Source organism: Malaya genurostris, chromosome 1 (assembly GCF_030247185.1).
Source record: "Malaya genurostris strain Urasoe2022 chromosome 1, Malgen_1.1, whole genome shotgun sequence".
Taxonomy (NCBI): domain Eukaryota; kingdom Metazoa; phylum Arthropoda; class Insecta; order Diptera; family Culicidae; genus Malaya; species Malaya genurostris.
Genome location: NC_080570.1, coordinates 99,716,884 through 99,788,972, shown reverse-complemented (window position 1 = coordinate 99,788,972; position 72,089 = coordinate 99,716,884). Strand labels below are relative to the sequence as shown.

General features: G+C 35.8%; 3 protein-coding genes across 19 annotated transcripts; 2 read left to right on the top strand and 1 right to left on the bottom strand.

Annotated features, from left to right (window-relative positions):
* The first annotated feature begins 4,858 nt into the window (after positions 1 to 4,858).
* Positions 4,859 to 8,000, top strand: LOC131425215 (calponin homology domain-containing protein DDB_G0272472-like). The gene is made up of 2 exons (XM_058586908.1): positions 4,859 to 5,307; positions 6,473 to 8,000. The coding sequence occupies exons 1-2, from the start codon at positions 4,962 to 4,964 to the stop codon at positions 7,828 to 7,830; spliced, it is 1,704 nt and encodes a 567-aa protein (XP_058442891.1). The 5' UTR covers positions 4,859 to 4,961; the 3' UTR covers positions 7,831 to 8,000.
* Positions 7,929 to 11,223, bottom strand: LOC131425216 (centriolar coiled-coil protein of 110 kDa). 2 transcript variants are annotated; one of them, XM_058586909.1, is made up of 4 exons: positions 11,066 to 11,223; positions 10,388 to 11,005; positions 9,380 to 10,335; positions 7,929 to 8,399 (listed from the first exon to the last, which is right to left on the bottom strand). In XM_058586909.1, exons 1-4 carry the CDS (start codon positions 11,123 to 11,125, stop codon positions 8,339 to 8,341), a joined length of 1,695 nt encoding a protein of 564 aa, XP_058442892.1. In that variant the 5' UTR covers positions 11,126 to 11,223; the 3' UTR covers positions 7,929 to 8,338. The 2 variants fall into 2 exon arrangements, with proteins under 2 accessions (XP_058442892.1, XP_058442893.1); XM_058586910.1 differs by having other exon boundaries at positions 7,929 to 8,303.
* A 21,990-nt stretch (positions 11,224 to 33,213) lies between these two features.
* Positions 33,214 to 70,857, top strand: LOC131425212 (inositol hexakisphosphate and diphosphoinositol-pentakisphosphate kinase). Of its 16 annotated transcripts, XM_058586901.1 has the most exons (15): positions 33,214 to 33,365; positions 33,421 to 33,832; positions 55,669 to 55,998; positions 56,071 to 56,161; positions 56,226 to 56,380; positions 56,449 to 57,212; positions 58,414 to 58,514; positions 58,683 to 59,989; positions 60,054 to 60,149; positions 60,199 to 60,433; positions 63,175 to 64,422; positions 65,111 to 65,326; positions 69,209 to 69,347; positions 69,414 to 69,687; positions 69,747 to 70,857. In XM_058586901.1, the coding sequence occupies exons 2-15, from the start codon at positions 33,662 to 33,664 to the stop codon at positions 70,731 to 70,733; spliced, it is 6,114 nt and encodes a 2,037-aa protein (XP_058442884.1). In that variant the 5' UTR covers positions 33,214 to 33,365; positions 33,421 to 33,661; the 3' UTR covers positions 70,734 to 70,857. The 16 variants fall into 16 exon arrangements, with proteins under 16 accessions (XP_058442884.1, XP_058442886.1, XP_058442879.1 ...); XM_058586903.1 differs by lacking the exon at positions 33,421 to 33,832 and having other exon boundaries at positions 33,235 to 33,365; XM_058586896.1 differs by lacking the exons at positions 33,214 to 33,365; positions 33,421 to 33,832 and adding an exon at positions 45,951 to 46,970 and having other exon boundaries at positions 65,120 to 65,326.
* The last annotated feature ends 1,232 nt before the right edge of the window (positions 70,858 to 72,089 follow it).

Sequence of the window (72,089 nt, the reverse complement as noted above, 5' to 3'; positions counted from 1 at the left end):
ATATATATATATATATATATATATATATATATATATATATATATATATATATATATATATATATATATATATATATATTGCATTGTATTGTACTGTATTGTAAACTGCAATAAACAACTTAATTTGTCGAAGCCTTCTATTCAGCCTACCTGTGTTCGATTCTCAACCCCGCACACAGGTTTTTATGGTAACTCCATTTGTTTCCATTTCTTTATTTTTAGAGAAAAGGACTACCTATTTGTATTTGTATGATATTTGAGATATTTGTACGATTTATTGGGAGTATCGTATGTTCATTTAATTGTTTTTCCAATGTTTAATAAGTTTTAGAGGTATTCATATTTCTTTTTTTACGTTAGCGTTCTATTTCATGTTCACGTGTTCGTTCGATCGTGAAGAGTTCCTATCCTTATCACTATTTTTATCAGCCATGGTTTTGAATATTCCACATTTCGAAGATATAACAAAATGGATTTGATTTCGCAAGAGATTTTCGAAAGACTTCAACTAATCAGAAACTTCTTATGCTCGAGTCTATCGGTTAACGATACGCTTTGGAAAAAATACTGCTGTATTATCCCACCGTATGATATATCATACGTTCAAATGTAACCAACAATTTTTTATTGTTTAACATGTATTTTTGGAATTTCGCTACAGAAATAATTAATTCAAATCTTTGGCAATGGTTTATCGAAAGATGAAAGTATTACCCTTTTGTTTCGAACATAAGATTCACACGAATATGTTTTCTTTGGTTATTTGTGTGAACTTTGCAAGGTTATAATACAAATAAAACGTTGACACTTGAAATCAATTTTAATATACAAAGAAATTAGAAGTGTAAACTATCAACTAGTGCTCTGGTAAAGCTGTTAGGTATGCGTCCTCCCATTGTACGTCTTACTTCACAATCTGCAAATGGCGACGAACGCTTCTTGAAAGCAAGACTTCGTGACCCAAAAATAATGCACGTCGTCCGTCTGTATTTGTCATACATGAAAAATCAACAACCTATAGTATGCATCGAAGGTATGACACCAACTAGTATAAAAAATGCTATTAGCATCAGAAGGCCTTCCAACAACACCTGACCACCTCCTACGAATCTTCATCGAAGTGCATCAGGAATATGGAATGAAACCTAAGGAAGCGCTGGCCGACCTGGACTCTTATGGGAAATTTTTGACAAGTGAACGTATCCGCCGACTCCAACTAATCCGGGAAGCCGAATACAATTTTACAAGGCCGAATTTTCGGAAATAACGACGCCCTTTGACGAAGGAATAGAAACAGGAATTAGTAATGTAAGTATTCCAGAATTCTCAAAAACTTCTTCGCTTCATAGACAAAATGTGACTGAAATTTTGGTCTATTGCCAAAATTTCAACCGCATGAAAAGCCCGGCCAAAATAAAAGAAATTCATCAAAATTTAATAACCTCCTCTTTCGACGTAATCCTTGGAACTGAAAGCAGCTGGGATGAAAGTGTTAGAAGCGAAGAAGTATTTGGAAATAATTTTAACGTATTCCGGCACGACCGAAATTTATCTCTCTGTCAGAAAAAATTTGGAGGTGGAGTCCTCATAGCCATAAACTCTTGCTTTACTTCTGAAGAAATTATTACTCCTATAAATATAAAGAATTTGAGCATGTATGGGCCAAAGTCTCAATATTGGGAGAAGAACATATTTACTGCTCTGTCTACTTCCCACCCGAAAATGCGAAAAAATTCCTGCATCAAATAAACTCCGTAAAAAATCAACAAAATGCATATTTAGACCTTCTTTTCACAAACTAAAACATTTGAAAAATAGGAAACAAAAAGCACACAAAACTTACAAACAAGAAAAAAGTGACGCTCATCTTCAAAATTACTTAAATCTATGCATTCAATTCAAAATAGCCATTAACACAGTACACGAAGAATACAACCGCAAAATTGAAAACGAAATAAAGACTTGCCCTAAGAACTTTTTTAACTACACAAAAACTAAACTAAAAAGCAACAATTTTCCATCTCAAATGCACCTCGACGAACATGTAGGGAAAAATAGTACAGAAATCTGCAATCACTGCAAATTTTTTCCAAGAAGTATATACATCTTATTCAGAAACTGACCGTGACCGTGAATACTTCTCTTTCATACCTGCATTTTCCAACTCCATCTCTGTAAATTATCTATCAGAACATGACATTTCGCAGGACTGAAAAACTTAGACGCCTCAAAAGGGCCTAGACCTGACAGTATACCACCAATATTTTTAAAAAAATCTTGCTGAAGAACTGACACTACCACTACAACTACTTTTTAACTTATCACTTAATAAATGTACTTTTCGTAAAGCATGGAAATCTTCCTTTCTTGTACCAATATTTAAATCTGGTGCAAAATCTAACATTCGGAACTACCGTGGAATAGCCTCATGCATTCCAAAATTATTTGAAAAAATTGTAAACGAAAAACTTTTTCATCAACTTAAAAATGTAATAACAAACAAACAACATGGTTTTTTTAAAGGCCGCTCAACTACAACAAATCTCTTAGAATTTATGACATTCACACTGAATGCAATGGACGCCGGCAACTACGTAGAAACTCTTTACACTGACTTTAGCAAAGCCTTCGACCGTATTGACATACCTTTACTTCTACACAAACTACAAAAATATGGCATAAAACATACTCTTCTTGAATGGCTCAAATCATACTTAACGAATCGTGTAGTCCGCTTCCAAAACATTCTGTCTGAACCAATTAATGTAACTTCTGGCGTACCTCAGGGTTCTCACTTAGGGCCTCTCCTTTTCATTTTACATATAAACGACATTTCCTTCATACTCAAAAATCTGAAAGTGCTTATATATGAAGACGACATTAAACTCTTCATGGAAATTAAAAATATCAACGACGCTGTAATATTCCAGAACGAAATCAATCTATTTCACATTTGGTGCTGCAAAAGTCTACTCCAACTCAATGTAAAAAAATGTAACTTAATAACTTTCAGTAGGAAGAATGAAACTATATCTACAAACATACATCTTGTAGAAAAATGTAAAATTGTAAGAGATTTAGGCGTAATCTTAGACTCCAAGCTCACTTTTGTGGAACACTACAATACCATAATCAATAAAGCTAATAGCATGCTGGGCTTTATTAAACACTTCAGTCATAACTTTCAGGACCCATACACAATTAAATTATTATACACTACATATGTCAGACCTATTTTGGAATATTGCAGCCTAGTATGGAATCCATACAATATTATTCACGAAGAACGCATCGAATCTATTCAAAAACAATTTCTTTTATATGCACTTCGTAAATTAAACTGGACAGCATTTCCTCTACCATCATATGAAGCACGCTGCATGCTCATCAATATACAAACACTTAAAGAACGCCGCGACTTTGCAATGCTTTATTTTATCAGCGACATTATTTCTCAACGCATTCAATCACCTCCATTATTATCGCAATTAAATTTTTATATACCTAGCTTCAACTACGTTTCAGGAAATTATTTTTAGAAAAACAAGCTAGAACAAATTATGCAAAATACAGTCCAGTCAATCGAATAATGCGCCATTACAATCAATACTGCGAACATCTTGACCTTACTATGTCAAAAAATCAAATCAAATCTCAGCTTTGTCGTAGAAATAATGCGTAGTATGTAAGTGAACATTGTAAACAATTTATATGTAGTCTACATTTGCTTGACGAAATAAATAAATAAATAAATAAATAAATAAACTAAGTATTACATGTTTTAAAATATAGGAAAATATAGGAAGTTTTGCGTATGATATATCATACGCTAGGACATAATGGGTTAACGGTTTAAGGACTGAGGCCACTAGGTCGCGTAAAACCACGTGGCTCGCTCTGCGTATCACGTTTCCCTCAATGCTCTCTCGTAAATGTGCAAAATAACTCTCGATGTGGCCGAGTGGCAAAGAAAGTTTTGATATTTTCGGTTTCAAGTTTGACTACATCACATAAAATCCAGTAAAGCTACCGCTTGTTTGGCAGCCTTGCTGAGCCGATTTTATTTCTCTTTCATGTTTCGTTATACGTTACCAGGATACAAGAGCAGATAAAAATGGTGCCGCCATAGAAATGGACTTACCTTTACAAAAATAACACTCACTTAATTTTTATCGCGACAACATATATGTTTTTATGCACTAATCGCATTTTAACTAAATTATCTAGACATTGTCAGGATAGATTTTTAATCCATGCTTTTGAGGGCGAGATATTCAATGAACAAGTTGTAAGACGGCGTTTTAAGCTAAGCAATTCTTCCTTCAGAAAAAAGACTTTCCCGACCGCTAAAGTCAATGAAACATTCTGAAATTTTCTCAGAATAATCTAAACTAATTTTCTAAGAGATTGTCAGTTGGTTTTTTTGATATTCGTCACCGTTTCTGAGAAATCAGATTTGAGGCGTGAAAATAGCCCTCTAAATCACCCTAAAACACAATAGCCTCAGCCCTTAATGAATCGTATTTACACTTGAAAGTTTGTGCGACGCAACCGAGCGAACTTCTAAGCTGCTTCTAGAATACATTGTTCAGCTTCTATGCAGCGCGAAAGTTCACGCGGAACTTTTTCTGTACTTTCAAATTCTCAAAAGCTCCGCGTGTACTTTAGAGCTGCAAGAAAGCGGATGTTTTAAGTAATTGTGGAACTTCTGGTTGCTTGGGATTATAATCTAGAGTTTATCTTTGGTTTTACGTCGTCAGTTTTACTATTTTTCTCTGCGTGTTAAAAGCTTGGTGTTACCGTGGTATCAAGGAGGTTTATGGCAGTTTGTTTGGTTTAACATGAGGTTCGTTTTTGCTGTTTGTTTGCTCGGATCGCGGCAAGCGTTGATCAAAAAGCAAAAATTTTCATTGTTGAATCAGTCAGTTCGTGTTCGGTTTGCTTTCGAAATTTGTCTTCGATATGATCAAAGAACTTTATCAGTCAGCTGAACCGCAATCTCTACAACCATGCTTCGTGCCGGCTTCATCCGCATCGGTCGGTACATTTAACACGAAATGTAAAGCTATGATAATAACAGCAACCAAATGGAATGAACTACTGAGCAATGCAAGTAAGGCACGAATTCGTCCTCAAACGACTATTGCATCGAATGGACGATTGGTAACGCAGAATGAAGCTGAGTTCAAAAGATATCTAAAGAATGAATCTCAAGTCATGACTAGGCAATGGGAAAATACAGTTCAGAATATACGCGATAAAAAGGAATCCGATCGACTAAGAAAGCAACAAGAAAAAGTAGAAGAAGGTGAGTATATACAATAAGCGATATTGGGTATAAATGTTCAAATTAGTTTAGGAGTTTTCACCTTATGGTTATTCGTCACTTATGTAGCGTTTACACTAGAGTGCCTATAACCAGAGTGACGCCATCTCATCCGTAATTTTGGCAACAATTCAAAACATTCCATTAGCTTTACATTGAATTGACAGGTCGTTTGCTCGTTTGGAACTGGGAGCTGTCATTCCAAAGGAACAGCTGTCGCCACTCTGATTATAGTCACTCTAGTTTACACTATTGCTGGTTGCCAGCATGCTGGTGCCAGTGTACTGCCCTCTTAGGAAAAAAACGTTCAACGGTGGTCCTTCGTTGGTCTAATACGTTGGATCATTGGACCACAGCTGAACGTTTTTTCCTAAGAGGGCAGTACACTGGCACCAGCAGAAGGGTAAACGGAGCATTAGATCCGAATAAATTCGATCTTATGTGCGGGATTACTAATCAAAATCGAGGTAGGCTGCGTGAAAGGAATATGAATCATACTTCCTGCTTAGCTTTCCTCATTAAACCAATGTTCAAGTACCCAGTAATGACCTTTATTACCGTTCTCAATTTCTTTTCACTTACATATCACTTCACTTGATTTTTTGAACGATTTTACCTCTAGTTCAGGTAATTTTTTTCAAACGACTTCCGCAATACTACTTCCTAGCATAAATCAAATAAACATAGATTTCCGACTGTACGGTGACACTAACAGCACCTCTAGTGAGAAACGGGTGTACTTTTTTCCATTAGCTACTGTGGTTTTGTTAAATGCGCAGGCAACTTTATGCATGCATTTTAGGAGCATTTACGCACCCATTCTCCACCAAACGGTGCTTTTGCTGTCACGGGTTGCTCAACTACATTAGTATTACACTGGGAAATCTATGTTTATTTGATTTATGTTCCTAGCCTACATTCACTCCACGTGATTTTCACCGTGAAGTGATACCGATAATATAGGACAATATATTTCTGTCATTCACTGCGAATACGACAAAGTTGAAACATGTTATTGTTAAAGTGGATGATAGTGATCAATAAATAGTCCATCAAGATAACCTGTTTTAACTTTGCAGTATTTATAAGATCAGGTGTTAGTAAAATTTATTTATAAAAACTAAGTTAAATAATTGCTAATTTTTAGATAAAAAACTTTATCATGCACTTAAAACCGCCGACGAGATAAAGCGAAATGAACTGATTGAAAAAGCCCAAGAAATTATTCAAAGAGAAAAGGAAGGCCCGAGAGTTCTAGAGAGTGCAGCAAAATTCTGCGAAGTATTGAAAGCACGCGAATTTCAATGCAAGTTCAAGTCGGATCAGAAAATTCAGATAGACAAGCGACGCAAAGAATTGGACAAACAAGATAATACTTTGTCGAATCAATTGATTAAGTCGCAAGCTGAACGTTATATCGAAGAGCGAAGGCGGTTTGATTGCTATAAAAATGAACTAAGAGACCAAATTCAACGAGATGAAATAGATAAACAGCAGAAACGAAATTCTCTGATTGAGCAGGAACGAAAGCAGCGCGAAGTCTTAGAAGATAAAATAAAACGACAAATAGAAAGAGAACAACAGGTGTTTGAAAGGAAAAAGGCAATGCGAAGACAACATGCTTTGGAAGCTATGAAAATGACTCAAGAACGCGAAGAAAGATTGAAACGTGAAATGATTATAGAAGATTCGTTGAATGAAATATACAATGACGGACAAATGGTAATTTCTAATAAGAGAAAAGAGATTCATACTAACAAACACAAATTGAGAGATAACGCCGAATTGTTACAAGAAGAAGTTGAACGCCGAAAGCAACTTCTAGATGACGAAGATAAAAATCGTGAAAAAGCATTACAGGAAAAGGAAAAGATGGCGGAGAAAAATATACGCGAAAAAATTGAAACTGAGAAACAGATGAAGGCTGCTCGAATTCAAGCACATTTGGATGAAATGAATTGCAAAAAAGTGAAAGCTTCAGAGCAAGAAGCAATGGAACATAAGGAAATGGCTAATAGATTGAAGAATGTTGACGTTACTTTCGGATTTAATCAAAGGAATGCAACAAATATAGCAAACAGAACACAAATTCAACGTAAATTATTACTCGATCAGATTGATGAACGCAGAACACATGAAAACATAGAATCCGACACAAAAGCAGAACTTCAATACATGCGTAACAGTGCCAAAAAGGAAAATAGGCACTTTATGAAGTATGCGGAAGAGCTGATTACAGATAACAAGAGAAAGGGAAGGCCTGTGTTACCATTACTGAGATCCGTTGAAAATTACAAACGCGAACATTATTTAGATTACAGGGAAAAAGAATTTACCCCAAGACACCTTATTTCTAACGTTCCGATAAATAACAAGCTTGCTGATCAAGAGTACATTAACGATCCAGCAATAATTGAAATGACTCCTGCAATGCCGCCTATTCGAGTGCGCTATGATCCGAAACAATTAAAAGATATGGATCCTTACAAAAATCATAAAATCTGAGAAGCATCGCATTAGTTGAGCTGATGAAGTTTAAATTAATTTCAAGCATACTATACCGTTGAAATCTGAATGCTAAGAATTCCAATAGAAACACCTCATTTAATCTGTACTCACAAAAACATTTATTTTTCAAAAGGTTTTATATAAAAATAAATAATAATTCAATCACATATTTTTTGAAATTGTTTACGTTCAAAATGATCCCAACTGGTTCACTGAGGTCAATCAACGACGTATCTACTAATGTGTAGTTGACGGCTAATGGTTAGACTACTTAATTTAACTTTATTTAACCACTATCGTTCGTGAGGGTTGTTTCGGAAAAAAATTGAACAGTTTTCATAAAATAGGTTTCAGTCGTTACCAGCAGAATTGATAAATCCAATGAGTAGATTGTTTGCAATGGGTAATCGTGTTGCAGGCTACCATCTACTTGATTCAATGCCAATGTCTATCTCTGAGGTGGATCAGGTCTGAAATACAGTTGTTTTGTATTTATTCCATACTGCTAATTATCTTCATTGTTATCAAATGTGCCGATTGAGCCTCCTTCAATATTGACGGAATACCTTCATGGTTCGAGAGCGAATGTTTGAGCATACAAAGCGTGAAAAAGTAAAATAAATATTAAAAAATGAAAATATTATAACTACCTGCTCTAAGGTAGTTAATGCTACAAATTTGATTTGGATTTTTTTGCACCTGCTTCTGAAATCACATGGAAATCGTAATGAAAATTTAAACATATGTATTTAACGAAAAGTGAACTCCTAAAAAAAGTGTTTGGTAAATAGCGGCCCTTATTACCGTTCTTACTTCCACTTTCACTTCACCTGATTTTACCTATTACCTGTATCACGCATAGTGAAGTTATCACTGTAGTGGAAAAAATTCATTTTTTCAACATAATGTTGGTGGTGTGATGTTCATAATGACATCAAGCACATTCAAGTAATTACTTTTGTCTCTGAAGCGACTTTGGTAATAAGGACCTCAATCACTTCACTTAGTTTTCACCGTCTAGTGATACCGGTAATAAGGGCCAGCACTAACATTACGTCTGCTTAGCATGTTATGTTGAAGTGCTAGATGGCATAACTGTTCAACATAAGAGTATCAATAAATTTCTCAATGTTGAATGATGACATAAATGATTTGGTTTTTATCGTGTGCCGTAGACAGTATTATTATCAATATAATTTATTATAGCCTAGGCTTTAACCTTTAACCTGTTGTGGCTGTTCACCACATCTAGTGAATCTTCCAACGAATGAACACGTCATCTATGCGATGAAAATTCGAGTATTTTACATGAAAGATTTTTTATCCGTACTTTGGCAACTAGATGTCACACAGCGAGGTTTTCTCTATTAGTCTGGTGAAAAGAAAGCCCGTTTGACTATAAACGAACACTAATTGGCAAAATAGCATACGTTGTTTTGCCATCAAACGGCGTTCCCTCAAGTGAGATGACGCCAACCAGATAGAAGAAGAGTTCGTTCACCGGAGTCGTTGGCAGTATTAAGAAAAATATGGATACAATACTTACAATGAACACAACTGAAGCTTGCGATATCGTTTGTCCAGAGATCGTTCGCATTTAAAATTTACTGATCTACTAGATTCATTCGATCTTGACGTTTTTGGACGATTCACTAGTTTATGTTTAATTTTTTCTCTATCTTGACGGATGATTTCCATACGCTGTTTAGTACTAGATTCAATGAAAATTTGATGTAGTTTATCACACGCTGACGTCAACTGCTGGATCAAAGTTCTTTTCCGCTGCACATCGACAGGACTTCGTGAACGTTTTGCTGTACGATTCTCATGATGCATGTCCAAAATAAAAAGAAGGGTATCACGAATGATTTCAACTACCTTCTGTACGCATTCTGTTTGGAAAAGCCTTCTTGTTAGATAACCCCTGGCGTAAGCGTTTATCAAACTAGCCGCATTGTGCTGAATTTGAGATTGTTCATCTAATCCTCTAAATTGGTAGAGCTCCTGAAGATCTTTATCTTGTATTGTTTGCACAATAGTTTTGATGTAGCTATTAATTCCGTCTGAATTCAAACAATCGTGTATTTTTGATCGATTGTTGATGCTGTGGTCTACGCAAGTCTTATACATTTCAGTTGATTCTTGAAAGCTCAAACTTGATTGACTGGACAAGTTGTTCATACTGAATTGAGAATCATTGTGAACAAATTCTTTTGAACTTATGTTCAATTTCTTGAAAGACATTGGTATACTCTGAATATCGTTGATCATTGATTCATTAGGACTCGTATTTACTGGTGTTGAAGTATGGATTTGATCCAATTTGGAAGGAAGTAACATTTTCGTCAATTCAGCTTGCTGACGACGGAAGTTTTGTTGGAGTTCATGTTGCTCTTCTTGCTGACGTTTTAATAGTTCCATTAACCGCTTGTCATGTTCATCTTGAATTTCTTTGATTTTTTGTTGACAAGTGTCCACCGATTGTTTGATATTATCTACAGTCTACGAAGGACAACAATTAATAACATTAAGTTGAAAATTATACATAGCTCACCTTTCGTTGTGTTTTACATTTTACATTTGCTCGATTATTCGAATTCAATTTGGTAGTTTTATAAGGACTTTTTAGTTTCTTGACATGCGCGGCAGCCTTAGACGGAGTTTTGCTGGAGTTTACCCATTCTTGTTTATTTATATGAGTAGATTGGACATCTTTAAAGTAAGACCTTTTTATGTTATCGTTCGTATGTTCTTGAGGAATTTGCTCTATCGTATTAGTGTTTTTAATATCTGAACATTGCTTATTAATATGCTTCATTAACAATGGGCTTGGATAATCCAAAGTGTATGAATTTGATCTAATTAACCTCGGCTGAGAGGATGCTTGGTCAGAACAGTAGAATTTCTCTTGTTCAGTTTTTTCAAGATCAGGCGATTTCAAAAACGAATTAGGAATATCAGAACATAAAGATGGTATACCTAAAGAATCTGATTTAATAGATTTCTTCGATTCAATTACAGTTATTTGTTGAGAACTCTCTTTTTGTTTTTCAACATTGTCATATAGCTGAATAGTATTTTGTTTCAACAGCTTCTTTTCCAGAATTTTCATTTCAATCTCTTGTGATCGTTTGCGATACTGAATTATTTCTGACCGCAATTCCGAAGAAATCTAAAATATGTACGAAATAATTAACGAAATATATGTTACTCATGGAAAATAATTTTGTACCACAGGCGGAAGTATTGGTACACCATGAATTTTGAAGGCAGAAATGAAATTCGAATTCATTTACTCTACTGTTATATACGGCCTATACTACTAACAGATATTTGTTGTTTCAATAAATTTAAGATTACTACAGTTGCTACGGATACATTTTACCGCGTTACCTTCAAACGGTTACACTGAGGAAAAAAGCAAGTAAGAGTTTCATGAGCAGAGATGCCAGGTAAAAATTTCAAATATCTTCAGATAGGGTTGAAAAAGTCTGCATACGAAAAAAAATTGCAGTCAGCAACCCATTTCTCTATAAAGTATGATACGCAAAACTGATTTGGCGAGCAAAAAAAAAGAGAAGGTCGCGACAATTTCATAAGTGTATAAATTTTGACGAAAGTCTGCGAAAAACTTGATTTTCAAAAGTCTGCACAAGAAAAAATGTTTGCAGCACTATGTACGAAATCTGCAAATTTACAGACAAATCTGCAAATCTGGCATCTCTGTTCATGAGAGTACACGCTCGTTCAATGTTACTCTTAAGCAAAGACATCATATTAACAAGATATCCAGCTCTCACATTTCCCGGACAAATCATTGGCAACATCCTTTTTTGTGAGCATGGTGCCCTCAGGTGAGTCCGCATTGAATCTCTTGCATATAAGTAGAGGAGATAAATGTCAAACTCGTGCGCGCCAAAATAGCAGCACTGCGCGCCCATACAATTGACATGATATCACGCCTTTTTTTTGAGAACGACCAATAAGCCATCCATCAACATTCACTTTGAAGAGTAATTTCGAAAGACTCGGCACTTGCTGAGAGTAAATCATAATAGCAAACGGCAGAGAAAAGTGTTCTCTTTCGTCTGGTGTTAAATTTAATACTCTATCTTTCATAGCTCGCTTGCAATAACTTTTGAAAGTGGAAATAGACAGGTGGTTTATTGGCCGTTCTAAAAAAAAAACGCGTGATATGTTGAATGCAGAGATGCCAGATATTTTCAAAGAAGATCTGTATTGCTTCGTATAAAAAATCTGTATTCACTAATAAAATGAAATTCTTACAACAAAATAATGCCAAAAGATGTTATTCCAATAGATTGGGGTTGTAGGATGGTAGATTCGATCAGTTATTGCTGCGCTCACAAGAATATTTAACGACGAAACTTCATATTTTTTTTAATATTTTTATCCACAACAATTGAATTGTAATTTCATATATTTATCTAGTTTGAAAATGTTGACTTCATAATTTGACATGAAAATTCAACGCACAATACGCAACGTCAAGTCGGGTCATACAACTCTCAGTTTGACAGTAAACTTTCATGATACCATTACTTCCTTGAATATCAGTTTAAATTGGTTTCAACATATAATATAAATGGATCTTACAAAAGATTTACATATTAATTTGGGATTTGTCCGTTGATTGAAAGACTTTTATCTCATCACTGGAATCAAATACTAAAACATAGCTCAGAGAAAAAAGTTTAATTTTTTCTTTCTTACTTTTTGTGAGATCTGTATAAATCTGTATTAAATTGAGGAAATCTGTATAAAATGTGTACACTGTATTAAATCTGTATTAGCATGTAAAAATCTGTATAATACAGATAAATCTGTATAAATGGCATCTCTGGTTGAATGTGATGCCGTGCGATGGCGTGACTGAACTGAGGATTGATTTCGCTTCAAGCTGACAGGGTCTGTCTAAAGTGAGTACAATTTCACTCATTTTCGTTAAAAGTGGAACTACTCTATAGTGAGTAAAGCCTATTTACTCACTTTTGAGTAAACATGGTATTTGTCAAATTCTGAGTAACATTTACTCAGTGCTACAAATGGTAAAATTAGCTCGAGTGAGTAAATATGACTCAATATCATTCGATTTGAATAAGGGATTCGAATAAGGAATTCTTTGCTTTGAACAAATACTGACGTTCGTAGAAATGCTCTGATGCATTTTTATATTTTTTATATATAAAATACTCGCTATATGACTGAAAACTTCCTTATCGTCTTCAAACTGCGCTAATTGCAGCATTTTGTTAATGTTCCCTTATAATCTAGTACCGCTTCCGACAAAGGAAAAAGTTCCGCCTTCGATAAAGGGAAAACTTCAGTGAACGTAAATTTTTACACGTTTTCAAACCTCTGTGAGAAAAGCTTGTTGTCGATATAGATACTGAGTTGAAGTTACTCATTCTTCTAAACAATATTACTCACTTTTTGAAATTTGAACTAAATCTCGGTTAATTTTTCAAAAGGGCGTATAGGCAAGTGACAGTTTCTCTTTAATCACTCTCTCTTTCGATTATTGTGATGTGATTAAAAAGATTTTCTTTGATATCACTATTCTGTTTGAAAGTCGAAAGTTTCGGGTATCATTTCATATAAAGAGTTGAGTGATAAACGTGGAAACCGCTTGGTAATTAATAGAAGAGAAAGTAAACAGAGAGAAACTGTCACTTGCTTATACGCCCTTTTGAAAAATTAACCCAGAAATAAACAAACGTGAGTACAAATTACTCACTTGAGAGTAACATGGAATTAACGTGTAAGTTTTATGAACCAACACTGAAAATCATTTTTACCTATTTTTTGAGGAGAAATCAGTAATTGTTGAGCTCTTCTATAAGATACCCAAAATTAGGTCGTTATCTACTAAAACTTTGAGTTGATGGGTAAAAATGGGTAGCGTGTTTTGTTATGGAAAAATACTTGTACTAAACTTACAGTTACCTAAATTTTGAGGTCATCACTCGTTATCTAAAATTAGGGAGATGTACTTCAGTTGATTTTGGGTATGTTTTGACCCAAAATTAGAAGTAGGGGAGAGAAATGTCAAATTCGTCCGCGCCAAAATAGCAGGGCTGCGCACCCATACAATTGACATGATATGTTGAATGTGATGCCGTGCGATGGCGTTGTTGAACTGAAAATTGATTTCGCTCCAAGCTGACAGGGTCTGGTAAGAGTGAAGTAGAAATCACGTGTTTTAATATAACGTCCAATAATTCATCCATCAACATTCACTTTGAAGAGTAATTTCGAATGACTTGGCACTCGCTGAGAGCAATGTAGCATTTACACTATTGCTGGTTGCCAGCATGCTGGTGCCAGTATACTGGCACGCCAGCAGTTGGCAATGTTTACACCAGGGGTTCCCAAAGTGGTCGAAATAGACCCCTTGGGGTCGATATCCTTTTTGCGGAGGTCGACGTAAACGAAAACTGGCTATGGGGGTCGACGTAAACGAAAACTGACTATGGGGGTCGAGATCTTGAAATCGACCCCCTATTGCTTGATATAAGTTGTTATTTGAAATATTTACGCTAAAAAAGTTGTGTTCATTTGACCATCCGCAGAAATAGGTAAGTATTTATATCAATATTAAAAGAGCAAGAAATTGAATTTTCAAAGGAATTTGTTGATGGAGGTCTGAGGCCTAAGTAAAGTTTAGTAAAGGGGTCCATGAACCAAAATAGTTTGGGAACCTCTGGTTTACACTATTGCTGGCAAAATTTAAAAAAATGATTAAAAACAATGAAATATGTCTTTTAAATATTTAAATCATTATTCCTAGTTTTTATATTGAACCTCTTCATACGAACGAATGTTTTCAACTGAGAAAAACATGAAATACGTGCGAGATGTTCAATATTTTCACTCCTTCGCCATCTTGAAATTCTTCACCAGCATCGCTTGCCAGTATGAAATTTAGAACGTTCTCATGCCCTGTTTACACTTCTGCTGGCTGCCAGCATGCTGGTGTCAGTTTACTGGCTCCAGCACGCTACCAGCATAATACACTCAAATAAAAATTCACGTTAGATTCACTTGAAAAATCACGTAAACTGGTTTCAAATGTCAAATTGAATATTTCACGTGACGAAAATGAATGTTATACGAACATCCTCTAAAATTAATAGAGTCATCACATAAGGTTTACGTGAATTGACCAAACGTCAAACAATCAACGTGAATTTCCAGTGTGAAAAACTCGATTTTGAAAATGGCGAACAGTGGCCCTCAAAGTGTGAGTCGTGAAAATATTTGTGAGATATGTTATTTAATTGCAATTTTTTACTACATCGATCGGTTCATTCCAGTATGAAAGTTTCCATGTGTTCGACTGGACCGAGTGCCTGCGTGAATCCGGAAGTGTGCCTGCTCCTGCCGAATGCTTCAAACAGGCCGTTGGTCCACCGAAAAACGAGTTCAAAATCGGTAGGAAGCTAGAGACACTGGACCCATGTAATGGGACCTCAACCTGCATCGGTAGTGTTGTGGGAGTTTTCGGATCTCGACTTCGGCTTCGGTTGGATGGCAGTGACAACATAACGATTTCTGAAGGCTTGTCGATTCGAGATTCCACGACGTTATTAGTTGCTTTGCCAGCATGAAAATTTCTGAACGTTCTAAATTTCATGCTGGTAAGCGATGCTGGTGAAGAAATTCAAGATGGCGACGGAATGATAATATTGAACATCTTGTACGTATTTCATGTTTTTCTCAAATGAAAGCATTCGTTCGTATGAAGAGGTTCAATATCAAAACTAGGAATGATTATTTAAATATTTAAAGACATACTTCATTGTTTTTAATCATTTTTTAAAAATTTGCCAGCAAGAAATTGCAGTAATAGTGTAAACAGTGCCAGCTACTAGCGTGCCAGTATACTGGCATCAGCATGCGAGCAACCAGCAATAGTGTAAACGTTACATCAGAAATTTTCATGCTGGCAATAACCAGCAAGCGTTTACATTGTGTTGGTAGCGTGCTGGAGCCAGTATACTTGCACCAGCATGCTGGCTGCCAGTAGAATTGTAAACATAAGTCATAATAGTAAACGGCAGAAAAAAGTTTTCTCTTTCGTCTTGTCATAAAAAAATCGCTCTAATTTTGTATGAATTGTCGCTTGAAAAACATCGATACTGAACAGGTCACTAAACGGATTATTCCGGGACGAAAGGAACACAACACAAGTCGACCGGGGACTTTTCGGATTTCACATGCGTGGTAGAATAAAACACCGATTGTATACTTTTCGAATCTGCTTTATACGAGTGTAACTATGGCAATGAAAGATGTAAGAAAAGAATTAACAAAGTGCACAGAATTCATATGTATTGGAATTTTCGCCTCATAGCCATTTCGGTTTTGGCTGCGTCATAGATATGACGGAAAGATGTCGTACATTCAACATGAATTTCATAAGGATTTTTATTGGAATTTCAATTTTCGTGACTTCATAAGGGTTTTTTTTAGGATTCGCATACGATTTCCTTGTGGCTTGTGATACAGATATGGTACAGATAGATTTTGCGCTGGATACAGATTTTTGGGAAAATGACCTAGCAACGCTAATGGTAATGTAAAAAGGCGGGTGGGTAATGTCAGAGACATAACTGGATGTCGTGAATACGAAAACAACTGACATGTTCCTTAACATTTCCGAATATCAATTAGTTCATCAATTGTATGAATTATGCAAGCATTCCCCTTTTTCAAATGTATCGCAAACAAAGAAGGCTTCAATTGATCTCGATTACTGTGAATTTCACACAGCGAAAAGTGCACAAATCTAACCAAACTGTTCTAGATTTGCACTAAACTGAGGATATTTACCTTCGATTCGCGAACAACAAATCCTAATAACTCTTTAGAAAACTTTTAGAGCCATTAGAACGGCTGATTTTGTGTAATGCTCTCCACCGTTGTTTTTTCACCAATGCTAATGACTGGCAGCTGTGACGTAATCGCTCTTGTCGAAAGCGAAACTAGCTGTGCAGACGACACAAAACACATCTGTTCGCAGTGGCGATAGAATCTAAACTGATTCAATTTTTGTTAGGAGGTTCCTTTTTATGTGGTTTCGTTTGTAGCTTTTTAACCAATAGGCGGTCCTAACGGCTAAAAAATAGCCGCATACAGAATTTTAATGTCGATCATTTCACTTCGGATTTGCATATCATTGAAAGAAACTATCAGGGTGCTGTACGGGATTCATTTCGGCCTTTCAGAAGGACCAAATTGTGGAACTCACTACGTTATTAAACACTGTTCGGAACATTTTCCTCGAACGATTTGTTGTACAGCAGCAGATATTTTGTTCTCTTCCTCAGAACGCGTTCTGATTGGCTGGTGTTGACATGGGTCAAATGAGACAGGTTTTTCAATAGTGTACTATTGAAATACTTCAATGCTTTTGCTATACACGTTGAGGTTGAAAAATTTCGATTCTATTGGTAGTTAGATTATATAAATCATTTCACAGATCAGTGAACTATGAGCTTTAAAAATACGAGAAAGGCAAACGCGCCTTATGAATTATCCTTTTTGATACTTGTTTATACCAAACATTGCAGAAAAGTTTAATTTTGAATTATTTGAAATTATGTCACAAAACTGAAAATTTTAGCATAAAATTGTGATCATATTTCCGATGGCATGTAGCAAAAATTATACAACAATAGATATTCACGATCAAAAACTTATCACTCTCTCAGAGGGTAAATTTTGAAAAGGCACCCCATAGTAAAGTAAGTCGTATTCACGACACAATTTTGTCTTATGATTTAGGCCGATAAAATTTTAACTTTTAGTCGAGTAATTAAATTCAACTAATACTTCGGCCTATTTCGAAGTTTAACGGATGGAAAGTTATGTGGGTTTATTATGCAATGAAAATAAAATTATATCGAGTGGTATAATAATTGCTTCTTCTTCTTCTTCTTCTTCTTCTTCTGTTATGTCGTTTTCGCTTGAGAACACTGACACTGACCCAGGGCAGTTTCATCAAACAAACACTTTTCACGAAACTGTGTTGATTTAGCACTTAGCAACGGGGGTTTGAGCAAACCTGATATAACAACCAGGTTCGAAACTGACTCGATTTTCAGTTCAACAACGTTAAAACTAGGTTCGAAACTAGCTTCAAACAAACGGTTTGACAGCAGTTAGAGTGGAAACTGGGTTAGGTTTGGCATCAAGCGAAAACGACATTAGTGACTTTAACAGTCACTTTTTGATGGACAGGTGACAGAGACCATATGTCCAGCGGTGTCATTTCACGTCATTTTGACGATTAACTCTGGTGCCTTTCGAAGTGGCATCTGTTATTTATCGTATCGTCACTTGTTTATATTTTCGTGTTGTATGTTTTCAGATCTTTAGCTTGCATTCTTTAACGAAGTTTGTTACTTCTTTGTATACGGCTACGTTTCTTGTTTTGATTAATTCGATTATATTGGCGAATCTTCCGTCGAAGGAAAATTGGGCTCGAATGTTGCAGTGTTTTGGACAGAATAATATTAAGTGTTCTGCAGTTTCCGGTTCTTCGCAGATATCGCAGTTTTCATCATCTTCCAGCTTCATTTTGTGTAACCAATATTTACTATAATCATGGCCTGCCATGATTCTGTTCATCGTTCTTGTTTGGATGTTATCTAAATTTATATTTTGAAACCATGGCTTAGTGTAGAAGGTATTTTGCACCGCGAAAAATTTTTTTCCATTATCTTGTGAGTAATTTATGTACCACTCATTTGCATTTATTTCAGCTGCTTTTTTGCAATTCAGTATAGCATCTTTCAATGTGATTCGATTGTCAAGCTCATCTGAATGTATTCCTTTATTGGCCAGAGAATCTGCTGTCTCATTTCCTGTAATCCCAACGTGGCTTGGGATCCACTGGATAATTGTATTCCTTGTGTTGCACACTTTTAGTATGTTTTCAACTATTTCATCGCGATAACTTGAGTTTAAACCGTTTTTTAATGTGATGCATGAAGATTTGGAATCCGTGTATATAACTGTTCCGTAAAGTTGTAATCTTTCTATTATCTGTGTAGCTTGTTCTATTGCCAGTAGTTCCGCAGTCATTATAGATGTGGGATGTTTTAGTTTCTTAGCTATTTTTATGTTCTGTTGTTCTACAAATATTCCTATACCACATATGTCCCCGTGTTTCGATGCATCTGTAAAGATGCTTTTCCGGTTTTTATATTTGCCATACATCAATCCCAAGGTAATCTGCTTTAGAACTTTTTCAGCAGTTTGCTTTTTCGTGAGAGTTTCATTTCCTAATTCTGTATATATATCGACCGAAAAGAAATTATTGAAGACTCTGTGTATTGGGCTTATAGTGCTGAATAATACGTAATGTTTCTTGTAAATCTTTTCCATATATGTGAGATTGTCATCACGAAATTCTTCATAGTCTATTTCTTGCAGTTGGTTACTTAATATATTTTTGAATGCAAAGCTTTTGGCTATCTCTTTGCTTGTAATGAATTCCCCTCGTATTTTCCACGGCTCTTGCGCTGACATTGCTGTTAATGTGTTTATTGGTGTGGTTCTGCTACATCCTGTTACTTTTCTTAAGGCTTGGTTGAGGACTCTTTGTATTTTTTCTTGGTTGGTTTTTGAAGTGTTATTCGTGATTGAAGAGCAGTATTCTATTGCATTTTTTATTAGTGCTTTGTATAACAGTATCATGGTTTGTGGGTGACCTCCGGTTTTAACGCTGCTTATTACCTTTATCATGTTGAGTCTTTCCGTAACTTTTTTGCATATACTGCGTGTTTGTGCTCCAAAAGTTAAACCTTTATCAATGTTAATTCCTAAATACTTGTGACTTGAGACTGTTTCTATTGTGTTGTTTTCAATTTTTATATCCAGTTTTGTTTCGCCTAGTTGGAATAGAATTGCTTTCGTTTTTTCGGGATGTATACGTAGATTTAGGTTCCTGGCTTTATCAATAAACTCGTTCAAATATATCTGTCCTTTATGGTTGAGCTCATCTACAGTTTTCGCCTTAATTAAAACGCAGAAGTCATCTGCAAACTGTATTAGAATTACATCTTCTTCGTCTGATTCATGCAGTTTTAAAGTGTAAATATTGAATAAGGTCGGCGATAATACATCGCCTTGGGGAAGGCCATCGTTTGTGATTCTTTTTACAATATCATTATTTACGCTCATTGTTATTTTGCGATTTTGTAGAAAACTGGTTACCCATGTAACTATTTCATTTGGTAGTTTAGCTGATGCCATTGCATCTGTTAATATATCCAGTTTTACTGCATTGAAGGCGTTTGTCAAGTCAAGGAATATAGCGGCTGTTTTAAAGTTGTGTCTTTTGTTATCTTTTACTTGGTTTATAAGGAAATTGAGACATGTTGATGTTGACATATTTCTTCTGAAACCAAAGGACGTTTCCGGAAGGGTTTTGTTTTTGTCGAGTATGTTTTGTATTCTCTCCAGAACTGCGGAATTGATCACTTTTGCTATTGTAGGAACTAGTGAGACGGGTCTTTTCCCTTCTATAGCCAACTGATTCTTTCCCGCTTTAGGAATGGCAACAACTTTGATTTCCTTCAAGTGTTCTCTTGGTTGTCCTGCGATGTACATTTTGTTGATCTCTTCAATGATGTTTTCCCGTACAGATGGTTTGATTGCTCGGAGGATTTCATATGTGATGTTATCCCCGGCAGGTGCCGATGATGACTTTTTCCTAGACAGGATGTCTTCCCATTTTTCTGTATTCATTATATTGTAGTTGCATGTAGGACCTAATCTGAATGCTGCTTCTACATCTACGTTGCTTTTTCCGAAGTGGATGTCTAGAAATTTCTCAGCCATGGATTTATCTTCTTGCACGAGGTTGTTTTCTTTTCTCCTATATTTTCCAGTTATTCTACCGATTTTGTCCCATAGCTCTTTAGAACTAGTTTGTGGATCAATACTGCTTGCGAACCTCTTTATCGATTCTTCCATGTTTATTTTCTTGAGTCTGATGAATATAGCGGACATTTTTTTACCTGTATTGCATTTTCAATTGAACTGAGTTTATTAAAGTTTTTCCTTGCTTCATTTTTACGTTGCCAGGCTTCTTCTACTTCTGCGTTCCACCATATTTTAGCGGTATACTTGTATTGTTTTGTATTCTTTTTGGTTGATTTTTTAACTTGTTTCATGAGTTCATCTGTTCCTTGTCCTTCCGAAAATTCCAAATTTGATATCTCATCGATTATCTTTTTCTTGTTTATGTATCTTTTTTCTTTGTGCTTTTCGAACTTCATGTCCATTTCTACTAGCATGTGTGCGCTTCCGCCGATATTTTGTGACAAAACTTTCCATTCGATTTTTCCGAATATTTGCGCTGAACATAGGCTGATGTCTATTGCGGTTGACGTTTTGTTCATCTCAAGTGGTACGAATGTTTTGCTTCCGTCGTTAAGGATTAACATATTTGAATTGTTTATGATATTCATTAACTCTTCTCCCTTCGTATCGCATTTCTCGTTACCCCAGAAAATGTGATGACAATTGAAATCTCCAGCTATTATTACTTTGTTGAGTGATTCTGTTTGCAGGAACACGTTGTCTAGATCAGTTTTCAGTTCTGTAGTTGTTATGTTAGGTGAGACGTAGATAGCCACAATAGTTAAATTGATTGATAAAATCCTTATAGCCACACATTGTATTTTGTCAGATTGTGTTCTGATATCGATCTGTGTAAAGTTGTAGTTGTTATTTAAAAGTATTGCTGCTCCTCCGTAACCGTCGTGTCGGGAATCGAATACTCCGTGGTATCGAGAGACTCGGTATTTTTTGTCATGTTCTTCTCCTGGTTTAGACCAGGTTTCAGATAATATTACTACGTCATAATTGTTTTCGTTTATCACTCTTTGCAATTCTTGCTTATTTTTTGGAAGGCTTTGGATGTTACATTGAAGTATTTTCATTGTAGGTTTTAATTTCGAGATCTGTTTTAGAGATTGGAAACTATTTGTCTGATTGGTTACTTATATTTTTAAAAGAAGAATTACATTGTTCATTCATTTCAAAATCTTGCTGTTGATTGAGCTCATTTGATGTGGTCGCGTTACCTGTCTGGGATAGCGATTTTCTTATTTGAATATTGCTTGCTTTTCCATTTTGTTGTTTTGCTGCGGCTTCTGCAACAGCTGTTCTGATTTCTTCTTTCCATTTTTCTAATTCTGTTACTTTGTGTCTATTGAATAGTGCAGTACCGTTGTTGGAATTCGTGTTGTTATTTCCCGTTGCTTTGAAAGTTCGAACTTTATTGGATAGGATTGTTGTACGTTTGTGATCAATGTTAGCTTTTGCGATTTTTCTGGGTGGGGGATTCCATTTGAATGAACCAGCTGTCATTTGAGCAAAAGATTGCGCCGGGGTCGGCTCTCCTGCTCCTTCCACTAGAGCCTCGTAATAATTTTGTGTTAAGATCGGAAACTGTTCAGTTGCTTCAATAAATGTAAGGTTGCTTCGTGCCATTATGGATTGTATGTTGTTTTGCCTCTTTTTTTCTGGGCATTCGATATCCTCCGTCATGTGATTTTTGTGGCAGTGCAAACATCTTTTTTCATTTCTGCATTGTTCTGCTTCTCCTGGATTTTCGTGTATTGAAGCGCATTTCCTGCAGCGTTGTTTTCCACGACAGTTTTCGGTTCTGTGGTTGTATCTGAGACAGTTTAGGCAAAGTACTGTCTTGCGAAAGAAAGGTCTGATTTTCAATGAGCAGCAAAACAACTTTACTTGTGCAGGTATCTTTTTTGCCCTGAATGTGACACATACTCTTTGTGTCGGCTCTCTTTGTCCGTTTATGAATCTCGTTAATCTTCTTATTTCCAAGATTGGCGCTTCACTTGAAATTTCATTTATTATTTCTTCATCTTTGATATCTAACGGTACTCCCGCAATAACTCCATTTACCGTTACCAAATGTTTTGGTATATACGCTCTGTAGTTTCTACGATCTATTTCTTCATCCGTAGTAATTCTGTTTGCCAACTGGTAGTTGTTGAGATATACCATTATTTTGTTCCGACCTGCCTGTTTCACTTCTGTTATATGACCCTTGTACAATATCAGTTTCTGTAGGTTTTGTGCTACTGATAGCTTGTTGATTTTTATTTCTCCATTTTTTGAGTCCTTCAGCTCCATTATGACTCTGTACGGACCAACATCGTTATCCGTATACTGAAAGTTTGTGCGTTCTTCGTTGTTCGCCATTGTGGATTCGTTCGATCTTCTTCGTTTATTAATGCTTATTTTTCAAAGCGCGCGCCTGCGTCGCCATTTTGTTTTCACGGGTGTCTTGTCGCAGAAACTTTTTTATTTTTACACTTGTCTATATTTATTGAGTCTGTTTTCTCACTAAATTTCACAATCACTTGTTCAACGTATTCTCGTCTAAATTATTTTCCGAAAATAAGATTCCAATCACTTAGCTCCGATAATCACACGTCTGACCAGCTTGAAATTCTACACTCGAATGATAATAATTGCAATACAGCGAACCTAAGAAGAACTTTGAGATAAACTTACTCCCGCTTGCGTGGAATTCTGGCAGCCGTCGGAAGACTGGCTGCATTCCGGCTGCTGTTAAAATTGTGCAGGCGAAATTGCGTCATTATTTCGCCGTACGTGTGTTGTTTATTTCTCACTTCTTTCTTATTTTTATTTCGACTTCATCTGATATTCGTCAATCCCGCATGTACATACAAAAAACGAATCTTAATTCGAGGTAAATGAGATTGAAATATGGGTATGTTTGGTAGTGAGAATGTAATCGACTGTAATGTTATTGGCAATAACATTTTCCATAATCAGTATATATGTAGGGCAATAACTTATTGCCTTTCATATGTACTTTTTATTGAAAAAATAAAACAAAGACGCTAAAAATGTAGAACTGATTCCAAACGGTTCTGCCAATCTTGTATGGCAAGAATCCGACAGAAAAAGAACCGTTTTTAACCGCTAGGCGAAATTCTCTGCCGGAAACGGTTGTTGCATTGTTGCCAGATGGGTAGCGTGCTTTGTTATGGCATAACACTTGTACTAAACTTACATTTACCTAAACTTTGAGGTCATCACTCGTTACCCTAAATTAGGGAGATGCACTTTAGTTGCTTTTGGGTAGGTTTTGACCCAAAATTAGATAGCGGCTAGTAAGAGCAAATTCAGCAGTTAAAAGTTCTATATGGAAGATCTATAATAGAACAGAAACTGGAACAAACGTGTACCCAGCAAGCCGTTCTAGTTTTATTTATTCGACCAGTTCTTCTGTCAAATTCAAAACTGGTCTACGATGCCGTTCTATTTTTTGTATATTTGAAACACGAGTAAAACACTGCTGGGGCTGCCAGTTTTTCTTGTTATAAAATCCAAATTTAAATTTTGTAACTGGCATAAATTATGCATCTAGAACTAAAACACTACTGAATATGTACGTTCTAAGACTGAAACCCGCACGGCATTTTGGCTACCTGGGCAGTGCAACCAAGGAAGGAATTTTGGATCGGATCCGAACTTTCCGAATACTTCAAGACAATCGAAATTCCTAAAAAAAATCCCATTTGATCAGCGTGATAAACTATTCCATGTATAATCTGAACCATATCTTTGAACCATTTCGAATATTCCTTCAGTTGGAACAGTACTCGTATATGTTGTCGTCTAGACAGACTTATTTTTTTCATTCAGTTGCCATTCATACAGAATTACCTGCAGTGTATTGATTTGTATACGTCCATGCAAATTTCATGCAGGATACAGATTTAAAAAATATTACCAAAACTATATACAGAATTGTGCCTACTTCTCATCTTTCAACGCAATATAAAATTGAATCCGTTTTGTTACAATATTTACTAACTTCTGGTCTGCCGCCACCGAGGTGAGCTAAGATTTTAAAACATATTAAACTTGTTTTCTGATTTTCTGTATACTTGGCATCATTACTCGCCTATCCCGCAAAACTTTTTTCTTTTTACAACGTGCAGGTAGCAACATCATGATCAGCCAATTAGAAACTAGTCCATTCTGACAATTGGAACAAAAGCAGCCCTCCAGTTCATAGGTGTTGTCTTAGGGTGCACCTAGAGTGCCTATAACCAGAGTGACGACTTCTTATCCGTAATATTGGCAGTGTCGTTATCTTTACATTGTAATTGACAGGGCGGTTGCTCGTTTGAAACTAGAAGCTGTCATTCCAAACAAACAGCTGTCGTCACTCTGGTTATTGGCAATCTAACGCAAAGCTAATTTGAGCCATCTCGGTTTCATTATTCGAACCTTTCTGAGGATGACGTTGAATTTTACACAGGCTGCTATGGAGAACTGATATAATTTCAATTATTTTGTAGAATTGTAGGATCTGTCTTAAAAACTGTTCATTTTAAAATGAAAGAATATTTCTTTTCTTTTGTTTGGTGTAATCATTTTCGTTTTTAAAGATGATATTTTGGCCAATATCGAGTTCGGTTCGGTTGAGATTATTTTTAACACTAGAGGAATAAATCCAAAGTGTGGTAAAAAACTATTTCTCACCATAATATCGCATTCTCGGTTAGATTTGCGCAGAGTTTCTCCGCTTAAAGAATATGACTTTCTCGTTTGTTCGATTCTGGAGGCTGCAGAACTACCCCAAACCAAACGATTTCTTGGTCCATCGTCTAACAGAAGGCCTCCAAACCCTTGGTGGGACAAAGAGTGATTAGATGCTAAACACGCGAAACAAAATGCTTTCAAGACGTTTTTAAAACGGGGAGGAGCAACTTCTCAGAATTTTGAAAAATTCTTGATTTTAGAAACCAAGTACAAGAACATACTTCGGGCCAAGAAATGCAGCTATTGGAGACCTTTTTTCGAAGGTTTGTCAAGAGAAACCTCAATAGTCCAATCCACGTGCGAATGTGTTGGTGTGGCTATTCTCAGCAGTTGAATGGTTAATGCTAGTGTGAGTATGTCGAAATAACCCAGTGAATTTTGTCGAGCCGCATCGTGCCAATTATTGGAGAAATATATGCAATAAAAAACACTGCAATGCCAAGAGAACAGTTGAGAAAGACATAAAATCGTTCATGAAACACTATATCACGTAATGGAACTGTATTGTACTTGGTTCATTAGTTCATAGCTTACGAAATTCTATATGCATTTTTCGCAGTGTATGATTATGAGTCAAAAATGTTTTACCTCAGTGTAAAATTGAACCCACAACAACCCACATTATCGAAAATTTTCATTTAATGACGGAATGAGCAATGAATTCGTACTCGACTGCATGATTTTTTAGTGCTCGATCGGTTCAGTGCTAGAATTTTCGCCTGAGTTGGCTGCTCGATCAACCTGAATGACAGTGACATCATAAATGTCATTGAATATTCGCTCATTTTATGCATGTGTTAGTGTGAAATTTAAGCGACTTAAGCCATTTCACTACACTCCAGCTAGAGGAATGGATGATGCTGACTAAGGTAAGCCGTTTTGTTAATTTCCAGCGAATTTCAATAGTTTATGTTGGGATTCTAAGAAGAACTGGTTATTTACTAGTTCTGTATATCCGAAAAACATGAAGATTTAAATTTGTATATTCAGTTATATAATGTTTTCGTTTAAAAATAAACTGAAAATCAGCACGAAAACGTGCAAAATCAGGAAAGAAGAAGAAGAAAACGAATTGACAATTCAGTCCGCATCTTCTCACTCAATTCCGAATGATTTCCGAATCAACCGGTTGTAGGCGAACCGGTTCATTCGGAATCGGTTGTTGCACTGGAGTTGGAATTGATTCGGAATCCATTATGATTTCCACATGAAATTCCGAATGAAAATTTCTCGCCGATTCGGAATTGATTCGGAATCCATTCGGATCTGATAATGTGGGAAACTTTGACTTCGGCTCGCACACATTATAATTTCGTATATGGATAGATCTGCGCACTCTGCATCGGTGTGAGTAACAAAGTCGTCAAATTGCTCAATGAGTGCTCTTTGGCATACGGCCAGACGAATGAGGAATCGTAATGTAGGAAATAAGAATGAGGAATACTCGAACCGATGGATATTTGTTTTTGCGAGGTAAGTTTGTCCAGATTCTGTTCCTACGCAGAACATTATTTGGGAGTCTTCTCCAAATAAAGGTTCCATTGATAGCAGCATTGATGGCATCTGAATTTTTAGACATTAAAGGAGCATTTGATTCAGTTTCCATTGATGTTTTTTTCAAACAAGCTTCACCAACATGGACTTCCCGCGGTTATAAATAATTATTTGCACAACCTTTTGTCCGAGAAGTGTATGTATTTTTCACATGGCGATTTTCAATAATCAGAATTAGGAATTCTGACAACCGTCAGAAGGCTGCCTGCATTCCGGCTGCTGTCATTATCTCGCCATACGTGTCTTGTTTATTTCCCTCCTCTTTCTTTTTTATTTATTTTTATTTGACTTCATTTGATATTCGTCAATCCCGCATGTACGTACCAAAAACGAATCTTGAGACGAGGTAAATGAGATTGATATATGGGTATGTTTGGTAGTGAGAAGGTAATGTTGTTGGCAATAAGATTTTCCATGATTAGTATATATGAAGGGCAATAACTTATTGCCTTTCATATGTATATTTTATTGAAAAAATAAAACCAGGACGCTTAAAATGTAGAACCGATTCAAAACGGTTCTGCCAATCTTGTATGGCAAGAATCCGACAGAAAAGAACCGTTAATAACCGTTAGGCGAAATTCTCTGCCGGAAACGGTTGTTGCATTCTTGTCAGACTTTTGCCGGAATTCTGGCAGAATTCTGGCAAAGATGGCTGGCAGACATAGCCAGCTGTCTGGGGGGAATCTGCCCGCCGCGTACAAGTGGGATGTGTCTCCCGCAAGGCTCAGCCTCAGTCCGCTCCTGTATGATTTCTATGTAAACGACATTGACAGCTGTCTAGTAACCCCATGTACACTAAGACAATTGACAGATGGTGGTTTCAGTTACTGGACCCAAAGCTATTGAACTGCAAAAACCATTGCAAGATACCTTAGATAACTTGTCCGTTTGGGCTTTTCATCTGGGTATCGAATTCTCTGTGGAGAAAACAGAGCTGGTCGTCTTTTCAAGAAAGCATGATCCCGCGTAGCTTCAGCTTCATATGATGGGAAGATTGATCCAACAGGTTTTGACTTTCAAATACCTCGGGGTGTGGTTTAATTCCAAATGCACGTGGGGAGGACACCTTAGGTATCTAATAACAAAATGCCAACAAAGAGTAAATTTTCTTCCAACAATAACAGGATCGTGGTGGGGTGCTGAAGGCTATCGCGATCAGGGCTTGTATTGTGAATCCTCAAACGAACGAAGCAACAAAAAATATCTGCTGTGAACACTTTGCTTAACATAGCTGAATGAGAGACCTATATTAGAGAGAAACTGGATGCGTGAGAGTATATGCTACTGAGCAGACCAATTCCCCTTGCCAAGTAAACTGTCTGTGCTCTCAGTCTCAGTTAACACATGAACTAAGCAATCCATGACAATGTAATGGAATGAAGGGTTCGCTCTCGTTAGTATTGTACGAGAAAGAAGACCTTGCCTCGCGGTGTGCTACAAGACGCGAAGCAAAGTCATATAGGCAATGTTTACGGTTTATTTTTAAAAAGTAGGTTTACAGAAATCATTTTTAACATAATGTTCGCATTCCAAGACCAAATTTGATCACATTTCAAACATACTTTAAACATTTTATAGCAGAAGTTTTGCATTTGAGCCCATTTTCAAAACGATCAATTTGTTTCTTGGCAGTTTACACTGTGTATATATCCTAGAAACACTAAAAGCAATGTTCTTTAAATTAACATTCATCGGAACTAAAAGTTATGAAACTAGTTTCCTCATAGGCATCTACAATATGAGAACCATTCATCAAATGCTAACCTCATGAAGCATAGGTCTCAGCAAGCGGGCATATTCATGAACTAATGAACCAACGAAGCAGCTCTCCTGGCTTGGGTTGCGCTGTGAATTCTACCTGACATACGAATGTGTGTGAATAGCACAGATGGTGAAACCCTTTCGTTCATATTCGTTGGTTCAATTTGCAAGCCCTGATCGCGATATTGATCATGTCGTTTGAACATGCGTGGAGTATCGTGTTGTCAGATCTCAACTAATAAATTCTTTGCGTAACCAAGGTAGACCATCCAATGTCCCAGTTCGAGACATTCTTGCTTATCGTAACCTTTCTTACATAAAACTTCTTTATCATTTCATAAAGACAGTTGAAGTTTCAATTTAATAACTGACCCCTTCGAGACTGAATAAATCAACGAAAAAAGAATTTCGCCCATTTCGATTTGTTTACTTTTATGCTTCCTGTGTGAATTATACAGACACGCCCTTTTTTAATTCAATAACATATATTACTGCGTTAAACTATAAGATGCCGAGGGCATTTTTATACTACTTAAGATTAGAGTAAGTTAGTATCTTCAATTTCATGATCATATTTTCCAACTAGTCATCGGTAGAGGCATCGATGGTGGTCACATTCTTCTTGTGGGTCCGCGGGAAACACCCCCGGGCAACGAGAACCCGACCAGTATGTTGATCGTCGACTGGAGAGGCCCTCCGGGGTGAAATTATTTAGGTCAGTGAAAAGATCTAATTAGTTCACGTCGAGATAGTGAAGAGACGAAAGAAGAGGAAGCAAAAATAAAATTAGTGTCAGCACAAGATCTTGTGAGTTCCGAAGAAGATGGTGAACAGATGTTGGATGACGAGTTGCGAGCGGATGTTAGAATCGAGGTTGAATTGAAATATCATCGGAGGATAGCAGAACACAGATCAGACTTGTAAGTTGATGTTTTTATGAACTGGTACAAGAGTGACATATAGGGAAGGTCTTGATGGGCCAAAACGTCTCGTACTGGAACCAAATACAAATTATAATACGGAATACTTCGACAAATTTTCAAGGACACATTTTGCATCGTGCGGTACACTGTCATGATACACTGTCAGAGTGACAATGTTCTTTAACGAGTTTTCTATAAAACTAGCAACACTGAAGGGTAAGAACAAGTTCACCATAGTTACTGTTTATTATAGTGAAAAATAAATAAACAAACCGTTTTTATCTGATAATCAAGATCACAAGCGAAATGTAAGTTGAACAATAATCTAGAATAGTTAAGCCACCATGAATATAAAAGGTGATTTTTTTGAGGTTAGGATTTTCATGCATTAGTATTTGCTCAGATTTTTTGAGGTTATGATTTTCATGCATTATTATTTGCTCAGTATGCTTTGACATTTCATCATGAATAGACTTACTAACGAATGTGAATGAAGCCCGAAAGTGAATGGGCCCTAGAAAAGTTGGCAGAAAATCCGCTTTTTTATCGACAAATTTTGTTCAGCGATGAGGCTCATTTCTGGTTGAATGGCTACGTAAATAAGCAAAATTGCCGCATTTGGAGTGAAGAGCAACCAGAAGCCGTTCAAGAACTGCCCATGCATCCCGAAAAATGCACTGTTTGGTGTGGTTTGTACGCTGGTGGAATCATTGGACCGTATTTTTTCAAAGATGCTGTTGGACGCAACGTTACAGTGAATGGCGATCGCTATCGTTCGATGCTAACAAACTTTTTGTTGCCAAAAATGGAAGAACTGAACTTGGTTGACATGTGGTTTCAACAAGATGGCGCTACATGCCTCACAGCTCGCGATTCTATGGCCATTTTGAGGGAAAACTTCGGAGAACAATTCATCTCAAGAAATGGACCGGTAAGTTGGCCATCAAGATCATGCGATTTGACGCCTTTAGACTATTTTTTGTGGGGCTACGTCAAGTCTAAAGTCTACAGAAATAAGCCAGTAACTATTCCAGCTTTGGAAGACAACATTTCCGAAGAAATTCGGGCTATTCCGGCCGAAATGCTCGAAAAAGTTGCCCAAAATTGGACTTTCCGAATGGACCACCTAAGACGCAGCCGCGGTCAACATTTAAATGAAATTATCTTCAAAAAGTAAATGTCATGTACCAATCTAACGTTTAAAATAAAGAACCGATGAGATTTTGCAAATTTTATGCGTTTTATTGTTTAAAAAAGTTCTCAAGCTCTTAAAAAATCACCCTGTACTACTAGCTGTATTGATATTTCTAGATTTGTGGGTGTTTGTGTTCATTTTTCATCTTTTGTGTTAGTGCCGGTGATATTTAGACTGATTGTTGCGGTTTAATACAGCAACGATAAACATAAACAAACAAGTTTGTTTTGCACCGTAGCAACTAGCATAAAGCGTTGCCAGAAACGATCTCCTTCCACATTTTCAAACTATCGCAATGAAAGGGAGTAATTTGCAAGGCTTACTTGTTCAGGCTATGAACCAAACATTGGCGGTTCGTTTGTATGGGACTTAGGGGTATTATTATTTGTATTTGCTGGAACCCCGAGTGATATACCTCGGGCCCGAAGGGAGACTATTAGCTGCGATCTGGCGCCACAATACTCGGTACATGCCCAGACAATATGTTCAATGTCGTGATAACCCTTACGAATTCGACTAGATATACTGAAAAATTCGTTGAAGCAAATTGGTCTTTCGTAAATTTCACCATCTAATGCGCCCGCCTTGGCCAATGAGTCTGCCTTTTCGTTGCCCGGAAAAGAGCAATGCGAAGGGACCCAGACTAAGGAAATTTGATAAGACCGTCGAGATAAAGCTCTCAAGTGTTCCCGAATATTCCCCAGGAAATATGGGCACAGACTAACAGACAGGACACTCAAATTAGATTCTTCAATCATTTTAACGGTCATTTAGAATATTCCTTTATTTGGGACAGTACTCACATGTGTCATGATGGCGCCACGTTACCCTATCAAAAACAGCCTGTCTGTCATCTAGACTGTGTTTATTTTTTCATTTACCAACAGAGTTGCCATTCATACGGAATTACCTGTAATGTATTGATTTGTATACGGCCATGCGTATTTCATGCAGGATACAGATATAATACATATTGCCAAAACTATATACATAATTGTGCCTACTTCTCATCCTCCAACGCAATACAAAATCGAACCCGTTTTGTTACAATATTTACTTGCTTCTGGTCTGCCGCCACTTAATTTCGGGTGAAAACTACCAACACAATAAAAAATAGTCTAGATGAACAACGTTGAGTCAAACCTTCCAACATCGCGAAAAAGTTAAATATAGGGTAACAGAGGTATTTTAACCCACTTTAGTATTGATTTTATTTTGACCCACTTTTTGAAAATATCCACCAAATGTTGTAATATCTTTGAAAACCCCTTCCGCAATAGGTAATTTAATGTGATTAGCTTCAAATGGATGCAACATGAGTCACTTAACATCGATTTAATCCATAAAGTCTGTAAGGTGGGCTAAAATATATGAAGTGGCCAAAATACCTCTGTTACCCTATTATCAACGTAATCCAATAATTTATTGAGACGATTTATTTTCAAATATTTTGATGAAATCAGGCATCACTGCAAGCAGCTGATCGGTGTTGACAAACGAGGGGACACCAACTAGTAAAAAAACTTGTACATAACACAAGGGGTGTACAGATAGTAAATAGTTCGCGCAGTACAATATAGGTGGAACTAGTGCATCACGAAAAATTATTTTTATAAAAAATTACTCATACTGTCATGTCTGTTAGTCTGTGATATGGGGGATGCTTTTCTGGCTTCATTGCCCAGATACGCTCTTGCGCTTTTTTCGTGAAAATGGCTGGTTTTCGCGACTTAGACAAATCTGCGGGTAATTTTATCGTCTCATTTACTATTTCCAGTGGTAAAAGCTTTGGAAACCATCTAAAATAAAGACAAAATAGTTTCGCCCTTCCTTACTAACAATTAAAGAATCGCCCTGTTTGTTCGCATGGAACACTTAGGGCGAAACTTACGTAAACAGTTTCGCATATTATAGTTTGTATTACTAAGATTGAAATTTTTGTGTAATCTGAATTTTTAGGAAAAATTGTAGGATTTTTAAGCATTCATTGATAGGAGAGAGAAACTCGATTTGTTTACTTTTGTAAGATTCGTCCTTCTTTGAAAAACAGCTGATATAATCAATACTTTATGCCCCGTTTACACTTTTGCTGGCTGCCAGCATGCTGGTGTCAGTGTACTGCCCTCTTAGGAAAAAACGTTCAACTGTGGTCCAATGATCCAAAGTATTAGACCAACGAAGGACCACCGTTGAACGTTTTTTTCCTAAGAGGGCAGTACACTGACACCAGCATGCTGGCAGCCAGCAGAAGTGTAAACGGGGCATTAGTTCAAGTGTACTTCAAATCAGTGATTTTTCAGCAGCGTGTGTATGATTAAAAGTGACGTTTCTTTCTGGCATCGTTGATATTGTTATTGGCACGCATACTGTGATTGATATTCATCAATAAAAAGGAATCAAGTATGGATGGAGTCAGTGGACAGGATGAGTTGCTGCTCCTTTATGTAAGCGAAAAAATTGTGAAGGCTGGTTTTTGTTAATCTAAACAATGCTTTTCAGTATATACACAATATTTGTCCGATGTGAAGATTGGTGCTTGTGCAGTTTTGTCAATAATTAAAATGAAAATGATATGCTTTTTGTTCAATCATTACGTTGTTAGTATCATAGATTGTGTTGTTATACATTACGTATAAATAACAGTAATTCGCATGTTACTAACGTGTGCGATAAAAAATCGGTTTTTAGTGCTCGTTCAAAATGAATTGAGAAGTGAAATTCATACGGTTCTTAAGAAAAAATGTCATATACAGAGTTGGAATCAGGATATCAAGGGTTAAAACAGGCCAACAGTTGCAGTAGCGAAAGTAACAACAATGGTAGTGAGGAAAACGGAAGTACATGTCAAACACCGTCAGGGAGACCTGGATTTTATGTCGGAGACGATGGGGCTATCATTAGTATTGGGAGGGTATGTATGAAAAATCAATAGAATAGAATATTTCCAAATAAATTATATAAATGAAATGTGATTTATGGGATTAATGGTATTTACATGTATCAAAAACATCAAGCTTCAATTCAAAAATTTTATAAAAGAAAAACAAATAATATCGGCTCAAAGTTTCCCAGTTGTACATTTTTCCAAAATAGGTTATCGTGTCAAGGTTAAATGCGTGAGATGAGCATTTTGTAGATTAGTCTATTCGACTATCGGCTATAGTACTTCTAGTGCAAAACTTTTATTTCTTCTATGTCAGATATGAGTCTTTATCAGATATGAGATAAGGGTCTAACAGATGAAAAATAATACAGTGTATATTACGACGCCTTTTAGGAACCATGGTTTGCGGTATCCACTGTATCTCAGCGCGAAATTATCAGAAGTCAGAAAATCCAGTAGATGTTTTTCTCGATTCCTGCGTTTTTATTTGATTTTTTATATCGATTATTTTACCCCGGCTTTAACCATGTTGGTCGTTCACCGGGGCGATATTTTTAAATTATCAATTTTTTGGTGTTTGTTTAAAGTCAAAACTACGATTTTCTATGAAAAATACGCCATTTTGTAGCTGTAAAATATCCTCAAAATAACAAAAAACGAAAAAGGAAAATGTTGGGGTTGGGTATTTCATAAGTAGAAAGTGAGTGCAAATTTTGAAAATAATTGGTGTTGTTTTTTAAATAACGATAGACACCGACTTTTAAAACGTGTATTCGAGACAAACGCGTTTAAAGTTTATTGTTTTATAGAATCGAAGGAAACAATTTATTTTGCTAGGGGACGCGTAGGACAAAGCGCTTTCAAACAGTCATTTTTTTTGTATTTTGTAGAAACATTCAAAGAATGAAATGTTTTTTTAATACAAAGAAAAATAAATGACTTTTAGAGTGTTAGGCCCGTCCCTCAAAAGATTTTATATGGTTTTGCCTCGTCGCCTCCAATTACGGTTTTAAATTTTTAACACTTTAAATCCGATAATTCCGGAGTTATCTTCAAGACGAAATGAGTTTCATTCTGGAGTTTTTGACCATTGCTTCTGATACTTCTGGAACGGATATCCAGAGACTGGAATATTCGACGTGAATTTATGTGGTCATCAACTAACAAGATCTGTGAACAAGATAAAATCACTGTCTATTTTTGAGAAATTAGTTCATTTTTTTTTCTTTTTTCAACAAAATCGTATTCCAAAGATTATGCAATCACTGTAACTTTTGCACAGGAATGGACAAATAATATAGCACAATTTCCTCAGAGATGGCTAAAGCGATTTTTTTTTCAGATTCAAATGAAAGATCTTATGGTCCCACTGCTATTGAATTTTATCCCGATCCGATTTTCGGTTTCGGAATTACAGGGTGCTAGGCACAAAAAAGCATTTTTAATTCAACTAGTAGTGTAATGATGCCTTTCTCATATTATTTATATTTTCAAAAATATCAAGATTCTGTCAAGAATTTTTTTTATAAATGACGGTGGGCAATTTTAAACACTCTTTGTTCTATGAAAGCATGATGGAATTCAATAGCAACCTATGGGATTATGAGATTCTTTATTTGAGCATAAGATTGTGAAAATCGAAAAATGAGTGACATTATTTGACATATATTCACCCTAGGATGATGAACTACAAGGCGTATGGCGGATGGGAGTGAATATCTATTTAGTTCCAGACCAGACCAATTAAAAATTTGCTTTTGACTGGAGACAATCGGTACTCGGGTGATTTCAAGCTAGTCGCTTTACGCTTGGAATTGACTACCAGTTCAAACTGACTTGGTACATTAGGAACGAATCTTAAATAAATGCATTCGTTCTGAACTGATGAAGTTAGTTCGAACAGGAGGCTTGTAATTATCAGGAATAAGGGTAAATTGATATCCTATGAGTCGTGAAGAATTATTTAAACTTTTCCGATCCGATTCGGTTCTGATACAGGTGCAAATATTCTTCCATGTTTTGCGATTGGTGTTTCCACACTTATTCGATATAGATTCGTATCGATACATAATTGTACAGAGCTGTACATAATTTTACAGTACTACGCGGATCGGGAAAATTTTAGTGGTTCTCGATTTTCCTTTAAAATTGACATTGTCTTCTAAATGTGTATCTAAAGAGTTACGATTCATGCGGACTATTTCATCCATACACCCAGTATTACATGCAATTCTTGTTTTCAGAATCAGAACTAATTGACTCATGTGGCTCGTTCCCCTAGTTATTTGGAGATTTGTGCCTTGCCGTAGCATGCATCAATTTCCTGATGGGAAGGGAAGGATAAAAGGAACATGGAAGAAAATTGTGAAGTGAGTGAGGTGGGAAAACAGCACAAAACATAAAGAAACAAACACTTTACCCTATACTTCTGGAACCGAAAGTCGGACCATGATGAAACTAAACAGCAACCCATGAGACTATAAGAACTTTTATTTGAGCCTGTTTGTAAAAATCGATCAAATCAGCTCTGAGAAAATTGAGTGAGTCTCGTTTTAAACTTTTTGACCTCTATTTCCGGTACTTCTGGAACCAGTGAAGCCGAAGTCGGTTCGTCCAGTTAGTAACTAAAACAGCCTACAAATTGAATCAGGTTTAAGCCAAATTCAGAAGAATTTTACCCTTTTTGCAACGTCGCTCTAAATGACGGTGTGAAATTCAATAGCAAACCTATGAAACTACGAGATTTTATGAGTGAAATTATTTGACATATACATGCACAGACACATACATTGCTCAGCTCGATGAACTGTGTCGAATGATATATATTTCTGGGCAAATTTTCACTAGTCAATTTTTCAAGTGATCGCATAAACTTTCTATATGAGAAAGGCAATAAGTGTACTTCGTAGCATCGTTATCATGATCCTGTAATAACACTAACAAGTAGATACAAATTGAATAAAAGAATTAGTAATATACATTTTTTCATTTTTTTTAATGTGGCAACCTTGCACGCTAAACGAAGTTGAACAAAGCACGCTGTGAATGGAGCAATACCGCACGTACCATCGCGTACTAGTTTTGAATCGTAGTTTTGAATGACGATTTGAATGTTCTGACACTCATCGCCCTATAATTTCGGGACCGGAAGTCGGATCTGGATGAAATTGCACAGGATCCTTCAAGACAATAAGAACTTTAATTTGACTCATGATTCATGAAAATCGGTTTAACCGTTGCTGAAAAATCGAAGTGAGTTCCGATTTTGAAGATTTTCTTCTTATTTATCACATACATACATACATACACACACGCACACACACAGATATTTTGTAATCTCGACGAACTGAGTCGAATGGTATATGAAACTCGGCCCTCCTTATAAAGTCGGTTTCCACAGCGATTGTATAGCTTTTCAATATGAGAAAGGCAAAAACATCAGTTTTTTCTAGAAAACTGTTCCAAACAAACTGATATTTGTCTCCTGGATATTCGTGCGACTACAGCTGAACTGTTTATTGTTTGTTGTGGAGCAGAGAAAAGCCCAGTGGAGATAGTTTAGCTAAAACGTTCTCTCCAACAGGCATAAATCCTCCTCATGTTTTGTATCAACAGATTACAATGATCCAAATGGTACATAATACATAATAACTCAAAACTAAAATTTAGAAATTATACAATGATGAGAGAAAACTAATACTAAATATGCTATTCTAATTACTAGAATTTATCGAGACAGATAACTGAGAAACAGCTTTTTTAGAACATTACAAGAATGATGAAGGTCAAATACACTAGTGCAATTATTAAATAGGCGGCACATACTAGTCAAAGGTTCGTAATAACCGTAGTTAGTTCTAGATGAGGGTATTCTAAGAAATGGGTGGAAACGAAGAGTACGGCGATGAATATCTAAGTGTAACAATTGTAGAAGATCTGAACAGTCTATACGAGCTTGTAGTAAATCAGCGACAAAAATGACCTTACGTCTTTACGTCACGTCGAACAGAGAGCAAATCTAGGTCAATCAGCTTGCAACAATTTTCGCAACTCGGAAGGTTTAATGGGTCTCTCCACGGAAGATGACGAAGTGCAAAACTGACGAATTTGTGTTGAATTGATTGAAGGCGTTGAATGTCTCGAAGGTAAAAAGGTGACTGACTAAGAATAACGCTACAGTTCACCTGTACCGATGGTATAAGATTGCCGTGTGGCATCCGGCGGAATTATTTTTTACCAACTGGTTTCCTGTTCCATGTCGTTAAAGACCACAAAAAAAGGAACTCCTAAGTCAAGGTGAATTTCCGTGGCGATGACTGAATGGCTGCAGGAGGTTAAACAATGCAGTCGTGAACGGAATATCTTGGGTTTTACCCTTACTATGCTAAGCAAAGCTCTGGCACAGTGGACGATTTCATTCTTCGCAACTCGTGGGATTTAAATGATTAAAGCATTTAAAAAATGCTTCCATGGTTCGCTATAGGCGATTATAAGCCAATAAATTTGGTTTCATCTAGTTGTTGTACGATAAGTGCTGGAGATGGAGTGTTCATTACTTTAATTGATAATGGTTAGCGTAACACAAATCAGTCTCCAGCATAGACGTGCAGCAACTATGAATCTATTCAGACATCTGCAAAAAGGTAAAGCTTCTATAGCTTTGGTTCAAGAACCATATTTCCAAAAAGGGAACTTCTACGTTGGAAAGTTGCTTTCAACAAGAAAGACTAATCCAGGTGAAACGCCTCGAGCATGCATACTTGCAAATAGTGCTCTCGTTGTTTCTCTCATATCGTAGCTCACAACTCGGGATATTTGTGCTGTCACAGTTGGTATGACTATTGATGACACATATGTCTATTGTTCGGCTTAGTTACCGTATAACAAACCTTCGCCAAGCGATTCAAAAAGGTTGTATCATACTGCTGCAAAAGTGATTTGCCGCTTATAATGAACAGTGACATCAATGCTCACCATATCATTTAGGGCAGAACAGATAGAAATTCGAGGGGTTCTATGATGGAGTTTGTGACCAGTACAAACCTGTACATAGTCAATGCAGGAAATCGTCCAACTATTGCGAGATCTGGAACAGAGGAGGTTTTTGACGTCCCTCAATTGATTTGGAAAATGTTGTCGACGAGACAAACTCACTCATAGTTGCAGCATATGAAGAGACTTGTCTACTTCGGATTGGGCGAGCTACTAGAGGAACTCCTTGGTGGAATGCTGAACTTGCTAGAAACTATGCAGAAGAGCTTGCAACCACCGATGCAGAGATGGGTCAGAGGCATTCGTGTCGACTCGAAAGGCTTACAAAAATGCTCTTCGATCGTCTGAGCGAAGTGGTTGGAAAAGCGTTTGCACAAATATCTCTAGTCTCAACGAGATTGAATAAGTTACTTTCGAAATCTAAGGACTTTAATGTCGGTTTCTTAAGAACTTCAGATGGTGAGTACTTGTCTGATGAAGGTGATGTACTTCACTATCTTTTTAACACTCACTTTCCAAGATGTATGGATCCATCACCGACAGCTGTTCCTGTGACTTTTTCGGGTAGTTAGTATTCATGGGCCCTTGCTCGATTGAATCGGTCAAATGGGCAGTTGAGAGTTTTGTTCCGTACAAATCTCCTGGAAAAGATGGAGTTTTCCCAGTGTTACTGCAGAAAAGGTATGAACATTTCAAACATGTTTTGAAGAAAATACTTACTTTTAGTCTTGTGACAGTATATATTCCAAGAGCTTAGTATATATTCCAAGAGGTAGGAAATAATGGTCACATTTATTCGTGACACTTATGGGGAACCTCAAAAAGTTTAAAACGAGACTCACTCAATTTTCTCAGAGCTGATTTGATCGATAAATAGGAAATAGAGGTCAAATAGTTTAAAACGAGTCTCACTCAATTTTCTCAGAGCTGATTTGATCGATTTTTACAAACAGGCTCAAATAAAAGTTCTTATTGTCTCATGGGTTGCTGTTTAGTTTCATCATGGTCCGACTTTCGGTTCCAGAAGTATAGGGTAAGAAAGTGTGTTTAATCATTTAGTGAGACGATGCAAAATAAATAAAAATTCTTACTAACTTGACATTACTGTTTACAAATTGAAAAGGTTATGTTAGTTTATACCCAAAGATACTTTCTTATTTTATTCCAGTTTGAAAAAAAATTCTTCACAGACTCTTCCAGTAATATTTTTGAAAATATAAGTAATATGAGAAAGGTATCATTACACCACTAGTTGTATTAAAAAAGTTGTTTTCTTGAAGATACATCAAACAGTAGTGGAGGAAACTGCTTTTGCAGGAAGCTATATTTTCTCATTATAATCCAATTTACTGTTATATATATATATATATATATATATATATATATATATATATATATATATATATATATATATATATATATATATATATATATATATATATATATATATATATATATATATATATATATATATATATATATATATATATATATATATATATATATATATATATATATATATATATTGTTACATAATTTTCTTACCTAATATGGACTAAGAAAGAAACAATTAGAGTAGATTAGGATATTTAGGAAAGTGTCAGACAACATTCTTCTTGATTAATCTGAGAACGCTTCGGTAATAATCGTTTGTACCGCTTCAGACATGAAATACGATATAGGAAAGCGATGCCAAGACCGAAGCGGATACAATACGAAATTTTCAGATGTTTAGTGACAAAATCAGAACACGATGTTGAAGTTTGGTAGGATAAGACAAGAATGTGACACCTCCCCGACCCATAACGTTATCCCATCTCATGGTGACCATGTGGTCCGCATAGACTAGCCCGCCATTACCTCTCCTACCGTCGGCATTGGGCTCTCATTGCACACCAACTGCCGCAAAATGAAAATGCAAATTACATTATTTGACATATATACACACACATACAGCTCGACGAAGGGTGTAAGACACAGCCCTCCGGGTCAATTTTCACTAGTCACTTTTTGAAGTGATTGCACAAACTTTCTACATGAGAATTGCAATAAGTATACTTTTAATGAATAGAACCGTGGGTACAAATTGAATAAAAGAGAATATCAAAGATTGTTAACACTATTAAATGGTTCCATCGGATAAAAACGGTTTAATTATATTAACTTTTCTTGCAATTATTTTAGTGTAATTCTACATTTTTTTTTAAATTTCTTCTTATAAGATGGAAAGATGGTGGCCTTAGTCATAATGTAAGATATCAAAAAAAGATTGCCAATTACATTACAATAAACGCTATCTCTAAACAAAAAGTAGGTGTCATTTCCAGATTCGATTTAATAACTTTTCCATTTCGTTGCGCTATAATTCCTTATCATTTTCATATACAGATTTTCAAAACAGAATTTTAATCTCCCGATGCAGATTTACAGATTATTCTCCTGAAAATATAGATTCAAGTGTGGCAACACTGCCCGCTATACGAAATTGAACAAATTACGTTGTGTGTTTCGTTCAAAAGGCCGTGGTGTTTTCTTCCATATCAACATGTGCCCATGCGTACCGGTTTTGAATTGTGATTTTTTATGACGGTTTGAAAGTTTTACACTCAACGCCACATAAATTTGGAACCGGACGACGAATCTGGATACAATTCCACAGTATGAATGGCAGACAATGAGATCTATAATTTGACTCATGAATTGTGAAAATCGGTTAAACCGTTGCTGAAAAATCGAAGTGAGTTCCGATTTTGGAGCTTTTCTTTACCATTATCGATGCTTTCGGAACCGGGGACTAGTAGTCCCAAAGTAGGTTTGTATATCCACTAAATAACAAGATCTGCAAATTAGATAAATTTACCAGTGAGTTTTATAAAAAAATTGCACCTTGTTTCGCCAGGCAACATATACATGAAATTGTATATGTATATGATGTATATGAGATGCGTGTAAATACACGCAATTTCGGTGCGATACAACCTGCTTTCATCGAATAACTAAAGATTTCAAAAAAAATAATTGAATTTCGATGGGGTTAGAAACGCAGTTCATTCCTTCGATTCGACCGGTTGTGCAGTGCACGAGGTGCAAATAAGGACGAGACGCGAATTACATTCCTGTTGTGGAATTTGGCCGTTCTGTTTCAACAGACTTCGCTGCCGATCCTTAGTGTACAGTATCATTGCATGGCTAGTACTACAATCCTACTGACACTATGAATCCTTCCAGGTCGAGGCTCGAACATATGACATCTAACTTGTAAGACCAGCGCCGTATGCATTGAACAGCCAACCCGGGTATAAGTGCGCAGTGCTACTTTTTTGGCGCGCACGAATTTGACATTTCTCTCACCTACATGTATGTACCTAGGACAGGACCTGACAATTGTTAATCCCCTTTGAAAGCCAGTTTCGGACCAGCTCATGATTGGTGGAAATTGGCATTAGCAAGTACAAGTTGTTGAAATTAATATTACTGCAGGGTGGTAGAAAAAGCGTTGTCAGTATCGTCGGTAACAATGTTATAAGTTTGATATTGCATATTTTGTTTTCCGGATCATCTTTTTAAAATTATTAACTTCAATAGGATTTAAGTTCAGTTTGTTTTAAGTCCTGTTAATGTCGGAAGTATACGAGTACATATAACAGTCACTGGATGATACAAAGAGAAAGCCTGAAATCACGAAGTGTGATATGAACGAGAATATTGATTATGTTGGTTGTACTTGAAAATAGCACCAAATCTTCGATTTGTTTGTATTTTTCTTAAATTGAATTTTTTGGATACTTTAGTAATAAAGCTGCAAAAATTAATTACCCAAAAACGTGTTTCAGGAATATTTTATTAAACTGTTTCAACTAAACGTTTTCTTTACAAAAAGCATCTAATAAAAAGAATTCAGAGCTATATTTTTGACTGATATAACATTTGTCTAAGTGTTTTTAAATGATGAATAATCGCATGTTATAAGCGGAGAAGCTTTTCAGAATGAATCAATATCTCTACTGGCAACAGTGATCGCGAGGAAGTAAACAAAGAGTTAGTTGCAGTTAGGCCCTTTTGTCGTGGAATTGTCGATTTGATGCGGGCCATGATGGTAAACGGACAGATGGCGAGATTTTTCTATGTGTGAGTGAGGTTAACATTTTTTTTGAAAAACAAGAAGATATGAGGAAGAAAAGTGTAAACATCGAGCGTTTGAGGATCATCTGTCGAATCACGTCCAGTTGCTATAACCGAGAACAAAGTTTTATTTCATATTTAACTAGACAGGCATACTTGATAGCTTGGAAACACCACATATTAGCTTTGAAAAAGAATTTTAATCCATGGTCCTTTACCGGCCGGTTCGGATAGTCAACGGTAAACGATTTTTACCTTTACTTTCTGACATATCAGAGATTCGGATGATTCGCATTGCTGCTGCCTAAGCTTGATTTATCTGGTAGAAGGTAAAAGTTTAGATGCGAGAAGCCTACCGCTCATTTAGATGACTCTTGCCACGTTTAAATTTCCGCACTTTACCTTCATATCATTGCTCTTCCTTGAGTACTATGGCTGTATAATTTTCATATTCTTTCTCCTCCCACGATCTCTAGTTAGGTTGATATCGTTAAAAACCCGAAAAAAGTGAAGTCAATGTATATCTATATATTTAAGTATGTATAATATACATTATACAAAAAAATTACACCAAAATTATAAAACACATTATAACAACAATTTAAAAAATCTGTTTGAATCAGCACAAAAAAAACTGTGATCAAGTGGGTACCATAGTCTAGGAACGTCTGTGTGTTGTTGTGTGGAAAATTGGATGGTTGGCTCGATAAATTTATACTGAAAACGAATCACTTCCGTTTTATACAAAGTTCGATTTTATTCTGGTTTGCGATCGTTACAGTGTTGCAAGATTTAATAATATGTCATGCACTACAAATAAAGAATATCAAAATTGTAACTATTTAATACCACTCAAGCTCATAGAAGTAAATCTTATCAAGGGTCTAGTGTAGAACTGAACCAAGGGTTGATGCCCTTGCCAATTTTAAGGCCAAGTGTGTTATAAATTTTTTTCATTTTGTGTCTTCACGTAAACATCCTGTAATTTCGGAATCAGAAGCCGAGTCCGAATAAAAATCAGTCAATTAGGCCACACGACCAAGAATTGGAACTAAGTTTGTGTAAATCGGTTCAGCTTGAGCTTGAGCGACCACCCCTGGTTGCTACTCCGTTACTGATCGGGATTAGCTGAAATTGTACAGGGAGTTTCTGAATGATCCGACCTGGGACTGGTAAATCATCCTTCAATGTACATATTCTGGTAATTCCAGAAATCATTGATCAGTACCGGTGCCGGCCAGGCCCGAACGTAGATCGTCTAAGGAATGGGAAGGGATGTTAGTCCAACACTTGTTGTTACTAGAGGCCGTATATACTACTGCGCACTCCACAAGTGTCACGGGAGAAGGATATTTGTTAGTAAAAATTTCAGTACACTGAGGTCTTTTTTTATGCGGTCTTTTTTTATGCGGTTTTTTTTACGCGACTTTTTTTATGCGAATTTTCAGAGTTATGCGGTTTTTTTTACGCGAAGTTTCAGACTTATGCGTTTTTTTTATGCGAATTTTCAGAGTTATGCGGTTTGCCCTTCTGCGGTCTTTTTTTATGCGAAGTTTCAGAGTTATGCGGTTTTTTTATGCGAATTTTCAGAGTTATGCGGTTTTTTTTATGCGAATTTTCAGAGTTATGCGGTTTTTTTTATGCGGTTTTTTTTTATGCGGTACGTAAATTCGCATAAAAAAAGACTTCAGTGTATTAGTATTATTCGCGCGCGACTCAGTATGTTCCGGTTTCAAGATGCTCGGATGCACCACTAAACTCACTGACTTCCCGAGTGAACGTTTCAACAATATCCTATATTGAAGTCCCGGGAAGTCTTGATTCACAGCTTTTTTTCGAGGAAACTAAAGAAAAAATTGCAATACTATCGCGTAAAGAATAAAAACTTCCCTATTTTTTTTAAATGAAATGAAAATAAACGAGTGAATAGGATTTAGACAAAATAGTTGATTCATTGCATTGACATATTCTAAACAGTTGTTATAAAATCATTTTAAATCACCAAATAAAGGTAAAAGGATTTCACGCGCGTCTTTATTATTTCTGCTTTATTATTTTAATTATTTATTAAAATTATTATTTGGTTATATTGGTTGATCTGGGCAACCGGCTACCGAGAAAAATATTAATTTGTTGTTTGAAATATTAATATCAAGTGTTTTTACTATGTATATATGTTATCTCTGTTATTAACTTTGTAATATCAACGGATTTGTGCAATAGTTATCAATTCAATTTATAATCCTGAAAGACAATCAATAACATGGAAGAAGAAAACATTCCAAATAAAATTAGACGGAAATTGATAGATTGAAACGAACGAAGCTAGACGGAAATTGATAGATTGAATGAAGAGATAATTTAGTAAAATAGAGTAATCAGAAGTGAAACATTGAAAATTTCTGATAACTGAAAGGAAAAAGACACTCCAGCAATTGTCGCCTTTTACGACATGGAAGCAGGAACCCAGTGGATCTATTCTTGGTTCATTTTTTTCCGCCGGATTCCACACGGCATCTAGGCTGGTACTGTCCGGAGAGAGCTAATAGGTACTATCAATCTCCTAGTGGACCCCAGCCCCTAAGTTTGTGTAAATCGGTTCAGTCGCAAAAATAGGATTTTCAGAATGATTGCATAGCTTTCCTATATAAGAAAGAGGTGAGTCAATTTTTGTTATTGACGCGATGATCGTAAATGTTTTTTTCTACGATTAATACATGGATTCGAATAACAAATTGGCATAGAAAGGGATGCGAGATTCTGATTTACTCAAACACAACCTTTGGATATGTTTTCAGCTAGGGTTATAATATAAATGCAGTAATCGCAATGAAACAGTGTACTGAATAATTAGATTTAAATATACATAATCACCTCACTAAACCGATGTATATTTTTTCACTTATGTTTATTCTAGTCGTCTGGAAATCTCTATTACGCTAATGATTATAATGAAACCTGTACATTTCTATCGCTTTATCACGTTTCTTGTTCTCTTCAGTGTGCCTTCGAGTGTAATACTAGATAGTAAATATATACTGGAGGAAGCTCGGTGTGAAGTGTTCAGTGTTTGACAGAATGTTTTCCGGGAATTATATATAATCAGATTGTGAACCAACACAAAAATCAGTTCAACTGCGATATCGGTGTCTAGAGATGAGATTCAGTGTCAATGTTATTCATTCGACTATAACATGCATCTTCATTAACCTTACGTGTGTATTGATAGATGATGTTGAAAGCCCTAGGCCACGTGAGATGAAAATGAAAAACACTGTTTAGAAATATTGTCATCCGACTTCATTAAATGAAATCACTAATCTTTGTGATATTGTGTACACATAGATTACAGATATTAATATGTGAAGTTTTTGTATTCGTTTAGTGAACAGTATGTCAAAAAAAAAAACAATGACGTATAGTGGAGGTGTACTACTGACCTCTTTTTAATGTTGTCCGTTTGCAAGCTAGTGGTGTACATTTTTATAGTAAACACATTCTTATCGATATTTTGTTTATTTGTTTATGCTGAATCCAATGGAGAAGACAGAATGAATACAACTGAAAACTAACATGTGAACACATGAGAAACATACCGAAAAATATCATTTCGCAACTACTCGATGATGTGCAAATGATGAAAACAATTTAGTACCTACGGTTTACCTTAATATGGCATGTCTTAATTCGAGTACATAAATTAAAATAATATGAATCCCTTGATATACACACCTACAATTACTAAAGAAAAAAATGAGATAAAAGCGACAACAGTGAACAATAAGTGCGAAACATTTTTTCGAAAACTAATGCATCGTTGAAAATGGAGTGGACATGGCTGAGAGATTGGTGGCGATTGAAGAAACTTCGACGAAAACATCGACAGCCAAGAAATGATGACATGGTTGAATTCAGTGGTAGTAAAGAGTGTATTGGTCAAAATGGTTGCAAATCGGATGTCCATGGATATGGAGATGTTTCAAATAAAACCGAACTGTACAGCGAAACGTTGGATGATGATTCCATCTGTTATTGTGACGAATGTATGAATGTACGAATAATTATTTATCGGTATGAATAATCTTCATCATCATCCTTATCAATCACATTGTCTTTGTAAGTCTTTTATATCGCTTGGACACTCTTGTGTACCACATTCGGTTTCATAACAACCCCCCTTATTTTTAAAATTATTATATTTGAAAAGGTTTTAGGCGATAGTGAGTCTCAGCGTGTCAGAGGTAGAATTTAGATAGTAATTTCACATGTATGTTACTTATCGACTATTCATATTGTACAGAACCATTGGCATGCCTGGTGCAACGATCCTACTTGTACTAAGAATCGTCGGGCCGGGGCTCGAACATACGACGAATGGCTTGTAAGACCAGTGTCCTATGCATTAAACCGCCAACACGGGTCAGTCATAAAAAAAATTATACGGACATCAAATAGCCAGGCCAACTAGTTCAAAAATTCGGAATTATCTGTGTCGTAAATTGTATGACGGTTAGAGATTTTTATCAACATGTAATAAGCTATTATATTTAAATATCATTTAATAATTGATTAGAGACAAAGACTTTGTTTGAATTAAAGCTGGTTGGTTTACCAAACCAAATGAGAACCTGTGGCCCTATTACTGCTGTATATGAAATTGAAGATGAATGGGGAGAATCATGAGATACATAATCATACACACAGACATCCATACACACACACACACACGCACACACACATACAGAGAGAGAGAGAGAGAGAGAGATTTAGCGATCTCGACGAACTGAATCGAATGATATATAAACTGTTTGTGTGTGCTCCCTTAAAAAAAGGCGAAAGCCATTTCGCCGAATCTTTCAATTGTCTAAATATCGTTATTGGAATTGATTTAAAATATAGACAAATAAAAGAATGCATAAGAACGCAGGTTCGAGTCCTGTCTCTGAGCGTATTTTTCCAAAAAAATCATCTTTTCTGTTAGTTTTTCTTTCATTTGGATTCTCCAATATATGTTTCCGCTCAGTCATTGCAAAAACTGAAGTAAAAGATGATATCGTTAACGTCCGTTTTGTTGACCTACAATTGTAGTTCTGGAGTATCTCATATTTACAATAACGAATAAATTCATTTATCCTCGTGTAATCCAGATCTTCAATAAACATTGATTCATGGTCCTCGGAACGGAGTTCCCAAGAAAACTTGTTGACTTTATTAGCTACTAAGCATCAAAGCATTTGCTTAGGTGTATCTACCAGGCAAATGTTTTCGGTATTTTCCGTTTACTGAGTGCAAATGAAAAAATATTCAGTACGGCTCTGCTACCGGTCGTTCGGAACTAACTAAAGCAAAGAACCCTAACTAAAGTGAAGAACCTTATATGCGAGAGGCCACCGCTTCCGACGGCGCACAGTGGCTCGAATCAATAAAAACGTGGACATAAATCAATAGCTGCCAAACCGTTCTTTTAATGCATATAGTTGCTTTGAAGAAATTATTTACAAATATATACCGCGTAATTTGATCCTATCATTAATTGTTCATGGCCTACTTTGACAAAAAATGTAACCATAACTTTTTTTTCTGAAGAGATAGAAATTTTTTTTCTTCGACAAAGTTTTAGAACTATTAAAAATAATTTACTTTGTCAAATATACCAAAAGTCTAGGTCGCACCGTTTCGGATATACAAAGCGTTTTTATGGCAACCCCCTTAAAATCAGTTTTTTATTTATAACTTGTTTCGAGTTATTTTTTTATGCATACTTTCTTTGGAATAATTGAAGAAAATAAAAAATCCCATATTTTTGTTGAAGGTAGTGCATAGGTTTCTTATTTCCTGGCAAAGTTATACAACATTTTACCTTTATTTTACCTATCATAAAACCTTACACAGAAGCGAAATATGCAACTTTATGCAGCTGATTTTTACAAAATTTGTAGGAAAAGATGTGTCCAATATCATAAAAAAAAGCTAAGTGGAACTCGGTGGAACTTGTTTTTTAGGTCTTTTCAAAGTTAGTTTCCATTACTGAATTATGGCAACCCCCTTAAAACTAGTTTTCTAGTCATAACTTGTTTCGAGTTATTTTTTTATGCATACTTCGTTTGGAATAATTGTAGAAAATATAAAATTTCATAATTTTGTAGAAGCTAATGCATAAGTTTATTCTTTTCTAGAAAATTTATGCATAATTTTACTTCTTACCTAGAAAACCTTGTGCCGATGCGAAATATGCAACTTAATGCAGCAAACTTTTATAATACTTACAGGAGAACATGTACCTTATCCAATTTATTTTCCAATGAGAATATCTTGAGTACTCTTCGTGTGACTCATTTTCACTATGGCCATGCTGAAACCATGAATGGTTAAGAAACAGAGGGCCTCACGCGTCTGCTATTTCTGTAACTCACTTTTGCAGTGAGCGTCGCCCGATCAACATCTCGTCTTAAAAATCGTGTTGCTTCGCGATGACTCAATTTATTTACACGTTTAAACATGAAATCTCTTCGTAAAGGTTTGTACTTTTGCAATACTTTTTCATATTTTGTCTAGAAAACATTTTTCCATTTCTTAAATATGTGTTGAAGTTTTGATAATTTTTCGGATTTTCAATAATTAAAACTAAATTTGAAAAGGCCTAAAATTGCATCTAGTTCCACTTAGATTTATTCTAATATTGTCAATAGTAAGAAGTAACAAAATAAAAAATCGCAACAATTTGCTTAAGTTGCGCGTGCAAGCATGAACTTGTTTATGCGTGTTTACGCACGTCCAGACTGGTAGTCGGAAATAGGATAGAAATATCTTTCATATATTTGCATACGTGCATAGCATGTATAGTAATAATCCATGGGGTATTTCACACAAAGCCTTTTTTCAACAGCCTGTAAAAGATACAAAAATTCGTCCAAGGCATGAATGTACGGTTTTTTCTTAGGTTTCAAATAAGCGATTCCATAAAACAACCATTATAGTTTATTGAATGAAATAAGTTAAAAATTAATAAACAAATAAAAAAAAATCCAAACTTGGGCACGAGGAAAAACAGCCGTGAAAAAACGATGACAGATGTTTTTTGTAGACTCCTAGTAGCGTCTGACCCACTGATTTCGAATATTTATTACAAACCTATCAAAACTGGAAAGAAATTGTCACTGGAAGCAATTGATATGCTAGAACTTACAACAGAACAAGAAATTGGAGATACGGAAAACTCGGACGATAGCGTGACTGATACTGATTGATCGAATGCAATGCGACTAAGTGACATATTGTAATGATTTATTAGGTAACATTAACTACCTAGTTGATTGATTAGGTTGTGAAAAGTATTGGGAAAAGTTACTCATTTAAAGATACTTAGGTAATAGAGATAAATTCTACGTAGGTAAATCCAAAAAAACTATTTTTAAAATAAAGCGAATATCTCAAAAAATATTTTTTTTACATTATTCATATCTTCAGCAAAAATACTTGAAATGTTTTTTTCTTTGAAATGAGATAATTATAAAAGTTTGCTGCATTAAGTTGCATATTTTGCTTCGGCACAAGGTTTTCTAGGTAAGAAGTAAAATTATGCATAAAAAATAACTCGAAACAAGTTATGACTAGAAAACTAGTTTTAAAGGGGTTGCCATAATTCAGTAATGAAACTAACTTTGAAAAGACCTAAAAAAAAAGTTCCACCGAGTTCCACTTAGATTTTTTTTATGATATTGGGCACATCTTTTCCTACAAATTTTGTAAAAATCAGCTGCATAAAGTTGCATATTTCGCTTCTGTGTAAGGTTTTATGATAGGTAAAAAAAAGGTAAAATATTGTATAACTTTGCCAGGAAACAAGGAACCTATGCACTACCTTCAACAAAAATATGGGTTTTTTTTTTATTTTCTTCAATTATTCCAAAGAAAGTATGCATAAAAAAAAACTCGAAACAAGTTATAAATAAAAAACTGATTTTAAGGGGGTTGCCATAAAAACGCTTTGTATATCCGAAACGGTGCGACCTAGACTTTTGGTATATTTGACAAAGTAAATTATTTTTAATAGTTCTAAAACTTAGTAGAAAAAAAAATATTTCTTTCTCTTCAGCAAAAAAGTTATGGTTACATTTTTTGTCAAAGTAGGCCATGAACAATTAATGATAGGATCAAATTACGCGGTATATATTTGTAAATAATTTCTTCAAAGCAACTATATGAATTAAAAGAACGGTTTGGCAGCTACTGATTTATGTCCACGTTTTTATTGATTCGAATCACTGTGCGGCGGGTCGGCGGCCAATTCAGTTGGCCATCTCGAACTCGGTTATGTGACTGTGCCACATCAATTATCCAGAAGATATGAAAACAAAACGAAAATTGTGATGTATTCGGAATCCTTTCGGCCTAATGATCTTTCGGCGAAATAACCCACTACCATATTTTTCGCATAAATAAAAACTACAGAATTTTAAATCTTTAGCGCATCGAATTTCGATTTACCGCAAAACAAAACGTCAGAATGAACAGTGACAGCACTTAGCGAATATAAACACATGCAAACAGTAAATGGATTTGTCTACTTCTCTCCTTTTCGTCATGTATTTTTTTTTCTATATTCAGTTTTGTTCAGAGCGCGGCACAACATTTTTTCTAATTTTGTTGATTTAAAACAAAAGAAAATTTTCTTCACCAAAAATAGAGAATACACAAAACCACAATCATCATCAAATTGATCCCTTTCCAAAAATAAAATACCTGAATTTTTGTGTAAAAAATGTTCGATGATTCATTATTGCATTTTTCATTTTTTACTGAACTTAAAAATTTTAAAGTTATTTTAAGGTGAGGAAAACGAAAGCAAAACTATTGAGATAAATCATCTGATAATATTTTGCTTTTATTAACTATTGTTAGACAAAATGCATACTGCAAAATGTACTATTTTTTTCAAAATTGTATTTATGTTTATTTTTACGCATAATGTACTTTTTTTGGTTTTGATTAAAGAGGTTTTAACCAGGGTGAATTACCGCTTCTTAGGACAAGAAAAATCTTTCTGTGCGGGGCTGGGAATCGAACCCAGGTGGGCAGCGTGAAAAGCATTGACTTACCCATCACACTATACCCGTACTGTTTTTCGTCAAAAAATATACGAGCGTTAGATATAGCACATAAGCAGTGCACAACCCCTTAAGTTTTGTTACGAGACGCCACTGGTCACTATTTCAATAAGAAAAACTCGGTATGTGAAACCAACAATTAGTTATTTTTGTCGTGAGTACGACTTACTTAACTATGGGGTGCCTTTTCAAAACTAGCCATATGGAAGAATGGGCAGAACTTAATCGTGAATATCTTGTATAAATGGCAGTAACATAATTCTTTCACTATTTCATCAAAAATATGATCAGGAATTATGGATAATATTTTGAACAGTGTGAGATAACCAAAAACAACTTAAAAATTAGGTTTTCTCAAAATTTGAAAACAACGCGGAAAACTCTTTACTTTGGTTGGCTTTTTCGTGCAAGGACGACGATTTTGAGGTAGTTAGGCACATAACTTCATCTAACTGCGTATAAAAGGGGAACCGCGGTCGAAAATCGATCATTTCTTCTTGTGCGTTGTATGGAAGCAGATGTCGTGGGAATGATTGAATCAACCACCAGCTTCGGAGAGTGCACCTTCTGCGTGGTTAAAAGCCTCAAACGCTCAGGTCGCAACTCTCATATGGACTTCAGTCGTCAGGTGGAGCAGTTGGCAATGAAAGCAGACCTTTTGCGTGGTATAAAGCCTCAAACGCTTCGGTCGTGCTTTCATTTGGACTTCAATGGTCGGGTGAAGCAGTCGTCAATGCTTTCATTTGGACTTCGGTCGTCAGGTGGAGCAGTCGTCAATAATGAGAGCAGAACTTTTGCGTGGTATCAAACCTCAAATGCTCAGGTCATGCTCTCACTTGGACTTCAATCGTCAGGTGGAGCAGTTGGTAATGCTTTCATTTGGACTTCGGTCGTCAGCAATGAAAGCAGACCTCTTGCGTGGTATAAAGCCTCAAACGCTCAGGTCGTACTTTCATTTGGACTTCAATCGTCGGGTGCTGCAGCCGTCAATAATGAGAGCAGACCTTTTGCGTGGTATAAAACCTCAAACGCTCAGGTCGCAGAGCCAGTTGCCCTTCGAAGAAGATCGATTACATCATCCTGTTGGTGGTCGTTTGCATTGGAGCAAAAAACAACAGAAAATGGACAACAATGTGGAACCTTATGCAAAATCAGCCGTTCTAATGGCTCTAAATGTTACTTAAAGAAATATAATGGTTGCTTCTTTGTAAATCTAAAATTAAAATTAGCAGTGTAGTACTAAACTCGCAACAGTGTTTAAAATAGTTTATATTCAATCAATGTTTAATATCTTAGAAAATTATACAATTTGGCCCTTCTGGGATGCCAGAAATTAATCCCGTACAGCATTTTAATAGTTTCTTTTACTGAAATATTGACATCCGAAATGAAATAATCGATATTCTCTAAGGTGCCATTTAGAACCATAATTTTATACCCAAAGAATTATGCGAAATTTTACTTCACCATACTGTACACGGACCATTTTTCCATCAGTTGTAGTTTGTAGTAAACTTTCTACTGATTTGCTATATAAAATGCATAGCACCAGAAGCCACTCACTTCGAATTTGGCTGTCGTCATCGTGTTAATTATGGTGCGATTGAGGAATCTCCAAGCGAAATACAAAGTTTGTTACCGCAAACGGAAGAAGCAGGAGACTCCAACAGAACACATATCAGTATCGCATTCACGGACAACAGGTCATCCTGGAAATAGATTACAGAAGTCAGCGGTATCCATCGGAAGTCAATGGTATCCATCGGAATTTGAACTAAACTCGTCACTCTCCATCACGAACGCCTTCAAAAAAGGTCACCACCATTATTTTATCATAAAGAACTATACTGGTTATTTCGTAATATTTGTGTGTCAGAATGTTTAATATAACAAATTTTTGCTGTAGTTTAGGTGTATCGTTTCAAATTGTAATAGTGTAAAAGGGCAAAACTTGCACAATTCACACAATCGATCAACTAATTGATATTCGGAAGTATAAAGAAAGAGTGTCAGTTTTATTCGTATTCACGACATACAGTTATGTCTCTGACATTACACACCTGTACTTTTTACAATTTCTTTCTCTGCGTGTAGAAGGTGGGGTTAAAGATATTCTATCTGCAGGAACAATTTAAACAAGTTATCGTTACTAGCGTAAATATTTAACCGAAGTGTGCGAAATTCCTTTATTATTGAAATTTTATCGAAAGAAGAGCGTGGACTGAGAATATTTCTTTGTAATGACAATATGTATCCTAATTAAAGGTGCAGTGCTTATCTGAAGAATCGCACTGAGTAAATAACCAGTTGGTTTATTTTACTTCATCAGCAGCTGGAAGCAGACTTATCTAGTAGTACAAATAAATTGTTTTCTAAAACGACAGTAGCCCACTACTGATACTCCATTGTAGCGAAATTTGTAATCCATGCGGAGTTACGTTAGTTCTTGTTTTACTTTTGAACTGTACACTTGAACACAATCAGACTGGTATCTTGCTTTTAAAATACCACATTGCGGGTTGAAGCAATTGTACATTTGAAGCTACTATTTTTTGGTTTAATAGTCTACTAATCGTTTTGATGTTATTAACGATTGGAATTTTCGATCCTAATTCGAAGTACCGACACGAAACGTGATTACACACAAGGAGTTTTTTTTTTCAGAAATACATTTATTTCATTATTCATAAGTTTACTTTCACCAAAGCATCTGTCTATCTATTGAATGCTCCTTATGTTTTAATCCTATTTCAATTCATTATGATCATATTCTTTCCGTTTTTACATACATTATAATTGTTAAGGGGTTAAACCACTGTAGAAAAAAATTAAAGAAGGACTTTTTTGGGGAATTATTTTGGGATCCAAAAAATGGAGTAATCCGAATTTTGTATAAAGCACTTTTAATATGTATATTTAAGTACAAAAAAATGATCAGTTTTAGAAATTGCAAAACAAAATGGCGGCTTGGCGGCATTCCCGCAAAAGTGCTGCATTTTGACGGCCGGAAACAAAGTCAAGTAAATCTTGACCAGTCGGTTCAAAAATTGTACAGAATATTCTCGATAGTTATCTCCACAGAGGTACGTAGGGGTTTTTGAAAATTGTGAATGTTTTTTGTTTATGAACAATTTTGTGTTAAAAAAATGCGGTTTTATTTTCAAAGGGCTGAAATACTACTTTGTTTTTCGATTTTTAAAACTGATCTTTTTTTGTACTTAAATATACATATTAAAAAGTGCTTTATACAAAATTCGGATTACTCCATTCTTTGGATTCAGAAAAAATCCCGAAAAAATTCATTTTTTTTTCTACAGTGCCCCTTAAAATCTTTTTACTATTGTTGAATAACATAATTACTTTCTACATGATATATTAATAAACGCCCTAGAAATAAATTACTTGCACCTATAGAACTATAGAACTGGATGTAAACTACATTTGTCTTTTTGCAAAGAAGCAAATACACTCGCTTAAGATCAATATGCATTTGCTTCTTAAGCAAACCTGCTCATCAGTTAGAAAGTAGTTTGTAAATACAAAATAAGTGAATAAACATATGAATGTAGTATAAATAAATAATTAAATAAGTTTAGTAATGTTTTCAGTGAAATTGACGTTTAATATTTTATGATTTTACAGGGAGATCTTGAATCAACCGATGGACTTGATTCGGACGATTCATCCGCCTGCGGCAAGCAGGTGGTCGTGGCGGTGTGTGCGATGGCGAAAAAATCTCAATCCAAACCAATGAAAGAGATCCTAACTCGTCTACAGGAGTTTGAATTTATTCGCATGATCGTTTTTAGCGAAGAGACCATCCTTAAAGAGCCGGTTGAAAATTGGCCCATCTGTGATTGTTTGATTTCTTTTCATTCGAAAGGATTTCCATTGGAGAAGGCAATACAATACGCACAGTTACGTCAACCGTATGTCATCAATAATTTACATATGCAGTTTGATATACAGGTAGTAAGGATCGTTTGTGTTTACCGGTAGCGGTAGTGCAGTTGAACGACGGAATATGTTTTATATTTTTTGCAGGACCGAAGGCGGGTATATTCTATACTAGAAAAAGAAGGAATTGAGATCCCTAGGTACGCCGTCCTTGACAGAGATTCACCGGATCCGAAACGTAGGTTACATAAACGTATTATTTCTATTTGATTCAAAGGCAAACGTTTATTTGCTTTATGTAGAACACGAACTTGTAGAATCAGAAGATCATGTAGAGGTAAATGGAGTCGTATTCAACAAACCGTTTGTGGAAAAGCCAGTTTCTGCGGAAGACCACAATATTTACATATATTATCCTACTTCAGCCGGTGGGGGTAGTCAACGATTGTTTCGAAAGGTACATAATTTCCTAAAGGGGTTTCTTTATTGCCATTCAGTTTAAGCTATATTCATTTATAATTATAGATTGGTAGCCGGAGTAGTGTATACTCACCAGAATCCCGAGTTCGCAAGACGGGTTCGTTCATCTATGAAGATTTCATGCCGACGGATGGCACCGATGTAAAAGTGTACACCGTCGGGCCCGATTATGCACATGCTGAGGCAAGAAAAAGTCCAGCACTTGATGGTAAAGTCGAACGAGATAGTGATGGCAAGGAGATTCGCTATCCGGTTATATTGAATAATGCAGAAAAGTTGATTTCACGCAAGGTCTGCCTCGCTTTCAAACAAACTGTTTGTGGATTTGATTTATTACGGGCCAACGGTAAATCGTTTGTATGTGATGTGAACGGATTTAGTTTTGTTAAGAATTCTAATAAATACTATGATGATTGTGCAAGAATAATGGGAAACATGATATTGCGAGAACTGGCGCCAACCTTGCATATACCATGGTCTGTTCCCTTCCAACTTGATGATCCACCGATCGTACCTACCACATTTGGAAAAATGATGGAACTTCGATGCGTTACTGCTGTCATACGACATGGAGATCGGACTCCAAAGCAAAAAATGAAAGTTGAAGTAAGGCATCCGAAGTTTTTTGAAATATTTGAAAAATACGATGGCTACAAATATGGTCACATAAAACTAAAAAGACCCAAGCAACTACAAGAAATTTTGGATATAGCTCGTTCGCTGCTTGCAGAAATACAGACTAAAGCAGCAGACTCAGAAATTGAAGAAAAGCAAAGCAAACTGGAGCAATTGAAAAGTGTATTGGAAATGTGAGTAAGAGCTCCTAGTACCCAGATTATCAGTCATGAGTTGATCATACGATTCTTTAGAATAATTCATATTTTGCATAACATATTTGAAATGAATTTTTTGTCATTTGGTAATTTAAAAGAGGATGTTTAACGTTATAAATAGTTCAGTAAAATAAGATCCTTATTGTTAATTTACATACTGCATATCTGGAATAATGCTTTTTTTCAGTTCGAGTGGTACAGTGGCTACAACCAACCTTACATTTTCCATAATATTCTAAAACACTGTTCATACTCGCATATCAGTCGCATATATGTGTAAAATCAGCATGTTGAGAAAAAGATGATCAAAATTCTATTTTTGCATATTTTTTTGTGCTATAGAAAGCTAAATCATGAAATTGTTGCATGAAATATTCGTAACACGCCACAAATATTTCAATCTTATAGCAATGAAATTTGCTCCGAATGATACTGATATGCAAATACTTTGCATATGGGAAGACAAGAATTTTTTTCCAGACTACAAACCAGAGGCCGCATTATGTAACTCGAAACGAAAGGTTTTTTGCACGAATAAGTCGATTCGACTTAGTTATGTAATGTCATCCCAGATTTGCTCGAAACTAGTATTAATGTTTTAGTTAGGTTCAGTTGTTCTGACAAATCATTCCGATATTCATATACGATACAAACTTTGGCATAATGTTGACTTCAAAAGATGAGGTAATTATATCGTATATTTGAAATGTCAAGTGATCATTTCTAGAATCATTTTCAACTATTCCATATTGGCATACAAAAATAATAATACTAAATGTCTCAACAGTTTCACTTTTTCTGTACTATTTAATTCCACTATTTCACTGTCACGTTATTACACTTTCACAAAGTCACTATACTTTAATGAAGCATAACAAACGTTACAATACAGATACGCGTATTTCGGAATGTTACTTACATCCTTCTTCAGTGTATCGGTTTTATAAGGTTTTATAATAGTGACTAAATGTCTATTACATTGACTAATTACTATGTGAAAAATACTTTTATCGAAAAGCTACGGCAATTTAACATTACCCGTATAAATGATCAACATATGGTTTCCTTTAGTTTATAATTTATGTAGTCTATAGATTTTAGGAATGCGGATCCCGGAGCATTAGCATAATCCTAAACTGTTCATCCATGGTATCTTTACTATTTTCCGTTATTTTAGGTACGGTCACTTTTCCGGAATCAATCGTAAAGTTCAAATGAAATATCAGCCCAAAGGTCGTCCACGAGGATCGAGCTCTGATGATGGTAAACAAAATTCTAGTACGTTTAGTTTTGCGTTATGTGACAATGATAGGCATAGTAAACTCTTCAATTGTTTTGAATTATTATCAGCGTCTTTTCTATCGCTTTTCGGTTTCATTTTCTTGTATAAAAATGCTTTCTAATACGTTTTTTGTTTCTATTCGAAATCGTGTCACTGCGGAACAGTAGATGCTCCGAAGGAACCTTCTCTGGTTCTTATATTGAAATGGGGTGGAGAATTGACCCCAGCCGGACGGATTCAAGCAGAAGAACTGGGGCGAATATTCCGCTGTATGTATCCAGGCGGTCAAAGTAGAGATGGAAAAGAAGGTCTTGGTGCTCAAGGATTGGGACTATTGAGGCTACATTCAACGTTTCGTCACGATTTAAAAATCTATGCGTCAGACGAAGGACGGGTTCAAATGACAGCAGCAGCATTTGCCAAAGGGTTGCTGGCTCTAGAAGGAGAGCTTACTCCTATACTTGTGCAGATGGTGAAGAGTGCAAATACAAATGGATTGCTGGACAATGATTGCGATTCGAGTAAATTCCAGAATATGGCTAAATCAAGACTACATGAGCTGATGCAAATCGATCGTGAGTTTACGATTGAAGATCGCATTGCTATAAATCCAGGCAATGCAATTAGTATCAATCTTGCAATGGATTTCGTTAAAAATCCTGTGAAATGTTGTACGCATGTTCATTCGCTTATACAATCATTACTAAACGTGGTAGCTGTAAAAAGAGATGATCCCAAAACTAGAGAAGCGGTGCTGTACCATGGTGAAACGTGGGAATTGATGGGTCGTCGATGGGGAAAAATCGAAAAAGATTTTTGCACGAAAAGTAAAAATTACGATATATCAAAAATTCCGGACATATACGATTGCATCAAGTATGACCTACAGCATAACCAGCATACGCTCCAGTTCGATTTAGCTGAAGAATTGTACATATATGCCAAGTATTTGGCAGACATTGTGATACCCCAGGAATATGGATTAACTGTACAAGAAAAGTTAACTATCGGCCAGGGCATTTGTACACCATTACTGAAAAAAATCCGTGCTGATTTACAGCGTAATATAGAAGAAGCAGGCAATGAAAGTGTCAACCGATTGAATCCTCGCTATAGTCATGGTGTATCAAGCCCAGGAAGACATGTTAGAACAAGACTTTATTTTACCAGTGAAAGTCATGTTCATTCGCTTTTGACGGTACTACGTCATGGTGGACTTTTAAATATATTAACTGATGAGCAATGGCGCCGAGCTATGGAATATGTATCAATGGTATCGGAGCTAAACTACATGTCTCAAATTGTGATAATGTTATACGAAGATCCTACGAAAGATCCTTGCTCGGAAGAACGGTTTCATGTTGAGTTGCACTTCAGTCCAGGTGTCAATTGTTGTGTGCAAAAAAATTTACCCCCAGGACCAGGATTCAGACCACACAGTCGTAATGATTCCGTAACTTCAAAAAATGCGGTGAGTATTTCAGTTATAGATAGTTCTTGTTTTATTCTCTGATTTAACAAAAATGTTTGTGTAGAGTGGGGATGAGGAAAGCACATCGCGTATCGACGAAGAAAATGATACCGAGGACGAAAATTCTCATGAGTCAAGTCAAACGCTTCCCAAAGATAATGTATGTTTTAAGATTTATGGTGTTGGTGGTTATTTAATTTTTTTTATAGTTCTTTACAGATGTCGTGAGGAACAAAGACAAAAAAATACGCAAACTAAAATCTTCAGATCCTATTCCTATTGGTTCGTGTCACACAGTATCAGGGCACGAGGCAATGGATTTAGCTAAGCGATTGAGTGAAGAATTAGCGGCACAGCAACAAAGTTCTGGTCAACGGCCACTTGATTCAGATGAGCCGCGTGCTGCTCGCTCATTCGAGCATGGAAAGCTTGGACGCATAAAAGGTTAGTATGCATAGTAAATGGTCAATGAACAACGAATTTCATTGATAACTGTGGCGAAAATAACTAATATCTGTAAATCTTTCCGGGGGAAAAGGTTCATGGGGGTATACTACGAATTGTGTCTCTTGCGTGCTTGGAGATTTTGTGTAGATTGCGATGATAGCTATTAATTTTTAAATAGAATGTAAATTTCCTGCACGTGATATGTATAGTAAGCTAACCATATTCGTACCAATTTTGATTGCTTGCACGGGTAAACTGGGTGACACCTAAAAATAAATATTTTCGTTTTTCCAATTTGTATTTATAGCAAACCAAATTACTACTACTGCAAATACTAAATTGTGCATCTACATTTTTTATGGAAAAATTGTTCTATCGTCGAAGTAATACAACCTAGACTGGTTTACTGAATTACAGGGCATTTTATTGGAAAGCTGTAAAATTTATTAAAAAATCAATTACAACTAATTACAAAAATTTCTGATATTAACATCTCTGACAGTTACAGTATTGGTACATATATTTGAAAATGTTAACGAAAGTAACAGTGAAGTACATTTCCGTTCGAGTTGACTATTGCGTTGTTGTGGTATTTTATGTTTCCCCGTGAGCTTCACGTCCCTTAAAGAAGCTATAGGTCATTTTTAATCGAACGATTAGTACGTCTCATACCTTGCTCCACCTTGCTCATAAAAATTCTGACATTTAAATGGCCGTAGACGTCCTTACTTTGAAAGTTTACTTTCAATGTTTATCACTGAAGGCACTGGAAAGTTTGTAAATAGATTTATGTTAATCTTTGAAAAATATGCCATTAACTAAACAAACTGAAGTGAAAATATGATTGAATCATTTGCAGTGTTTTAGCTACTAATGTTTTCACCAATTTTCAATTCGGTAATTATATCTATTTTTAGGAGGCATTTCAGTGCAGAGTCCAGTATCAAATTGAAAGCATCATATGATGATAAATAATTTGTCCTTTGTTAAAAGCATTCATAAATTTAATCTGATGTGAAGTGTATTAGTGATGCGAAAATTGTTTTCAATTTGATGTATCCAAGACTGCCTTCGGAGCGCTTGTGCATCCTAACGATAGCAACTCGCTGTGCTGTATTTATATAATCGTGGCTGTGCTTTTGATAAACTTCGTTCATTCAGTATTCAGTAGTATTCACACAATTAAAACAATTTCAGATAACTAAAGTATAAAAAATACTCATGAAACATTTTAATTCAATATGCATAGCACGTTTGGTAAACATTATTTACTGTCAGAGTTGGTAACTTTATTTTACGGAACCAAGCGGTATTACTTTTATGTACCCGAATTCGAAAACGAGTTTTATTCAACAGAAACGGTTTTATTAATTTTTTGTTAATTTTATTTGAGTTCTTAGTAGTTTTTTTTATTATTTGTATAGTACAACATTCTAATATTGTAATAAATATTTTTTATCTATTTCAAATCAACATCATCCGTGAGTCTACGAGTGAATCTATTTTTCTTTAGATTTTTTTGAACTGCTCTTCAGAACAAACTTGTAACAAGAATATACTAACAGTAGTCTCATATGGCTGGCAATTGTTCCGTGTTGTAGATATTTTTCTGTTGCGTCTCCAAATTTCAATCACTGAAGGTATACATTGAGCATGTGGACTACAAAGTAGAAATCCGAAATACAATTGATCATCTGAAGATGTAAGTCTTCGTCAGTAAGGGTATTTGCTTGGTAGTCAAAAGCTCGGCGTATAATTTCAACCTCACTGTCTAATTTGTGGTGTTTGTTTTGAAAAATGTTTTCAATAACATCTCACCAAGAAGCGTACTTACTACAATAGTTCCAAATTAGACTTTCATCGAGCGGTTTCAAACAGATCCTACGATGGTATACGGTATTTTCCCAACGGACGTTAGGCGTACGGTCATTTGACATACTGTCAATGGGCATACAAGTTATTTAGCATAAATATAGCAATAATACATAAAAACCCCAATTATTAACTTAACTATTATTTTTCGAAAAACCATTGTAACTAACATAAACAATCGAGTTTATGTACTCTAATAATATAATACAGCTAATATTTTTGCGGTGAACCTGTACACAGCGGGGTAACGGCATAATACAGGTTATCCGGCAACACACTGCGACGATAAGGCAACTTATGTCAATTGACCGTATTCCAAATGACCGAATTCCTAATGACCGTCGGCGAAACGACGGGGCGTAACCCTCGTCGACAATAATTGAAACAACACAACGATATACGATGTAATTTTCAAATACATAATTGATTCATGTTTAATGTGATTTCGTACATGGAAACTTTTAGTGAATTATTATCAATTATTTAACCGGTGATAATGGTGCATCGAAATGTATGTGTGACTAATACGTCAGATCCAATAATTGTCACGAATAATGTTAACTTTTTATATTCATACTACATAAATAATCGAAAATAATCAAGATACTCCAATATTACATAAACATGGTTAAGGGCTAAGTTTCATTGTAGTTTTTTTTTCGTTTCTCCTTTCTCTTTCTATTTTCATACAATGATTGATCCTTTTTTTTTGGTGTGGCTATATTAACCTCTTTAATCTCTATGAAAATGACACTGTTTTGAATGCTCACTGTTTAACCGTCGTAAAATTATGTAACTTTTGTTTTATGGTTTTCTTGATACTTAATTTGATATGGTTTTTAACAACTTGAATATTGAAAACGTAGATGGAACGCTATCTGTTATGCTACAAATTAATCCATATAATGAGTCGTCCGAAACACAAATGCCTCTCTCTTCTATACATTTTTCTCAACTTCCTAAATATGCTGAAAACTGTAGTTTTCTCATTAGCACCCAGATATCTTCCACAAGTAGCAAAGACCAATTTCTCATTGAAACGACAGACAATAATGAAGAAAGTTTATCGCCTCAGTGTTTGTTCATGCGAGAGTCTAATTCTTGTGACTCTATCAATGAATTTACGTCAAATTTGGCAGAGCAAGAACTCTATGTTTCATCCTTTTCTGATACGAATTCGGAGACATCTCGATATTACAGTACCTGTCATGATATAAACACTTTTCACTACAAATATCCATTAAGCAACAGAGCTCGCTCTTACACTTTTTCGAATGATCCAGAAAAGGATAATTCACTTACACCGTTTAGTGAATACAGTTTCAAACCAACGTTATGTTTATCTCTTCCACTTCTCAGTAGAAGCTTCGACAATTTGGAATATTTGACAGATGTCGATACGTCAAGTATTCTTCCGAATGATTCCAGTGCTACTCTGTTATTTCATCTCAAATCTTTAGATAGCAGTCCTAGTCCCTTACCACAATCTCAAATTCTTACTGACAATTGCAACGTAGGACCAATACTAAAACTCACCGCTGATTTTGGAAATACTAGCGATTTCGGATTAACAAAATTGACTAATAATACCGGGGAATCTATCACATTCATTACCCTAACAACTCCACCGCCGGATGAAAGTGCTACTGATTCAGACAGGGGTTTTGAAGCCTTATTGGATAAGATTGTTTCTCCTAAATCCTCTAGTACTTTCAACATGGTTAATACTTATAGTGAAACTCAAACTCTTACCGCTGTTGATTCAGCTATAACTAACAGCAGTAACCTCCCACCTAACTGTAAACCTCACTGTTTGAAATTCGTCAAATCGTGTACGACAGATAGCGGTATAAATCCATCCAGTAGCGGAAATGTTGCCGTTGGTGGTGGACATAGCTGCGTAGTTTCGTCCTCTCACTCGTCTTCTGGTGGCACAGCTGTAAGACGTCAACGACACAGCATTGCCGGCCAAATGAGCTACTTTAAAATGCTAGGTGGCTTTGGTAAAAAGATGGCTACCAGCACCAATAGTTTGTTCAGCACCGCAGTAATCAGTGGAAGTTCATCAGCTCCAAATCTTCGCGACATGATACCCAGTACGGCGTCGCCCTCAGGTAATTATTTTTTGCTCAAGATTGTTTATTTTTTCATTTGTTTGTTCTAGCATCAGTCGAATTGTTCTTGTTTTGAATTGTGTTATGTAAAATTCTGATTAGAAAAAGGGGGGTTCGTTTGACGATAAGAAAAAAAATTATATAGTAAAACGACGATTTCCTCCGAAGGTGAACTCTGATACATCCAAATATTACATCAAATTGATCGGGAGTCTTGTCTCGAGTGCGTGAAAGTCAATGACACAGCGCGAGAAAATTCAAAGAACAGTATCTCCGACAATATTAAAAGTACGACTTTAAAATTCTCAAATTAAGTTCTCAGATAATATATTTATTGGTTAATACAATAAATGGGAACTCGATTTTTCATAGAGTGATCGCCTTGAATCTGAAAAAGTCTGAAAGAATTGAAATACTATCGTACATAACATTAGCCATTAAACTATTTCTAATAATAATAAGTATTCAAAATACTATATGTTATTATCAAGAGCAATTCGATTCGACTAACTTATCATTCATATAAGCTTATTTTAGGTTTAACAGCATTCAGTTTAACTATAATTTTAATATTCAATTTCGATTTACTCTTAACACATTTACATATCATAAACATCGTTGTTTATCAAAATTATGTCCTGTAAATGTGTTACCATCACCTCCTCCTACCTCTTCTATTCGGTTTAAGCAATTGAAGGATTTGGAGGTGTTCCACCAATTCGTCCGTTGGAAACACTCCATAATGCACTCTCATTACGACAATTGGATCACTTCTTGGAGAAAATGACTATCGGGCCGCTATTCAAGACTCCAGCATCATCTCCACCAAAATATCCCTCGACTCCGCTACCAACACCGTCACCGAGTCCAGCAATTTCTGATCGACCAGTGTTGCCTCAGGCGAGTAAGTATTGAAACTGATACGTACCTACGCGTTATCAGTATTTTATATTGACGTCATTTCTGGTATGTTAAATTTATTGCGTTCAGTTCAGTTATTTTCTCAATTGAAAATTGTCTGTTTCTGTTTTCCAACTGCATTTCAATGTAGTTCGTTCCTGTTAGTAGTACACTATAGAAACGCTTGGTGGCAAGTGTTGAAGTTCTTTATAATCATGGGCTTGCGACTGTAAAAAATACTATGCATATTAAAATATGTTTGTTTGTGTTTCTTGCTACTCTTACTTATTTATGACTAATGATCTTTGTTGCGTAAATAAAATTGACAATTTCTTCACGTAAATATAACTCTTTTTTATTTCTTCGGGATTGAAGTTTAAGATGAGAACTTAATTATTTGCTATTATTTTTTTTTCTCATTCCATATATTTAGAAAAGAATTCTTTTATTTATTTATTTAAATTTGTCTTCGATTAAAATAAAATTATCGCACAGACTATTACTATACAACTACTATCATTAACCTAACATAAATATTTTTATTTTAAATGCGTTTTTGTTCATTGTAAAATCAAATAAATGATAAACACTTTTGAAGCGATGACAACAAACATCTATAGGATTGTTTTGACCGTACTGTGTGCGATGGACTGATCGTCGAAAAAAGTCTGTTCTCCGCAATGATCTTCCAGGAATATTAAAATGCAATCTCTCCAAAAGCGCTGGGCAGTCGATGTTATTTGAAAGCAAGTCGAAGACAAACAGTCGCTGAAGGAAAATTCGTCTGTTTTGTAGTGTAGGAAGATTAATCAAAGCGCAACGATTTTCGTAGCTAGGTAATTGAAGACGGTTTTGCCATGGAAGTCGTCGTAGTGCAAATCGAATGAAACATTTTTGAACTCGTTCGATTCGATCGATGTGGACGTTGTGGTAGGGTGCCCAGATTATTACTCCGTATTCCAAAATACTGCGTACTAAAGCGACGTAAACTGTCACATCATCAAAGTCTCTGGTGTTGCGCTTGATAAGTCCCAAAACTGCGTAAGCCTTTGCCGTAACTAGAGGTAATTGTTCGGTGAAACGAAGCTTACGATCAAGGACGATGCCCAAATCTTTGACAGCAGAAACGCGTTGAACTGGAACAGCCATCATAGAGTATTGCAATACGATCGGAGATTGCGATCGTGAGAAAGTAATTGCACTGCATTTTTTCATGTTTATACTCATACCGTTTCTGTCACACCAGTCAATAACTTTGTCAACGCCCATTAGTAAGGCACAGCAATCCACAAGGCTAGTAATGATGCGATACAATTTGAGATCGTCTGCATACATTACTTTAGGCGACGATAATTCTCTACATAGGTCATTCACGAACAGTACGAAGAGTAGTGGACCTAGATGGCTTCCTTGGGGAACACCTGATATAATGTTGAAAGGATCAGAAAGAATAGAACCTACACGAACTGAGGCTATGCGATTTGTGAGATTTTATAGTTACGTTTTGAAACAAATAGGTTATTCATCAACAGGTTTATTCAGTAGCTTGATGAGAAATAATTAAATGAGGTTACATTAGGTGCACACAACCAATTGTTTCCTTCTTCACAAGATTCGTCTTTGCATTATCACTGCAAATTGAAACACTAGCAGACTTATATTTTAACTCTACTAAATTATCGCAATTCTCCAATTACACTGTAACGAGCGAATTTTTCGGTGTAAAGCACTAGGTGACTGGCGTTTCCTTATTAAGGGGATTTTATCTCTCTCATATAGAAATGTTATAAAATCACTGTGAAAACCAACCGAGGCTCGAAGGGCCGAGTGTCATATACTATTGGAATCAAAATGTCTGTATCTGTAAGTATGTATCTATTTTTGCACTCCATATTTCGGAGATGGTTAAACAAATTTTCATTAGCTTAAATTAAAATGAATAGTCTAGAGATCCCAAAAAAAATCAATAATTTTAATTGAATATGATTCCCAGTTCCAAAATAATAGGCAGATGTGCGCTAACTTTTCTCAGAGATAATTGAGCCGATTTTCACAAACTTAGATTTAAATGAAATGTTCATATTTAAGTTCCTGATTTTTTTTTGATCCGGCTTCCGATTCCGGAATTACAGGGTGAGTAAAAATTTCGATTTCAAGATTGTTTTATTAAAAGTGACCATGTAAAAAGGTTGCAATTTCTTTGAAAATTGTTCATCAATTTCTATAATTTGTAGATCTTGTAAGCAGATGACCAAATAATCTCACTTCCGCTATATCGATGTCTAGTTTCCGATTCTCAAAGTGCCGGCTGATTTTCCCAAACTCAACAGGCCCACACACTAAACTTCATTCAACAGCCGAATTACCAAGTATTCTCGTTCTATTGAAATATATCAGCAAAATAAACATTTGTTGAGAGCAGTACCTTACGGTACCGCTGGGATGATACCCGATACAGTTGTCCAAAACAAAGGTCTTATGATTCCAAACAAAACAGCTGAATATCTCTTGAACCCGATTTCCAGTTCTGGAATTCTACTGTTATGAAGAAAAAAACTAATCCAGTTTGTAGGTCATGTTAGTTGATGGCCATACGAAACGACTTCAGCTATACCGATACCCAGATTCCGGATTTATCTTTAATAGTAGAATTTACTATAAGGATGGGATAACCGAACTGAGAGCTGTTTTAATTTGTACCGAAATATTTCAGTTTGTAGATTATGCTTGTTTACTTTCAAAAGTCAGAGAGAAGTATTTTTTAAGAATATTGCAGTATTATATATGATAATATGATTGGTATGAGAGTATGATTCACACAACTACTCTTATTATTGGAAAAAGTACAGAAATTTCTTATGCGTAACGTTGTCAGTGTCTCCGTACACTAAGAAATCTAGGTGTACTTGATTTATGTTTAGATTCAAAAGAAAGAGCTCTCATAGGCCTCTAATGAATATTTTCTGGATTTAGAAAAAAAGATTCTACACAGGTAAATAATTGAATCTTATTAGACTTATATAGAATCCCCTTTGTTTATGTCGGTTCTCGGTTTCCAGCATGATAGGAGCTATTAAATTTAGGAGAATTTGTTTCAGGTACTGTGCAGTTTGCAATAAAACAAACGAGTATTTTACGTTAATTATCAGGAACATTCGATGATTATTGATACTGAATTGGTTAGTCGTGATTTATTTCACCTGGTTTCCGGCCATTAATCTTCTTGTCTATCATCTATGAGCATCAACGTATGTATGTTTGCTTCCAGAGCTGTAAAGTGCATATCAATGGCATCCTATATTCTGATTCTCTTAATTTCACGTTACGACACGCACAGGTTTTATGTCATACATCATAAACAAATAATTTCAGTTGTCCCACTTTTCAGTGGAATACACTCACTAATGCGCTCAGAATTTATTTCCCTTTAATTCGTATTCAATTATTAAGATTATAAGTAGGGTCGCCGAGAGAAAACACGGGCTCAAGGTGTTGCAATATTACGGTCCCCATGTACTGAGAATAAACCCTCCGTGTATTTCTCACACCAAAACGCGACTCTCTTATGAATTGCACCTTAAGACCTATCCGCACTCAGCCGGTGGTTATTGAATTTTATTAGGAAGAATAAGAAACACTTTTGAATCTTCGAATTTAACCGGAATACAATTTTGTATTACTAACATGGATTATGGAATTAAGGGAGAATAAATCTTCAGCACACAACGAAGTATAATGAAAAACACACCTGTATGTAGATACTTCATAGTTTTGTTGGCTGTAGTTCATTGAAATTTTTCAATATTACATAGCTTGCAACTACATCATATCTAGCATACATAGCATTCCTCTTTCATTCCTATCATTGAAAACTGTCATCGGAAAGATTGGAGTGGCCAATCAAGCATGAATAGTAGCATCAGCGCCATTTCCAGCGGGGGACCGTCATCTCCAAACTATAGCGACTTATTTTCTCGTGGTTGTCCAAGTAGTGACATGTCGGCTAGTATTACAAGCACAGAGGGGTAAGGCATATGTCACTCAGAAAATCTAGTTTAATGAGTTTTTATTATATTGTTTTGTACTATCAGAAGCACCGCGTTAGCTACCGGAGGAGGCAATAGAGATCATTTTCCGCGAATATATCAGAACATTGATGATGATTTGAACGTATTGGGGGCGCATTTCAACTATGATCAGTTAGCTGTTAGTAATAGCATGGATAGTCCAGCTAAAATACCTCCCATCAGCAAAGAAGCTACTCTCGATATAAGCGGAGATTTGACTCCAATCAGCACATGTTCCGACTGGGAATTTAACACCAATGAAGCCACAAGGGGTTCCACGAATACCAACTTTGATTTGGTGGGTACTTTTTTTTGTTCAAAAATGACTTTAATTACCTAATAATCTGTCTGTTTTAGACCACTGAAGAAGATGACGAAGATGCTACTATTTCAACGGACACTTGCTTGAGTACTGCAGACTTACCGGTAACCAGCACGAGTGACGATTTAGACTCAACAGCCAATCTGAACCTAGCTTTAGGACCAATCAATGGCGGAAAACAACTTCAGAAGGAGTTTTTGTGTGATATGAAAAACGTTCGACATGAGTTTAGTAACTCGCGTAGTGATATTCCACCTTCTCCGTCATCAGCACCTCTAATTAGTACAGTGGAATCCTTTTCTGGAGAACCCACGCCAAAGATAGAAAATAAACATCGTAGTAATCGAATTCAGAAACAAATAAGTTTGTATGAGAAAGATACTCATACCGAAGCAAAAAATTTATCCCATGAAACACATAAGTTTACTGACCGAAATTCGGAAATGTTGAGACCCACTTGTACTTATGCCCATCAACCCAATCAAATGCGTATGTCGTTCGATGAGTTGCAGAAATATATTCCAAATATAGAAAGAAATTTAGCTAGCCAGTTTGAACTCGAACAAGAAAAATGTTCAAAGACTAATAAATGTATGACGGCTCGTTTTAATAATGTTTCCTCTCCAGGGGCATTAGTGATACGAGAAAGCTTTATTGAACCTCCACGCATCACACGGGTAACCAAGAGTTTTCATGGCAAAACTGATTATCCCCAGCTGCAAGTTAATGATACTGCAAGAAGATCCAGTGATATTGTAAGACCATCGTCCTCAATATCAGTTCTTCCGTCTTCGACAGCGCCACAACCATGCGTTACCGATATTGCGAATAAGTATACCAAGAATAAAGTGAGACAAGATAACAATTCTGTACCTAGTGGAACAACTAATCGGATTGGAGCAGGTAGATTTACAACGTCAATTGTACAAGAAGCAACAGCGAATTTAATTCAAAGTGAAACAAACGCTGCTCTGCTAGATGAAGAGACAAACGGTACAGGTTCAAGTGGTGCTAAGAAGTGAAAAATTAAGGATAAGTGTAATATTGTACCATAGATGTACCATCAACGCTTAAAGTGTTATGCATTTGTTAAATTAGGAATGCAATATTTCAAATATACTATTCCATTTCACAAGTCTACATAAATTGAACTAATATTTCAGTATTCGAATACCGAACAACATTCGTACATCAATCAGCTGTATAGATAAAATGCGTACATCTATCTGTATTACTATATTTTATCGTAGTAACAGTCTAGAAATGTCTCATTGTACTACTTGGGGTTAATAGGTCTTTAAAAAAATTAGTAAATTCAATATGACGAAAATAATCTATTTCACAAATCATATAGGAGTTTTAGTACCTCAAGGGTAGCCGGTTTTTCGAGAGTCGTGTTTCACCTCGCTTTGTTAACAGATCGTTCCTTAGAGATATTATCTTACTTGTAATGCCTTATTACAGTTTCCTGAGTATCGAAAATCAGCTTTTGTTGAGATCATATTGTTCACCAAAACATATCCGGATCTCTTTCCCTCCCTACTAACACATCTCCTATCCCGTGATGCTCGTGGAGATACAGTGGTACTCGCGGTCTCTAGAAACAACGAGTATCGGACTAACATTCCTTCCTTTCCCTCATTAGCACAGCCTTTGGTCGTAGCATAAATCAAATAAACATAGATTTCCCAGTGTAATACAAATGTAGTTGAGCAACCCGTGACAGCAAAAGCACCGTCTGGTGGAGAATGGGTGCGTAAATGCTCCTAAAATGAATGCATAAAGTTGCCTGCGCATTTAACAAAACCACAGGAGCTAATGGAAAAAAATACACCCGTTTCTCACTAGAGGTGCTGTTAGTGTCACCGTACAGTCGGAAATCTATGTTTATTTGATTTATGGTCGTAGCCAGCGTCGTTATTGATCATTCAATAGAAAGTTCTAAGTGAGTGGGTATGTACAGTGAAAATGATTTGCTTCTCCCAAGCTTCATTTTCTTGGTTCATTGTACATTTCCACTCATTCGGTCAATCACGAAGTGCAACTTCAGCTCAGCTCAGCTCAAGGGTAGCCGGTTTTTTTGCAAAGTGTACATAACTATTTTAGTTACTTTCACGTTTGTTTTAGACGTATCATTGCATTAGTAGTTTGCTTTTTGGGTGTCTTTTGATTATAGGAAAACGTCAGACAGGATCGCCATTGTAAAAATTTCCTACCTACTGATTCACCCTCAAAAACGATTATGTCATGGAACTAAACTTACAGTAAAGAAGTTGAGGGATATAATAAATTATTTTAAAATAAAAGTATGCTACTAGTATTCGTTAGCCCGGTGCAAATGAATAATTTACAGGTAGGGCTTTACCGCATTACTTTGA

Excerpts from the sequence above, each read along its gene's own strand:
- LOC131425212 (XM_058586892.1), top strand. The coding sequence starts at position 46,743 with ATGGAGTGGACATGGCTGAGAGATTGGTGGCGATTGAAGAAACTTCGA. Across the intron at positions 56,162-56,225 it reads AGATTCACCGGATCCGAAAC|AACACGAACTTGTAGAATCA; the intron begins GTAGGTTACATA and ends TGCTTTATGTAG. Across the intron at positions 60,150-60,198 it reads AAACGCTTCCCAAAGATAAT|TTCTTTACAGATGTCGTGAG; the intron begins GTATGTTTTAAG and ends TTTTTTTTATAG.
- LOC131425216 (XM_058586909.1), bottom strand. The coding sequence starts at position 11,125 with ATGAATTCGAATTTCATTTCTGCCTTCAAAATTCATGGTGTACCAATA. Across the intron at positions 10,336-10,387 it reads AATGTAAAACACAACGAAAG|ACTGTAGATAATATCAAACA; the intron begins GTGAGCTATGTA and ends TGTCCTTCGTAG. Across the intron at positions 8,400-9,379 it reads AAGCTTCAGTTGTGTTCATT|GTATTCCGTCAATATTGAAG; the intron begins GTAAGTATTGTA and ends CGAACCATGAAG.
- LOC131425215 (XM_058586908.1), top strand. The coding sequence starts at position 4,962 with ATGATCAAAGAACTTTATCAGTCAGCTGAACCGCAATCTCTACAACCA. Across the intron at positions 5,308-6,472 it reads ACAAGAAAAAGTAGAAGAAG|ATAAAAAACTTTATCATGCA; the intron begins GTGAGTATATAC and ends GCTAATTTTTAG.